The following is a 72,089-nucleotide window of genomic DNA, read 5'->3' on the forward strand; positions in this document are numbered from 1 at the left end:
TGCACGAGAGAAAGGTCACAACAGAAAAGAATTTCCACTAGCAGAGAGAGAAAAACTTCCACAAAGAAACCCTGGGACATAGAAAATGACTTTTGTTTTCAATGTTATAGGTTTCTCTTTGCTTTTTATTTTTTTTATTGTTTATGGTCTTTGTATTTTTTTTTTGTCCAAAGCAATGTTAAATTCCTTGGAAGAAGCAACAGGGAATTTAAATGCCATATTATGAAGAAATATGTATATAATGTAAAGGAAGCGTTTGCTACATTCAGGTCAGCTAAAAAAAAAAGTTTGACAATAATGGAGTTTATTGGTATCTATATTTTAGGGAAAATTAAGGAGAGAGATTTAATACTGTTAAATTTTATTATAAAGGACCATAAAAAATAAAATTAGGATGAAGGATCAAGGTAAGTGTAATTGCCGATCACAACCTTAGCATAAAATTTGTCAATAATTTCTTAAAATTAACTTGGGATACTCCAAGTTACAAGATCATTCTTTAAAATATAAGGTTGTATAGTTTTCAATTCCTATCCATACCCAAAAATAAAAGAAGTATTGAATTCAATTAAATCAATATAATTTTAAAAGATATTTACTCTTAAATTATTGAATCAATATAAGTTAAAATCTTTACTTTTAAGAAACTAAATCAATTAATTTTAAAACAGAAAAAATTGCCAAAAAAGACTTGACCAAATTTAAATTTGTTGAGAATGACTTGGGAGAGATTCCAAATTGAGTTCCCTCGCTGGCATTACTTCGGAGCTTCAAATGACCCAAATGCCCAAACCAAATCCTCTTCTCTCCCCTCTTTGCTGCTATTGCTATTTCGACGTTGACTTCCTCTTACTCTCCTTACTCCGTCATTCTTCATCACCTCTTTCTTTCCTGATTATTCTTGTCCATCCTCACCTCCTTCCTCTCCTTCCTCATCCTCTTTGAATTTGCACAAAGAGCAAAGAGCAGAGAGGGCATATCGATGGTGTCAAGGACTTCTCTAAAAGCGAAAGGCAAGAATTCCAAGTGATCTAAGGCATCAAAGGAGTGATCGGCATCTCAATACTTGAAGGAGTGGACAGTGTCCCTATGTAGTCCTCTTTCGTTCTCATCTCCCCCACTTTTGCTATTTTTTTAGGTTCCTTGATTAGCCTCGCAAGTGTATGAGATCAATGTAGTAATAAATTTGGATATATTTTAGGAGTCAAACACAGAGGAAAGCAACTTTGTTATTTCAAGAAAGTGAAAGAAGTAGTTTTAAAAGGATAACTAATTTAAAAAATGCGAGTACGAAAAAAATAATAAAAGCGATGAAAACAATGAAACAACCAATTAAATGAGCACAAGAGATTAAGATTCACCTCCCAAGATGGATTATTGTAATTCAATTAATTATCTTCCCCTTTTTTTATAGTGATAATTGTTTCTAAGGTATCTTAAATACCTTTCAGTAGATCAGGATGCATTTAGCCACAGTTAAATTTAGTGCTTACTAAATTCTACTCTCTAACTAAACTATGAAACTACAATTTAAACAACTATAGATTCCTAAATTATTCCTAATCTAATTATCTGCATCTATTTCTCTAGGTTTAGATAGGTTTATCACCTTTTAGCTTATCAAACTACCCACAGACCATTATAGATAATGGCTGTCTATATAAAAAATAATTAACATGAGAAAGATAAATATAAATAGAAACATTAAAATCTCATTGACAAGATGTTAAGTTTAATGATAAAAATAAATAACTAAATAAAAAGAATAAAATGCATCCTAGTACCACTCCCAACCTTGACTGGGAGTTTAACAACAACTCGTAGAGTCAATACAAAACATTTCAATAGAAAACATAACCAAAATAAAAAGAATAAAGAAAAGAGAGAAGTAAAGATGCCCAGGTTCAACTAGATATAATGAAGTTTTTCAAAAATCTTGAGGTCCCAGTTGCTTACTAAGTCTAGAATTGTGGTGGAAATCTTACTTCTAAAAGTAATGGGATGATAGATCCCTGCCATAAAGATGTGGAAAATTTTCCACCAAATTCAGATAAAGCCATCTTAGACTCAATGAATGTAGAAAATCTTAGTTAGTTCCACTATTTCTCAAGTTGATCCTACTTTCATGGGTGATGCTCCCACTTTAGCATTTCCATCTATTTCAGCATCTAATTTCCAATTTGACCATGAGAAGGCAATTGATATTATTGTGAAGAAATTTGTGGAGTTCTCAAATAAGCTTGTGAATGCTAGATTCTTTCTAGTTGACTTAACTCATGGTTCAAAGATTTTGTCTTTGGTTAAAGCTAAAGCTTCTAAAAAAGACTTAAAACCTAAAAAGTTTTTAACACTTATTGAGGACATTACTTGCCTTAAGTCCACAAGAGGCTTACACTGTGCTGTGATAGCTAATGCTGTCGACTAGTAATTTTCTATAAATTTAGTGTATATAACAATCTAATTATAACTAATACTTATGACTTAATCTATACAATTATAGAAAAAAAGTCATAAACATTTGAGAAGATATCATAATCCTTCACAGGTCATATGTGAAACGAATATTGAGCACTAACACTCCTGTAACTCCTCCCATCTATAATTTCATCTATATAACTTCAGTCATAACTGATAACCTCCATAACTCCTCTATTAAACAGTTGTAACTCTTCCATTCTGAGTTAAAGCTCTGTCTCCTCCATAATAGTATGAATAGGACCCTTGTTTCTCATTTAAGGTAGATGTCAAATTGAATAACAAGCAAAATATTTCTTTCCATTTGGTTTCTGTACCATTTTGGTATTAGAACAAGGTTTCAAAGATAGGGAATACTAAAAAAATACCTTAGAAGCAAACCTAAGATGATGCTGGTAAAGGAGTTTACTATCGCCCTCAGAAGTTGTATTTCCAATCATTTTCTAAAAATTCTAACCATACCATCATCCTTAGAAGGTCAAAAATAGTGGAACAAGAGTCAACCTATAGCCAAAAACACCTTCACGTGTCATCATGCGCCACTACTAGAAGTCTATGTGCCTTTGTTGCTGATCTACTAGCTATATGCACCTGTTGGAGGTTGAAGATGCTGATGTCATCCGCCATGTCACCTATTATGACTAGTCAAAGATAGGTTAGCCCATCTAGAATCTACCATGTGTCCCATTCGCCATGTCATCCTCCCCCATCAACACATAACTTTCTGTAATTCCATTTTAGCCCTAAATCTTTCTAAAAATTACACTTTAACCTCATAACTTTTCATGAATTTCATTTTGAACCCATAATTTTCCAAAATTACAATTTAACCCATATCCTTTTTGAAATTCCCATTTTACTGCTATGATTTTTGAAATTCCTATTTTGCCCCTATACTTTTTGAAATTTTCATTTTGCCCGTATACTTTCAAAAAATCTCATTATGCCCCTATAACCTTCTAAAATTTCCATTTTCTCCTAGGCCTTTCCAATATTCCCATTTGCCCCTAAATTCATCAAAATTCCCATTTTACCCTGATTTTTTCCAAAAACTCCTTATTATAGCTATGATACTGAACAAAATGCCTCCAAGATGTAAGAATGTGCACGAGGTTGAGATAGAAGAGATGAGACATAGAATACAGGAGATGGAAGCTATTGTAGAAATGCAGCGAGCTTTATTAGACACTAACAGAGAAAATCCAAAAGGAGATTCGAGAAGCAGCAGTTCGTCATCCACAAACAACCATTGCCGTCCTTAACAACAACCATTCTATCCTAATGATATCAAGGTAGACATTCTTAAATTCAAGGGAAGACTTTAGCTAGATGAATGTATAGGCTGGCTTTAAATTGTTAAACATATATTTGAATGCAAGGAGATTTCAAATGCATAGAAAGTCAAGGTTATTGCCCTCAAACTCAAGAAACATACCTCCATTTAGTGGGAAAACCTTAAAAGGAAGTGAGAACGTGAAGGGAAATGCAAGATTAAGACCTGGGAAAAAATGAGATGTCAACTCACCAGGAAATTCCTACAAGACCATTACTACCACAATAACTTTCTCTAGCTACAAAATCTTTAACAAAGTCCTTATCTGTAGAAAAATATACCAGAGAGTTTGAAAGACTCATGATGAAGTGTGACATTCAAGAGAATGGGAAGCAAACAATAGCCTAATAACTTATAGGCTTAAACACTGACATCAGCCGCCCAGTCTAGCTTCAGTATTATTAGACCTTGAATGATGTAATTTGTTTAGCCATTTGTATTGAGAAGCAGAGATCATCTTTCCAGCCCTCTTCATTTAGGGGTTATTCAGATGCCTGCAAGGCAATGTTTCAACAATCCATCCCTTTAAGCAAGCCGTAATCTAGCGCTACACGTAAGCCACTACTAAATGTCCTCAAGGAATCTAGCTTTAAAGCACCCAAATGCTTTAAATGCTATAGATTTAGCCATATTATTGTGGATTGTCATACCCGAAGGGTGTCACCATTAAGGAAAGGAAAGTGTATAAAGCACCTGATGAAGATGAGGAGGAAACTGAGTCTTATGAAATTAATCCAATATATGATAAAGAGGTTACACCTGTAGATTAGGGTGAAGCATTAGTGATTAGATGAAGTTAGCAGAAAACTGTAGTTAAGTAAGAACCTTGGCTACGATGCAACATTTTTCACACTCGTTGCACAGCCCAGGGAAAAAGTTTATAATGTCATCATCAATAATAGAAGCTATGAAAATGTAATATCTAACTACATGGTAGAGAAATTAAAATTGCCAATGCACGACTATCCATATCCTTACAAGCTTCATTGGCTTAATAAGGAGAATGAGATAAAAGTTTTTAGGTAATGCCTTGTTACTTTTTCAATTGGGAATATGTATTGTGATGAAGTTTTGTGTAATGTTGTTCCAATAGATGCATGTCACTTTTTAGGAAGATCATGACAATATGATCGACATGCTATATATCATGGGCATGCAAACACCTATTCTTTCATAAAGGATGGTGTCAAGTTCACGTCAGCATCTCTATTACCCAGTGAGATTAGCCAATCTTTAAAGAAATCTAAGCCATTAGTGACTTTGATGTCTAAGGAGGAGTTCAAGGTGACAAAATTTAAAGTCCAAACAATAAGTTTCATTCTAGTGCTTGAGATGAATGATGAGTACACCAACCCGCCAAGAGTCATGCCTTTTATTATTTGAATTTCCAAATGTGATATCTAATGAGATACCACCAGGGTTGCCACCCATATGAGATATATAGCATGCCATTAACTTTGGTCCAGGAATAGTCATTCCTAACAAGTTTGCTTATAGGATGAGTCTTTAGGAACACGCCAAAGTTCAATGGCAAGTTAAAGAGTTATTGAAGAAAGGAGTGATTTAAGAAAGTGTCAGCTCTTGTACTGTACCTATTCTTCTAGTACCTAAGAAGGATGGAAGTAGAAAATGTACATTGATTATCGAGCTGTCAACAAGATCACTATCAAGTATTGATATTCGATACTCTGACTTGATGACATATTAGACAAATTGTATGGTGTTACCACTTTTTTCAAAATTAACCTTCATAGTGCATGCCACCAAATCAAAATTCGGTCAAGAGGTGAGTGAAAAATCATTTTTAAGATAAGAGTTGGGCTATATGAATGGAATGTGATTCCTTTTGGATTGACAAATACCCCTAGCATGTTTATGTGCTTGATGAATCAGGTATTGAGACTCCAAAATTTGTTGTTATTTAATTTGATAACATTCTTATTTAGATCAAGAGTCAGGAAGAATACTTAAAGAACTTACAGCAAGTCTTATAAGCCTTGTAAGAATAAAAGCTTTAATCTCAAGAAGTGTACCTTCCTCATTAATAAAGTTGTGTTCTTAAGTTACATCATTACTGTAGAGGGTGTTCGAGTTGATTTAAGTAAAGTTGCAGCCATTGATAGCTAGCCAGTTCCAAAATCTATTCAAGATGTTTGAAGCTTTCACGAATTAGCTTCTTTCTACATGAGGTTCATCTATAATTTTATTTCTATTGTTGCACCACTTACAAATTGCATCAAAGGAGATAAATTTTAATAGACAAAGCAAGCTCATAAAAGTTTTGAGGAGCTTAAGAAAAAGTTGACTTAAGCTCTAGTCCTAGCTCTTTCTAATTTTGACCAAGTGTTTGAAATTAGCTGTGATGCTTCCAACACTAATATTGGTGTTGTTTTAAGTTAGGATGGCTATCCCATTACCTTTTTTAGTGAGAAACTCAATAATGCTAAGTTTAAGTATTCTATCTATAACAAAGAATTCTATATGGCTATACGAGTTCTTCAATATTAAAGTCACTATCTCCTGAATAAAGAGTTCATACTCTTTTCTAATCATACGGCCCTTAAGTATTTAAATTCTAAGCAAAAGATCCACCGTAGGCATGCCCATTAGGGTGAAATTTATAGTCTTATCCATTTCTTATTAAGCATAAGGCTAGAAATTTGAACTATTTGGCTGATACTCTTAGCCATCGACATGTGTTGCTCACAATAATGCACACTAAAGTTGTTAGATTTGAGCTTGTCAAAGAGCTTTATGGAGATGATCCTAATTTTTTAGGAGTATGGGAAGCAATTATAAATCAATATTTCCACCAATTTTACAGACATAAATAATTTCTATTTCAAGGCAAAACTTTATGCATTCCATAGGATTTTTTAAGAGAGGCCATAATTTAAGAAGCTCATGATGGAGGACTAGTTGGTCATTTTGGTAGAGACAAAACAATTGATTTAGTCAAAGAGAATTTTTATTGGCTATGGCTTGAATGAGATGTCAATCGATATATGCAAAGATGTAAAATATGTCATTTGGCTAAGACCAAGAGTCAAAACACAGGATTATACATACTGTTGCAAGTTTCAAAAGCACTGTGGGAAGACGTGAGTATGGATTTTGTTCTTAGTTTACCACAAATCCAAAGACATAAAGATTTTGTCATAGTAGTCATAGATAGATTCCTGAAGGTGGCCTACTTCATTCCATGCCAAAAGACAAATGATGCCATTCAAGTAGCAAATTTATACTTTAAAGAGATTATATGTCTCCATGGCATTCCCAAGACTATCACTTTTGATCATGATGTTAAGTTTCTCAACCACTTTTAGTAGATACTATAGAAGAAGATGGAAACTAAGCTTTAATTTAGCAGTGCTAGTCATCCTCAGACGGATGGTCAAATTGAAGCTATAAACAAAGTTCTTGGCAATTTTCTATGAAGTTTCATAGGGAAGAATTTGAAGCAGTGGGACCTCATACTTACTCAAATTGAATTTTCTTATAATAACTTTATCAACCAAGCAACTAGGAAGTGTCTGTTTAAAGTTGTTTACAGTACTCATCCCCTTAGTCCATTAGACTTGACTACTTTACTTGATAAGCAACAAAAGAAATTTACTTATAGTTTTGATGCTAACTAAAAAGGTAAGGAAATTAGAAGTTGCATGAGCAAGTTCATGAGCGTATGTAAGAATAAAACTTGAGATACAAGGCTTAACATGACAAGCATCAAATATAACAAACTTTTAATATAGGAGACTTAGTTTGGATACATTTGAGGAAAGATTCCTAAACAACCAAATGTCAAGTTATATCCAAGAGCTGATGGTCCATTTAAAATTGTTCAAAAGATCAATAACGATGCTTATAAAGTCAAATTGCCTAATGCTTGTGGAGTGTCTACCACCTTTAATATTGCTGACCTATTGCCTTACGTCAACGATTGTCATGCTTCCAAAAGTTAAACGTGACTGGCAAGGGATATATGCACAAATATACATCCCTTAAGCCTTGATCAAAAAAACTTTAATCTAGTATTTTAGGTTATTTGAAATATGATGGAAGATGATTGTGACATTTTTTATGTAAACAAAAGATTAGTAAATTTTTTTATAAAAATTTCGCTAGAATCTCCACTCTAAATAACACTTTCTGAAGTCTCTACAATAACAATATACAGTTCAAACAAACAAAAATACGAAGCTTTGCTCCTCCGTAATAGACAGATAAATATACTACAATTCAGAATCCTATATATAGTTAACGTAGAGTATACCTAATTACAATTTCAAAATATAACAACTAGTTAACCATTTACCACACAAGAAAGATATACTTGAAAGATCTCTTCTTCTCAATTCAACAAGGAGTACCTCATAGATTAGCATAAGGTAGGTCCTCGGTTGTATTATCTGAGACTAAAAATATTTTCAGTGAATAACGTCCCAACAATAAATAATTAGACATAAATAAAAAAAGTTTGAAATAATTATGTAAGTTCAAACAAACCATAATCTTCATAAAAATTTAGTAAACTTCAAAATAAAATAACTCTATATAACTTTAGTTAAAATTTTAAACCATTAAATTATCAAATGAAATAGTATTGTCACTTGATTTCAAGAAAGCAAATAAACAAAATAAATAATTGTAAGCAAATTTATAAATGATAATAATAATAATAATAATAATAATAATATGAGATGTAAAATCACCAAATAATCTAATTTATAATCATAGGGACTTATCAGAACAATTAACAAATGTGGACACACAGTCCACGAGGGTAAATAACCAAACGTGGCTTATGCCACGAAGACAAACATGGACACCCAGTTCACGAGAATAAATAACCAAACGCAGCCAAAGCCACGAAACAAACATGGATACACAGTCCATGAGGGTAATGTTGACCAAACGCAACTTAAAGCCACGAAACAAATGTGAGTACAATGCTCACAAATAATTATCCCTCCATTCCACGTGCATTGGCCATCGCACGGGGCTAGCACCTCCTATGAACACTCTGCTAGCTAGGTGTACCATGATGCGCCAAGAGCTGTCGGAACTGCCATTAACAACCAGTGTTCTGTATAAAGTTTCTTTTTAAAATCATTTTCAAACATGGGAGAAATTGATCACTATTCAATCAAATTTTTCTCTCAATGTTGAACTCGCATGAGTCATTTTTGCATAACAATTCAATAATTTTCAAAATGAAATCCCACAATTAGAATTCAAACTTGTATTTACAGATTAACTAAAATGATCAATTCTGATAAAATAATTTTATAAAATAAAGTAATTTAATCAACAAAATATCTTATAATCACATTGTTGTCGTAAAAAGAATTTGCATGAAAATGTAATATTTGAATAAAGAATATTTTAATGAAATATCGGTTGGGACGCTATCCACTTACCTGATAACTCCCAAATTAATAATGTGTGCTTTTTAAATACCTCTCCATTTCCCTTTAGGTACACTATTACCTAGACCAGAAGAATAAACAACTTTCTTTAATAAAAACTCCAATTCATATATTTCTAACTGACATTCATGAACCCCATATATAATCTAAAACATATTTAAAGTCCTTAATCCTTATTTCTCCTTAATCCACCATCCATATTTAGAATTATATCCTTCCTATTGCGTTCATAAAGTAACTAATAAATAATTTATCATTAAGGCTCTTGGATAATTCTTCATAAAGTACACATTATTCAAAATAATACAATTTCTTACCTTACACAACCACAACCAATCTTATAATACCTTTAATTCAATATTATAAACGTCATCAGGTATAACAAATTTCTTCCTTGTTTCCTTATGCTTCAAGACCCAAACTAATCTAACAATTTTAAAATTTCACCTAACATGTTCAAACTCTAACCTATACACCATTAAATCAAACCATCTTTATTTTTATTTAAATCCTCTCATAACTCAAGCATATGCAAAATCAGAACAAACAATAAAAGAAAATCTACAATCCCAGCCATATAAACATATTCACAAGACACATATTAACATATTCATATATTAAGAAAAACTAAATGACCTAAATATTAAAATTTAACTAGGATTAATTTGGTAAAGTTTAAGCACTCATTTATATGAAAATTTTCACTCAAACATTCTGTCAAACACTTTATGTGCAAGAGAAAAAATTTAATATAACAAGCTTCTTACTTTTCTTAATTCTCTATCCAAACTACATATAAACCTCAACAAGTCTTCTTCTAAAAACTCATGTCCATCACTTATTATCTTTCCCTTAACACTACAAATTTCAACTTAAATTAATTATCTTCCTAATCTATAGTTACAGCAGCAAAAAAGAAGAAGAATCACCATCTCAATCATAACACATACACACACATACACGGAACAAGAGAGAGAAATGATTTAATACCTCATAATGCAAAATAAAGACAGAAAAAGAAAGGAGAATCCAAACGTGCGTTGAACAGGGGAGGGAATAATTCTAGTTATTGCAGCAACGGAGAAGGGAAGAGAAGAGGCTAATGAAAACTTCCAACAGTAGCACCAGAAGCTCCTTCGTGCACTACCTCCCCGACAGCTTAGCATCCCACAGCAACCGTTGGCACAAACAAAGACGAAGAGAAATGATGCAGCAAACAGGGAAGACAAAACAGCGAGCATAGAGACGACATGCATGGCTCCGCAACGACAATCCCATGATGGCTAGTGATTATATGAGTGACAGAGGTAACAGCAAAGACTGAGAAGAAAAGAGACGAGAGACGCAGAGGAAAGGAAAATTGCTGCGTGAACAGGGGAGGAAGGAGCTGGGTTTCGAAAATCCTTCAGCAGTTAACCACAGCAACACAATGCAGGGGAAGGATATTCCAGCGAACACTCATAGCTGCTTGGACGGAGGAGGAAGATGAAGTCTCCAGCAGCACGCGCACACCCACAGACGCCGATGTCGGATGGAAGAGAAAATAGCTAAGGGACGTGCTGCACAGGGAAGGAAATGGATGGTCTTAAAAAATGAAGAAGGAAGATTGTCAGCTCCCTGAACCACCGCCACAGTGAACGGACGGTGACTCCCCAGCGGCCGATAGCACCTGAGCAGAAATGAGGAGGAAGAAAGGCGGTGGATGAAGTCTCTCGAATCCCTCGTGTCACTGCCAGAGCCAGAAAATGAGAAGAGGAAGAAAAGAAAAATCTGCCCTTCCTTTTTTGCACATGTACGTATATATATATATATATATATATAAAATTTGTTTTTTTATTAATAAAAATAGTAATTTCCTAAAGCACAAAACACTTCTCAAATGTAAGCAATTTGAAAAAAAAAAATCAAAGAGCTAATGGGTTATTTTTATTTTTTTATATTTATAATTTTCACAAGATCAACATTTTCTCTTGAGATAGTTGTTCCAAGAATTATTAAAATATAATCAAATACTCAATCATAAATTTTAATCCTAATTTAAACTCTTTAGTTATTACATTATTTGTCCACTTTCACTACACTAATACTCCTCCTTATTATAATTATTCCTAACATTAATAAAATACACTCAAAACAAATTATTACCTATATAATTTATCATTATTATTTCATTCATTCATTTATTATTATTTTAACTTAAAATTTTATGGTTGTTACAACGATAATGCTAAATTTGGCTCGAGGGCGTATTTCTTTCCATTTGGTTTCTGTGCCAACATACATATATCAATTTGTGTTCAATTATTGTCTTTCTATATTGGTTGCTAAATCGCCCAAGTTTTGGGTATTCACTCCTAATTGGCCCATTTGACGCCATGCTTCCTGGTTTATTCCAATCTGATTAGCAAAGACTTTCCCATCGCATACTTTTGCTTTTAGAACTTTCAATAAACTATTTGAATATATTCACAAGTCAGCTAAATCTATTAATTTTAATTGGGTTAAATGGTAAAAATATTCAAAAACTTTTTCTCTAAAGGCACCTACATCCTAAACTTTTTTTAGAGCATTTTTACTTTACAAGTTTTAAAAATAAAACACTTTTGCCCCATTATTAAAAATCTCTAACGGTGACTGTTAACTGAAGTTTGAAGAAGGTATTTTATAATTTTTTCCTCCTTTGTTTTTGTGTGTTTTGGTCTTCATTTTCATTCATTGGAAGAAGGAAAGTTAAAGAATTCACTAAAAAATGAAATTAGAGACTAAACATAGAAGTAAAGAGGAAAAAAAATATAAAAATATTCTTGGTCAAGCTTGAGTTTAATGGTTAACGTTAGGAATTTTTAATAGTGGGGCAAAAATGCTTTATTTTTGAAACTTTCAAAGTAAAAATGCTTTAAAATAATTCTAAGATGTCAGGCACCTTTAGAGACACTACTACAAAAAAGGAAATATTGAATGGTTTTTTTGTTGCCTATATTGGATGCTTATAAACTGTTCAACATGACACTGTTATATATTGATAAAAAAAAATATTGAATAGTTACAATCCAATATTATAATATTGGACAGTTTAAACACCCGTCTAATATAGTGTCCAAATGAGTGGTAAAGGAAAAGTATATATTAGACAGTTATTCACCAAAACTGTCCAATATAAGTGACATATTAGACAGTTATCACCAGAACTATCTAATATAAGTAACATATTAGCCAGCTATCATGATAACCATCTAATATATTGTCTAATATTGAATGGTTGTGGTCATAACCGTCCAATATATTGAAATTTTTTTACTACCCTGGCTGCATTTCTTGCAACCCCTTGTAACAATATAATGTAAATACATATGAGTGCAATCCAATCCAGTCCAACACATAATTATACTAAATTAAATTCAATTATAGTAAACTAATAATTTTATTAAAATAAAAAAAATTATTTCTTATACAATTGCTCAATATAATACCAAGTAAAATAAAGTTGTTTATTATACTAAAACAAAATTATTCTAAATTATAAAATATAAATGAGAAAACTAAAATAAAAATATGCATTTCACTTATTTTTGGCTCACAACTGAAAAATGCACTCAAACCATTCCTCAATAACTTCGTTAATGTGACAATTCTTAAATTCTTTCCAGTATGAATTGGGATAATACCACAATAATGTAATATGATAACAAAATTAATTACTTCAGAAAATTAAAATTCATAATCACATATAATTGAATCTATATTACATAAATATCGTAGCGGGGATTAGAGTCATCCCATGAGTGATGATGTCTTTGAGAAATCTTATCATGCAATATCTACAATCGTCATTATATGCTATTTGTCATGGGCGTTGCATAGAAAACCAATAAACATGTTATTGAATTAATTAAAAAAATTAGTATTGATTGTTAAAAATAGTACTAATAAGTATCGTTATTATCTTCTAATTAGGGTAGACTAATTCATATGACTTGTACCTTAATAGTACATGCAAGTTCTTTTCAGTGTAATAAAGCACCATGCCTTAATAAGAAAGAAAATAAGTTGAAATTAGAAATTCAAAATGAAAAAAATAGAAATATTAATCAAAATATAATCTTAAAAGTTAAATAATTCCATCATATTTGGTCTATTATCTGGTTATCTACTAGCAAAACTCAGATAGTAAAACTTTACAATTTTAACAGTAGCCAGCTTAATGCTAATCAGTATCTAGTAGCTCTTAGAACAATTTGAAAGCACATGTCATGACACTTAAAATGATAAGATAAATAAGTTAATTAGGATACCACTAAATTCATCCTTATACATAAGGTACTAGAAATAACATCTCCATAGTAGGGTTCTTTGCCTCAAAGTACTTTGCTAATATTTGAGCTTGGCCATGCCATACCTTGGTAGTGATGTTGTGATGAGTAAAAACATTTTGAGGATAGATAGAGACAAACTTTAATGCAAGATCACTAAGGATGATAAAATTTTAATATAGGTACCTAAATGAAAAAAATAAACAATTAGTTATATTATCCTATATTAAGTTTAAAATATAGTAAAAGGTCATATAAACAATAGATAAAATGCCTTCGACTAGCATCAATCTCAAATGCCGACTGTTCAATCAACAAATTTAAGATGTAAGTTAGAAAAATGACATGATAATATAATAAATCATTTAATAAACTAATTAATATTATAAATACATATATTACCACAACCTGCTTCTATATGAAATCATCGAGGCTGAATCTACATCGTGTCAATTATTAATTGATAATCCTAAATGTCCCCTAGTCACAGCCTCGATATAACTGGAGAATTTATGCTTGTTAGTCCTAATTGGTTGACCCTTTGAATTCTATTGAAGAGAATATTTTTGCCCAGCTAACCATCTTTTATTAACCTCACCTATCAATATCAAGCCTTTTCTAATTGATGTAGACATAGTTTCTTAAGCATTTTTAGCCAATAGAGGGATGATCACCTGTCAGTGAGTCAAGAAGTGTGTCAATCGGTGAGTCAAGGGGCAAATTGGTGGCACTAGGAGGTATCCAATAGGTTATTGGTTAGAGTGGGGTCACTAAGTCCCTTAGGTGATATTTTTTGAGCCATTTACTTGTAATGAAATATTTAGAAGATAAAACATGAATAGTAATTAAAAAAATTAAAACACACAAGGCACAAATAAAATATAAATAGTAATTAAGAAAATTAAAATACAAAAAGCACAAATAAAACATAAATAGTAATTAAAACAATTGATCATTACAAGATTAAGTCGATTATTTTCTTTTCCTTGACTTCTTTTGAACTTTTTCTACCTTGATAGCTTGCTTTAATTTCTTCATCTTCTCTTTCATTCTTTTGCCCCTCTTTGAAATCTAAATACTTTTATTGTGATCATGTCTTATATAGTTGGAATCATCTTCAATGAGATTGCTTTCAAGAGCAGTTCCTTCAAATGGATCATCCTCAACAACATCAATCATCTCTCTATTTGTTTTGTTTAACAATAAAAAAAATGGACCAATTTTGCTTTGTAGGATCAAAAACATGAAATACTTGTTTAGCCTATGATACTAAAATAAAAGGCTCATTTTTATTTCCATACCTTGTAAGATTCACATGTATGAACCCAGACGACGCATCAATTTAAAGACCACTTTTATAATCAACCCAATTACAACTAACTAATGAAACTTTAAAATTAACATAGTCCAACTCCCAATATTTAAGCAAGGACATGTTACTGGTCGTGATTTGAGTATAGAGTCAATATTTGGTGGTTTTGACAATTCAAGCAATATTTTCAATCTCCAATATCTCTAACTGTTAAATTTAGCTTTTAATTATTTCAATTCTATGATCCTAAGTGAGTTCTACAAGTTAAAGAAATTGACCTACCTAAATTTGTCATGCATCGGCTTTATTGGGCAGATACCAAAAGTGATTTCTTAACTGACCGAGTTAGTTACTCTGGATGTCTTGTCTCTTTTATGGTTAACAATAATTAATGAGCTCAAACTTGAGAATCCAAATTTGAGAATGCTTATTCAGGATCTTACCAGTATTAAGCAATTTTATCTAGATGGTGTAACTATATCAGGTCAGGGATACGAATGGGGTGATGCTTTGTCATCTCTTACTAGTCTTCAAGAATTAAGCATCTTAAACTACAATCTTTCATGTCCCATTGATTCTTTTCTCTAAATAATGAAGCTCCTCTCAATAATTCGTCTTGGTTTGAATGATTTGTTAACCACGGTGCCAGACTTCTCTGGTAATTTTTCAAATCTGGCAAGATTGGGCCTTCGTTCTTGTAGGTTGAGTGGAAGATTTCCACTAAATGTCTTCTTGGTAAAAACATTGACCTTTATTGATATATCTTATAATATTGGTCTTAATGGTTCTCTCCCAAACTTCCCATTGAATGGATCTCTCCAAACCTTAGTAGTAGAAGAGAAAGTAGGGTATCTGTTTGTAATAGTGTCTTGCAGCCTTCTAAATAGTTTATTACTATTTATAGTGTATGTACAAAACCCTAGATTTACTATTCCTGCCACATGGCAGATAAGGAATATACAGAGTATGTACAAAGAGGTTAAAATCATAGACAACTAGGTAAAATTGTTCTGGACCATTTTAAATGTAAAGCCTACTATTGGGCCTTTATGAGGCAACTAAGCCCAATATGTATTAGGTCTAAAACACTGAACCAGTTTTGTTTCTACATGCCCTCGCAATTGAAGGATTGGTGGCTTCTGAAGACTAAGTTTGACCAGAAATGCCCAATGCTTCGAGTGAGATAAGGCCTTTGTAAAAAGGTCTGTGATTTGCTTAGTGGAAGGTACATAACGTACAGAGAGTTGTCTTCCAAGCACTCTATCTCGAACAAAGTAGACATCTAACTCGATGTGCTTCGATCTGGCTTGGTAGACTAGATTCAATGCAAGAGCAGTAGCATTGAGATTATCGTACCATGCTATCGGAGGTTCACGAAGATACAGTCTGAGTTCTTTGGTAAAGGATTGAATCAACGAAAGTTTTGAAGCTAGATCTGCTAGGGCTCTGTACTTTAATTCAGTACTTGATCGGGCTACCACATAGTGTTTCTTGCCTGACGAAGAAATTAAAGAGCTACCAAAGAAAACACAGTATCCCCCCACCGATTGGCAATCATCTAGACAAACAGCCCAATCGGCATCCAAAAACCCCTGTAAGGTGAGATGATTGCTTGGTTTAATGTACAACCTCAGATCTTTAGTTCCCTTGAGATATCTTAATACTCATTTCAGTCCTTTCCAGTGAGTGTCTCGTGGTGCACTTAACTATTGACTCAACTTGTTTATAGAGAACATTATATCCGGTCGAGTATGAACTAAGTATTATAGTAAACCTCTGATTTATCTGTAAAGAGTTGGATCTTTAAGAAGAGTACCTTCATCTCTAGAAAAATGATGATTTACAACCATAGGAGTTGGAACTGAGGACACATTTGACATGCCACACTTCTTTAGAATATTTAAGATATATCATTCTTGTTTTAGATATAGTCCTGATTCATCTCTGTAAGCCTCAATACCTAGAAAATGGTGAAGTTGACCTAGATCCTTTAAGGAAAAATAGCCATTGAGCTCCTTTATGAACAGATTTAAGACTATAGGTAAATTACCAGTGATAATGATGTCATTCACATAAATCAGAACAAACATAATCACTTTATCATGCTTTAGAAAGAACTTTGATGAGTTATACTTTGAGTAAAGAAAGCCCCAGTCAATTAGAGTCTTTTTAAGCTTATCAAAAACCAAGCTCTTGGTGCTTATTTTAAACCATAAATTGCCTTTTTAAGTAGAGACACATGATGTGAAAATTTAAAATTAACAAACCCTTCAGGTTATCACATTAAGACTTGCTCTAGCAAATCTCCATTGAGAAATACATTATTGATGTCCAGTTATCGAATTTGCCACCTGAAAGTTACTGCAATAGTAAGAATAAATCTGAGTGTAGATACTTTAAGAACAGGACTAAATGTCTCATCAAAATCAACACTAGGACTTTGCTAAAATCCTTTGGCCATCGGTCTAGCCTTGTGTTTTTGAAGTGAATCGTCTGCATTAAGTTTTATCTTAAAGACCCATCTACAGCCTATAAGATTCCTTTAACCAGAATAGGGTACCAATTCCCATGTCTTGTTTAGAAGAAAAGCATCATATTCACTTTACATTGCCTTTTTCTAGCTTTCTGACCAAAAGACCTCTGCAACTAATCTAGGTTCACATAGTTCAAAGGGAGTGTCAGTAGTGATAGCACCAACATAGGGTGCTTTAGGTTTGGAAATGCTTGTTTTACTTTAAGTTATCATAGAGTGCTTGTTTGTAGAAACAAGCTGCATATCTTTGGAATCTGCTGAATCATTAGCTTGAATATTCTGTGACTGTGGTGAAGTAATTGAGTATTCTGAATCTTGTTCAAGACTAACATTACTATCATCTTTACTTGTCTCAGATGCAATAGGTGTAAGAACACCTTGTGATGAGCTTGAGGGAGATGTTGTTGATACACGAAAAGTAGGAGGTGTTATTGTGACAGATTCTGAATTCATATCACCAAAAGAAATAGAACGAGCAATGTCATTTGCACATTTTCTTTAGACAGTAGCTAGACTCTGTTTAAAGAATGCTCCTGGATGAATAACTTAATTTTTATGTATGTTTCACTTGTTAATAAACCCTATTTCAAAAGGAAATTCAGCCTCATTAAACATAACATGTCTAGATATATATATTCTGCCCATAGGTTTAAGACACTTATATTCTTTATGAGCACTGCTATATCCAATGAAAACATACTTGGTTGATCGAAATTGTAATTTATGCTGATTATAAGGTCTAAGATAGGGATAATAAGCTGAACCAAAAACCTTCAATCTGTGATAGTCAGGGTGTGTACCAAATAGATAGTAATAAGGAGATATACCACCTAGAACAGTAGAAGGCAAGACATTAATAAGCTCTTTAGTAGTACTGAAAGCTTCCCACCAATAGAATAAAGGCATTTTAGCTTGAGCAAGTAGAGATAGACCCATTTCAACAACATGTCTATGTTTTCTTTTAGCTCTTTCATTTTGAGTAGATGTATGTAAACATGAATGTCTGAACCGAATACTAGAGTCTTTGTAGTTCCTTAGTGAAGCTTCTGTATTCTCCTCCCTAATTACTCTGAATCATTTTGATTTTGGTGTCAAACTAATTTTCTACTAATTTTTTAAACTGAATGAATGTATTTAAAGCTTCATCCTTGGATTTTAAAGGAAAGATCCAAGAATAGCGACTATAATCATCAACAAACAATATGTAATACTGAAAACCATTTATAGAAACAAGAGGTGATGGACCCCATAAATCTGTGTGAACCAACTCTAGTGATTTGGTGGCACATGAGATAGAGATTTTAAAGGGCAAAGTATGAAACTTTTTGTATTTGCATAATTCACAAAACAGATCCTCATTACTTGAAACTTTGAGATTACAAACACTAATAATTCTATTTAACACCCTAGGATTAGGATGTCCAGGTCTACAATGCCATAAAACTTTACTAGAAAGTAAATGATTAAGTGCTAAAAAAATCAACTTTTTCTACCGCAGTAAACATAAGTTTGACATCTGTACCACCATTCTTTTTGCCTTTTTCACAGATTTGAAACATGCCACCATCGCTAGGCTTCCCTTGAAGCATTATCACACCTGCTTCTTGATCCTTCAAAGAAACACCATGTTTATTAAATATGATATCAGCATCATTGGCAGTAGCAATTTTATAAACACTCAACAGATTCTTTTTGATATAAGGAGAATAGAGAACATTGGTCAGTTTGATAGGTGTCTGAATATTAGATTGAAGATTGGTTGAATCAATCTTTTCAACACCTATTCTGTCACCATTACCCACAATAATATTCATTTTATCATTAGGATCTATAGGGTTGTTAAGATGATTTATGTCATTGGTAACATGACTGGTTTCCCTACTATCTAAGTACCAAGCATTATCATTAACCATTTTAGGTGAAGCCTAAAAGGGAGAACTAAAACTATTAGTTGTCCCAGAATTAGATCCTGAGTTAGAGCATTGATGCTTCTTTTGATTTGGCTTTGTGAAGGTCCTGTCATAGCGATGAAACAAGTATCAACTTGATGCCCACATTTTTCACACAGTTGACATTGTGGGTGATTACTATACTTTAAATTCTTGCTATTAAAACCCCTTTTAGATCTGCCACGACCTCTAAAACCATGAAAGCCACATCTTCCTCACTAGGTGTACTGAGGAACAAACTCAGAACTAGCATAATTAACCATATTAGTCAAAATAGAGAGCTGAAAAATTTGCTATAACTGTTCCTGTCTACTTTCATAAGTAAGTAGTTCAACCTAAAATTCTATCTAGGTAATTTCTTTAGCTTCACGACTTAATTGAACCACTATAGGATTATAATCAGCATTAAGTCCAACTAAAATTTGAATAATCAGATCTGGAAGTGAAACAGGGTTACCAGCTATAGAAAGTTGCTCAGATAATTTTTTCATTTTAGCCAAATATTCAGCCATTTTCATTGTGCCTTTTCTTGTGCGTTGCAGTTCAGCCTTTAGCATGAGAACTCTTGCCTTAGTCTGAGCTCCAGCTTGCTTTCGTGCAGCTTTCTATAGTCCAGCAAATGTTGAGACACTATTCATCTGTGAAGAAATCTTCAAGCTCATGGTATTTAATAACTATCCAAACCAAAGCTGATCTGCAGTTACCCAGTCTTCAAAATCTAGGTTAATTGTTACAGTATCTTTATCCACAACAAATTGAGGGGGACACTTGGCTGTTCTATTTAGGAACCCTTCAAGCTTATGCCCTTTGATAATAGGTAAGACATGCATCTGCCATGTGAGAAAATTTGTGCCATCCAGCTTGATAGCATATGGTTGATTCATCCCATTTGAACCCCTTACGTTCTTGGGTAAGTTGTTTGCAGAGACCAAGGATTGAGACCCAGCTCCAGTAAAAGTAGAAGAGCCATCTGCAAACTTGCATGGTGATTCAACCATTGTAGTGATACTATTTACTCTGATACCAAGAAGAGAAAGTAGGGTATCTGTTTGTAATAATGGCTTGTAGCCTCTTGAATAGTTTATTGCTATTTATAGTGTATGTACAACACCTTAGGTTTACTATTCCTACCACATGGCAGACAAGGAATATACAGAGTATGTACAAAAAGGTTAAAATTGGTAGACATAGTAGGTAAAACTATTCTGGACCATTTTAAATGTAAAGTCCACTATTGGGCCTTTATGAGGCAACTAAGCCCAATATGTATTGGTTCTAAAACGCTAAACCAGTTTTGTTTCTATAGTAGTGAGTCATACAAATTTTACAGGAGATTTACCAGATTCTATCGGTAACCTGACCAACTTGTCCGAATTAGATCTTTCATATTCTCAATTTTCTGGACAACTTCTATGCTCAATTTCAAAACTCACTAAACTCACTTATCTGGACTTGTCAATGAACAACTTTAGAGGTCCAATTCCTTCGCTCGGTACAGCCAAGAAACTCACGTACTTGGACCTTTCTGATAATGTTTTAAGTAGCCAAATTTCATTACCTGGTCAATTTGAAGGACTACAAAATCTAGTCAGCATTAAGTTGCACAATAACTCCATCAATGGCAGCATTCCTTCCTCTCTTTTTATGCTCCCATCTTTGCAAATCATTGATCTTTCCAACAATCAATTCAATCAATTGGGTGAGTTCTCAAGTGTGCCTTCCTCGGTATTAAATTCCCTCGATTTGAGCAACAATGATTTATCAGGTCTTATTCCATGGTCTATCTTTTAACCCAGAGGAATCATTGATCTCCAACTTTCTTCAAACAAGTTCAATGGGTCAATGCTACTAGATATGCTTGTGAATCTCAGAAATTTGACTACGCTAGATTTGTCACACAATAGCTTGTCAATCAACATGAACATGTCAAAATCTCACCTGTCTTCCTTTCCCACCTAAGATTGGCTCGTTGCAAGTTGGAGACTTTCCCTAGTTTCTTAAGATACCAGCTCAAATTAACTAATGTGGACCTTTCAGATAACCAAATACGAGGTCAAATACCCACCTGGATTTGGAAACTTCAAAGTCTCATTTACCTTAATCTTTCTCATAATCTACTGACTGATTTTGAAAGACCGTTATCAATTTTGAGTTCTAATTTAGCACCCCTCTTGGTCCTCGACCTTCATGACAACTGTATCAGAGGGCCAATTCCTCTTTAGCCTAAGGGTGCTGTCTATTTGGACTACTCAACCAATAGATTCGACTCTGTTGTAATCCCAGCTAATGCAAGTGTTTACTGGGCTTCCGCAATGTTCATCTCTCTATCAAATAATTCTTTTCAAGGTAGCATTCCTAAATTCTTGTGCAATTTTTCAAGTCTTGAAGTGCTTGATCTTTCCCACAATAACTTTTCTGGTAAAATTCCCCCATGTTTAACGAAAATGAGCGAGATCCTTGGAGTATTAACTCTGTGAGAAAACAACCTTATAGGTGGCATACCTGACAAATTTTCAACAATGTGTGCTTTAAGGACACTGGATCTCCATGGAAATCAATTAGATGGATCAATGCCAAAGTCTCTAGCTAATTGCATGAGATTGAAGGTGCTAGACCTTGGAAACAATCGTGTTATAGATGGCTTTCCATGTTCATTGAAGAAAATATCCATGCTTCATGTCTTGGTCTTGCGATAAAACAGGTTCCATGGTTCCATCGGATGCCCAAATGCCATTGATACCTGGCATATGCTTCACATTGCCGATCTAGCTTTCAACAATTTTACTGGTAAACTAGCATTAAAATCCCTGGCAACATGGGAAGGAATGATGCCCAAACAACTGCAAATACTACAACTTTGGTTGGTTTGGATATTTATTATCAGGATACGGTGACTATTAGTAGTAAAGGTCAAATGGTGCAGTGGGTTAAAATTTTAAACTTCGCCATTGCTATTGACTTCTCATCTAACTTTCTTGAAGGGCCAATACCAGAAGAATTGATGAATTTTAAAGCAATATATACTCTCAACTTGTCGAATAATGCCCTCTCTGGCCAGATACCATCATCTATTGAGAATTTGAGGGAGCTTGAGTCATTAGACCTGTCAAACAACTCATTGACGGAGGAAATACCAGCACAAACGGCAAATTTGTATTTTCCTTCATCCTTGAACCTCTCATATAATCATCTAGAGGGGATAATTCCATCTAATACTCAGATTCAATCTTTTGATGCATATTCGTTCATAGGCAATGTCGGGTTATGTGGACCTCCTTTGACCCCAAATTGTAGTAGCGATGAAACACCAGGGATTTCACGATCATCTCACTCTGGGAGTTCAATTGATTGGAATTTCATAAGCGTCGAATTGGGATTTGTTTTTGGCATTGGCATTGTTCTTTTGCCTCTAGCTTTTTGGAAGCCTTGGAGAATATGGTACTGGCAACATATGGATGACCTGCTTTATAAGATCTTCCCACAACTGTATGTTGTGTATGAACGTCGTGGAGGGAAGAATTACAGAACTCTAAGGTGGAAGTCTCACTAATCTGCATTTATGGCGCATTCTCATCATCTTCCAATATTATGCTTTCCTTGGTGTTTGGTTTTGAATTAAAATATTATATCCTTTTATTACCTTTTCCTGTTTCTTTTATCTTCTATTTTTAGATACTTGTGCGTGTCACATCATTTAAAATTCATAAAAATTGGGCTAATCTTACAAAAGTAGAGACTTGGTGCTTGAGGCCATATTTGATATGGAGAATTTATGAGTTTATACTTGAGAAGGAAATTATTAGGTTGTCTATGAGTGAATATAAAATAATTCAAAAAGTCTTATATCAAATAAAGTTAGTTTTGAAATTATTATATAATTAAAAAAAAAAGAACTTATAAACTTAAATCTAGAGATTTTGAGTTAATATACAATATCTTTCCACTACTCTTACCCATTTTTTGGTAGTCTCTCCCCATATTTAACAAAGACAAAATACTTTGTTATTACCTGTAGTGGTTTTATTTACTAATCTAATCTCAAGTAAATGTGCAGAAATCTAGCATCTTTTATCTGATATCAGAGTGAGATTAATTTCCAACATCAAATTCTCAAATTAACGCTAAGACAAGTTTTTTTTTTTTAAACGTTGAATTGGAATGGTGCATCTGTTAATTTTCATGGAAAATTCAGGGCCCTGCACAAGGGACATATCCATTGACACATGCATGCACTGGCTTTTCTTCTAGCCATATGCACTATTTCCTGTTCATTGAAGCTTCCTATCCTTTTCATCGTTTTTCCCCCACTTTGAACGCTTGTCACATGATTGACCTTACTGATCGATTACTGGTTCCACTTCAATCAAGTCAATGAAATTAAATTAGAAGGATCACTTTTCCACGACATAATAAGAGTAATTGTGGTCTATTTGACCTTTAAAAAAACCAAAGAAAAAAAAAACTTTCGAAACCTATAATTTTTAATGGGACCCTTATAGCTGGGAAGCAATAATTTATATAAATGAGTTTAATGTCGCTTCTTGCACATATAGGTTATTTCTAACTTCATCTGAGTCAACATAAAACTTTTTTTAGGAATTACTACAATAGTTGGGGAAAGTATGTACAAGGACATTGAATGGATCGTGATTCAAGCCTTCAAGGCAGATATTCTATGACACATACGATGCGTCAATATTAGAATCAGAACCAATAGTTGACTTTTTTATTGCTCCAGTAATTGCTAATTACCATGCATTGATTTTTATGTATATTCTCCTATGACATAAAGCACTCTAAACAAAATTGCTTGGAAGATCTACACTGTTTTAAAAAAAAATTCTGTAACCTTGTATTAAAAAAGGATAATTGAAGATAAACACTTGAATCGCAAAAGTTGAAATTTATATTTTTCTTTGGAGAAAGGTATTTTGTCCCAAGATAAGTGTATTATAAATTTTAAAAAAGAGTAGCAAAAATTTGAAAGAATTTTGAATAAGAACTAGGGATATGACTTAATTATTAGCAAGTTTTAAAAAATTTTAAAACTTCAGTTTTATCTAGAGGGTAAAAATAAAAATAATTTTAGCTGTGAAAAAACTAAAGCACCTTTCATTTATTATGCATAATCACTAATTATTAATTTTTTTATTTTTTTTATTAATTTACTAATATACGTGGCAAATTAAATAAGTTGACATGTTAATAATTATATAAAACTTAACATTAGATGTTCAATCATAAACAACAATATTAATTGCTAAATTATTAACTGTATTTGTTAATTTATTAATATCCATTGTAAATTATTGATAGGTCTTGTAATTTAATAACATTAATTTTAAATTACTAACAACTCTTACAATTTATAATTAATGTTAGTAAATTAATAAGTAAAATTAGCAAATTAACAACTAATGTTATTATTTATTTGACAAACAAATGTAATTTATAAGTAATATTAATAAATTAATAAATAAAATAAGAAACTTAACAATTAGAAAAATTAAAATTTCAAACCTTTTTAAAACCCATTAATAATGAAATTACATTCTTGATATTATTTTAAATTTACGAAATTTCCCTTGCAATATCCCGAAGCCCCATAAATGAGAAATTGAGTAGTGAGAACAAGGTGCCTCTAGCCCGTGTGGTGTGGGAGAGAGTAATGGCTTTTCGGCCTTTACAGCCATTATTTAAAAGTCATGATAAAGGGGGTCGTCGATCGACATTGAAATGCGCGGACAATTACGTGTCGTACTGGGGATACTAATCTCTGCTGACGCTTTGTTCGAGAAAATGAGTGCTGATGGAGCGAGGATGGGTGAAAATATGTCCGTACTAAATGTAGAACTGATAATTCACAAGCTTATTTTGAGTTCAATTTAAATTAAATTTATTTAAATCAAATATAAAATATAAAAAAATTCATATAATTTAGTCCAACTTCAATTTTTTTGGAGCAAGTTCAAACTAATCTATCAAATTTACTTTAAATTACCAACTTTAATAAAATATTTGGCACGGGGAATCACCATTACATTATTCATGTGAGATAATGAGCACTCCTATTTTCATTACTATTCTTTTTCTCATTTCATCAAAAATCATTTATCATGACAAGCGAAGCCTGAAAGTCCTCCATTCAAGTCATTTGTAATTGGCAGCTGCATTGCCATTGGTTTGAAATGTATGCTGTTAATTAATCGAGAATAAGGATACTTTTAAATTCAATGAATTTAAATTTAAAATATTTTTAAAATTAAAATTATTATTACGTTTTAGAAAATTTATTGATAAATTTTTTTAAAAAAAATTATGGTATTTAAACTTAGATATTTAATATAATTTAGACCAACAAACAAGTAAATTTATATTATATATATTAATTATTTTATAAGTATTATTTTTTACATTTTTTATTTTTTATAAATTAAAAAATTCACCTGGTGAGATTTTATCAAAGAAAAAAGCTAAGATGTATTTTATTAAAAAAACAAATAATAGGTTTTTTTGGTATTTTTTAAGTAAATCACACACACACACACACATATATATAATAAGTTATTTGGTTGGAGGAAAGTAAAGCAGGGTAAGTCTAAGTGCCAGGAACATGAAAATCTATTTTGTTTAGTTTGCTGCAAGTGTCAAGAAATTAAGGCTCAAAATTCCCTTCACAATTAAGGAAGTAACTTATTGAACAATACTTAAATTGGGAAAGTTTTACTTTTCTGGTTTTTTGCGTTTCAAATAAAAAATAATATATTTTTAATTTTATGAGAAATAAAATAGTAGTCGAGCAACTTATAATAGGAGTTAACCAATTAATTCGCAGGAAGCAACATGATTGAACAAAGTGAGACCCAAGATATTTAAGATTACATATTATATATGCTTATGAAGACAAGTGTATCAATTGCTTTTCTTGTTATAAATATTATTGGATCATTTTTAAATTCAAAATTCACTTATTGGGATCATGTTTCCATTGGAAAAAAAAAAACTGCACTACAATTCATTGGCTATATAATGTGTTTCAATCTTGAAGATTTTTTAATTTATGATTTAAAAAAAAAGGATAATAATTTTTTTTTTTACATGGACTAACTCACATTCACTTTTTTTTATTTTTTATTTTTTTGAAATTCGCCCCACAAAATTTTCCTTGCATTAACCCGAAGTCCCATGATTGAGAAATTGAGGCCGGGCCAATGGGAGTGAGTGATGACTTTTTTGCGTTTATATTGAAACGCGCAGATAATTATGTGCCGCAGAAGTGGGGACACTGAGCTCTGCGGTCGTTTGGTTTGAGGAAATGGGTGCCGATAGAATGAGAATGGGTGAAGAATTGTCCACATTAAAGGTTTCGGGGAATCATCATAAGATAATGAATTGGGCTGATAATTCGAGTGAAAAAGTCTCATGAGCCAGCCAAACTTATTCAAAAACAAAATTAGGGTAGAGCCTACAAAATAATATTTTCTTGCATCAATTGTAAGGACTGGCACAGAACAAATGAGCAAGAGAGATGTTGATCGTGGATCTGAAAAAAGCAAGAAATACGAGGGAAGTCAGGATGAGGTTGAAGTGAACTTTACTGGTACAAAGGACATAAATATAGATTCAAGTAATAAAAAAAGTGATGCCAGCTTGAATAAGACATGGGGATCGTGGGCTCAAAGCTCCTAGATTTGTCATGGGATTCAATTGGTGTATTTGATTTATTGTTGGGTTCTTTGCAAATGTGTTTTTGGTATGTTATTTTCCAACAAGATGTAATTCCTGATATCACATAAAAGGGGAGAAAAGTTCTTTCATGCATTTGGTTTTAATGCTCTGTTCAAGACCCTATGTGCATGGTGTCTGAACCTTTCAGTGGCCACTGGAACTCAATTTTGTTGGCGGAGCATATTCTTGTGCAGGCTCCGTCAATGCGACAACTACATTTACATGGTATAAGCCAGGACTTTGACTCAAAACATTTGAAGAACAAGAAGCACTGGAACTCGCTCAACACCGATTTCTTTCGTGACTCAGTAGATGTAATTGATTAGGTCTCTAATAACAGGAGAGCAACCTTGAAAGATGTTGACAAGTTTCAGTCCATGGAGTTGAAGTGTCCTTGATGTAGAAGTGCACACCCTAACATTCCCAGGTCAAAATCCTATATCAGCAGTTGCCAAGCTTCCTTTCCTGCTTGCATGCTTCAAAATCAAAGTGAAAGGTTAACATCAGATAATAATATTTTCCTAGTTTTTGCATATACATGCTGACAAGATACTGGTTCCTTTTTTTTTTTTGGACCATGTGAATCTCTGCATGTTCTTGTCATCCCAAAAGTTAACATCAATCGCATTCATCTATGCACGCATGCATGTTAAAAGAGGGATATTCTACCAAAGATACTTCTAAAATAAAAAACAAGATTAAAAAGCTTCACCTGGACAATTTCAGAAGCCCGACAAATGGAAAATATATTCCTGGGGAACAATTAATGTGCCGTGGCAAAGGGGAACGACTTTTCACTTACAAAAAAAAAATCTTCCATTCAATTTATTTGTTGAACCTCGAAAAAAATGTCAAGACATGGAGGCTCCTTTATGACTTTATTATAAATTATAATATTGGCAAAACCTTGTTATGAAAACTCGTACATTACTCTGGAAATTTCTTTCCCCGGCTCATTTCTTATCTATTTCTCTTTTTTAAAGGACTTGCATCTATTCATTATTTTTAAAAAACACAAATGCGATGTTGTTCTTTTTTTTTTTTTTATGCGTACTTTTCAAGTCCCAAGTGAAGGCTGTAATCTGTCGTTCCTATGAAATGTCAACACATGAACTTGTGAGATAAATAGAACTTATTCCGAAAGCTTTATCAATTTTTCTTTTAGACATCTGAAGCATCTTTTGTGGATAAAAGAGACTAGTTTCATCCATGAAAATTGAGAATCAAACTCCCAACCTTTCATGCAAGCTTAAATTGACGAAAGATCAGTTTATTAATTTATTTAGAATGTCACAAGACTTTATTAATACATTATATGTTCATCTATGTTCAATTTAAACAATGTCAACAACTATGCACTAGCTAGCATTTCCAAGTCAATTCCACAATTTTTTTCTTTTTCCCAACGAGAAAATGACATCTGAGTGATACGAATTTTCATCATTGGAAAATGGTAAATAAGATAAAAGATGAGAACGAATTATATGATATCAATGGAGAGTGCTCAATGGAGGAAGATTGAAAGAAGGTGGGAAACGACAGGTGCTTGACTTTCAAAGGGAGAAGGAAACTTCGTCAAGAAGGGGCATTGCATTTTAGACGCTGCCTTCTACAGTGAAAATTTACTTTACTCAGACACACAACATCTTGTATTATATTTCCTCTACTCTTCATGTCAGGTCTTTAGTTGCAGTGTGTCTACCATTGCAGAATCCAATGAGAATTCGTTCAGTTTCATGGCGTTCCTTCATAACCTGCTGCTTTTGGATATTTCTGTGTTTCAACACCTATGTGGTATCAAGCAAATGTCTTGAGGACCAGAAATCATTGCTTCTCCAATTGAAGAACAGCCTCAATTTCACTGAATCAAGTTCCATCAAACTGGTGTCCTGGGATCAAGGCCTGTCCTGCTGTGATTGGAGTGGTGTCACTTGTGATGAGCAAGGACATGTTATTGGTCTTGATTTGAGTGGGGAGTCAATCTTTGGTGGTTTTGACAGTTCAAGCAGTATTTTCAGTCTCCAATATCTCCAGCTGTTAAATTTGGCTTCCAATTATTTCAATTCTGTGATCCCGAGTGAGTTATACAAGTTGAAGAACTTGACCCACCTGAATTTGTCACATGCCGACTTTGTTGGGCAGATACCAAAAGCAATTTCTCAACTGACCAGGTTAGTTACTCTGGATATCTCGTCTCTTTCATATTTAACAGGGAAAAAGCTCAAACTTGAGAATCCAAATTTGAGGATGCTTATTCAGGATCTTACCAGCATTAAGCAATTGTATCTAGATGGCGTAACTGTATCAGCTCAAGGACACGAATGGGGCAATGCTTTATCATCTCTCACTAGTCTGCAAGAATTGAGCCTCTCAAACTGCAATCTTTCAGGTCCCATTGATTCTTCTCTCCAAAGAATGAAGCTCCTCTCAGTAGTTCGTCTTGATCAGAACAATTTGTCAGCCACGGTGCCAGACTTCTTTAGTAATTTTTCAAATCTGACAAGATTGGGCCTTAGTTTTTGCGAGTTGAGTGGAACATTTCCACTAAATGTCTTCCGGGTAAAAACATTGACCTTCATTGACATATCTTATAATACTGGTCTTAGTGGTTCTCTCCCAAACTTCCCATTGAATGGATCTCTTCAGACCTTGGTAGTGAGTCGCACAAATTTTACAGGAGGTTTACCAAATTCTATCAGTAACCTGACAAACTTGTCCAAATTAGATCTTTCAAATTCTCAATTTTCTGGACGACTTCCACACTCAATCTCAAAACTCACTGAACTCTCTTATCTGGACTTGTCAAATAACAATTTCAGAGGTCCAATTCCATCGTTCGGTACAGCCAAGAAACTCACGCACTTGGACCTTTCTGGTAATGTTTTGAGTGGCCAAATTTCATCGCCTGGTCGATTTGAAGGACTACAAAATTTAGTCAGCATTACGTTGCGCAATAACTCCATCAATGGCAGCATTCCTTCCTCTCTTTTTACTCTTCCGTCTTTGCAAATCATTGATCTTTCCAACAATCAATTCAATCAATTGGATGAGTTCTCAACTGTGCCTTCCTCCGTATTAAATTCCCTTGATTTGAGCAGTAACAATTTATCAGGTCTTATTCCATGGTCTATCTTCCAACTCAGAGCACTCATTGTTCTCCAACTTTCTTCAAACAAGTTCAATGGGCCAATGCCGCTAGATATGCTTGCGGAACTTAGAAATTTGCATTCACTAGATTTGTCGCACAACAACTTGTCAATCAACATGACCGTGTTAGATTCTCACCTGTCTCCCTTTCCTAATATTACCAGCCTAAAATTGGCTCGTTGCAAGTTGGAGACTTTCCCTGGTTTCTTAAGACACCAGGTCGAATTAATTCATCTGGATCTTTCGGATAACCAAATCCGAGGTCAGATACCCACCTGGATTTGGAAACTTGAAAATCTCAGCTACCTTAATCTTTCTCATAATCTGCTGACTGATTTTGAAAGACCGTTGCCGAGTTTGAGTTCTAATTTTGCACAACTCATCGTCCTCGACCTTCATGACAACCATATCGAGGGGCCAATTCCTCTCTTGCCTAGGTTTGCCGACTATTTGGACTACTCAACCAATAGATTCGACTCCGTTGTAATCCCAGCTGATGCAAGTGATTACTGGGATTTCACAGTGTTCATCTCCCTATCAAATAATTCTTTTCAAGGCAGTATTCCTAAATTCTTGTGCAATTTTTCAAGTCTTGAAGTGCTTGATCTTTCCCACAATAACTTTTCTGGTAAAATTCCCCCATGTTTAACGGGAATGAGCGAGACCCTTGGAGTATTAACTCTACGGGAAAACAACCTTACAGGTGGCATACCTGACAAGTTTTCAGCAATATGTGCTTTAAGGACACCGGACCTCCATGGAAATCAATTAAATGGACCAATGCCAAAGTCTCTGTCAAACTGCATGACATTGGAGGTGCTAGACCTTCGAAACAATCGTATTATGGATGTCTTTCCATGTTCATTGAAGCAAATATCCATGCTTCGTGTCCTGGTCTTGCGACAAAACAAGTTCCATGGTTCCATCGGATGCCCGAACACCATTGATATCTGGCATATGCTTCACATTGCCGATCTAGCTTTCAACAATTTTACAGGTAAACTAGCATTGAAATCCCTGGCAACGTGGGAAGGAATGATGCCCGACGAAGCACAAATACTACAATATAAGATTGATGGTGATGTTTATTATCAGGATACGGTGACTATTAGTAGTAAAGGCCAAACTGTGCAGTGGTTTAAAATTTTAAACTTCGTGACTGCCATTGACTTCTCATCCAACTTTCTTGAAGGGCCAATACCAGAAGAATTGATGAATTTTAAAGAAATATATACTCTCAACTTGTCCAATAATGCTCTCTCCGGCCAAATACCATCATCTATCGAGAATTTGAGGGAGCTTGAGTCATTAGACCTGTCAAGCAACTTATTGACAGGGGAAATACCAGCACAGATGGCAGATTTGCATTTTCTTTCATTCTTGAACCTCTCATATAATCATCTAGAGGGGAGAATTCCAAGTGGTACTCAGATTCAATCTTTTGATGCATATTCGTTCATTGGCAATGACGGGTTATGTGGACCTCCTTTGACCCCAAATTGTGGTAGCGATGAAGCACCAGGTATGTCACGATCATCTCACTCTGGGAGTTCAATTGATTGGAATTTCATAAGCGCCGAATTGGGATTTGTTTTTGGCATTGGGATTGTTCTTTTGCCTCTAGCATTTTGGAAGCCTTGGAGAATATGGTACTGGCAACGCATGGATGACCTGCTTTATAGGATCTTCCCACAGCTGGACTTTGTGTATGAACACCGTGGAGGGAAGAATTACAGAGCTCTAAGGTGGAAGTCTCACTAATTTGCATTTGTGGCTCATGCTCATTATCTTACAATATTATGCTTCCCTAAAAGAAGGACTTGGTGTTTGGTTTTGAATTAAAATGCTACATCCTTCCACTATTTTTACTTGTTTCTCTTATCTTTTGTTTATAGGCAATCACTTGCCATTTCTGACAAGTAGTATCAAAATCAGGTCTCACCTAGAACTTATAAATTTGTTATTTCGCACACATTTGAATCTCAAAATGAGATTGATTTTAATTGTAATAGAAACCTATGTATGTCACACCATTTGAAACCCTTAAAAATTGAGCTGACCCACAAAATGTAGAGACTTGGTGCTTGAAGTCGTGCTTGATATGGGGGGCTTATAGGCTTATACTTGAGAGGGAGATTATTAGGTTATTTGTGAGTAGATTTAAAATAATCTAAGAAGTCTCATATCAAATAAAATTGATCTAGTAACTAATATATAATAAAAAAGAAGAGCTCATAAACTTAAACTTGGAGATTTTAAAATAAGATGATATCCTTTTACTACTCTTGCCTGTTTTTGAGCAGTCCTTCCCTGTTTCTAACAAAGACAAATACTTTATTATTAACTAAAGTGGTTTTATTTATTAATTTAATCTCATGAAAATGTGTGGAAATCTAGCATCTTTTATCTGATATGAGAGTGAGATTAATTTCCAACATCAAATTCCCAAATTAATGCCAAGATAAGTATTTTTTTTTTTTTTAGATGTTGAATAGGATTGTCTATCTGCTCATTTTCTTTGAAAAATCGGGGTTATGCATAAGTGATATATCCATTGTCGCATGCATGCACTGGCTTTTCTTTTAGTCATATGCACTATTTCCTGTTCATTGAAGCTTCCTATCCTTTTTATTGGCCAAAAGAAAAAAAACAAGAAGAAGAAGAAGAAGCTTGCTATCCTTTTTATCAATTTTTCCCCACTTTGAACTCTTGTTGCATGATTGACCATACTGATCGATTACTGGTTCCACTTCAATCAAGTCAATGAAATTAAATTAGGAGAATCACTTTTCCACGGCATATTGAGAGTAACTGTGGTCTATTTGACCTTTAAAAAAAAATTCAAAACCCAATAATTTATAATGGAGCCTTTATGGCTGGGAAGCAATAATTTATATAAATGAGTTTAATGTGGCTTCGTGCACATATAGGTTATTTCTAGCTTCATCTGAGTCAACATAAAACTTTTTTAAGGAATTACTACAATGCGTTGGGGAAAGTATGTACAAGGGAATTGAATGGATAGTGATTCAAGCCTTCAAGGCAGATATCCTATGGCACATACAATGCGTCAATATTAGAATCAGAAGCAGTAGCTGACTATATTATTGCTCCAGTAATTGCTAATTACTATGCATTGATTTTTATGTATATTCTCCTATGACATAATGCACTCTAAACAAAATTGCTTGGAAGATCTACAGTCTTTAAAAAAAAAAAATCAGCAACCTTGTATTAAAAAAGGATAATTGAAGATAAACATTTTAATCACAAAATTTGAAATTTATATTTTTCTTTGGAGAAAGGTATTCTGTCCCAAGATAAGTGTATTCTAATTAAAAAAATAGTAAAAAATTGAAAGAATTTCAAATAAGAACTAGGAATATGACTTAATTGTTAGCGGGTCTCAAAACATTATAAAAACTTCAGTTCTGTGTAGAGGATGAAAGTAAAAATAATTTTAGTTGTCAAAAGACTAAAGTACCTTTCATTTATTATGCATAATCACTAGTTGTTAATTTTTTTACTTCATTTATTAATTTATTAATATAGGTGATAAATTACATAAGTTGACATGTCAATAATTATATAAGACTTGATATTAGATCTTCAATAATAAAATGCAATATTAATTATTAAATTATTAACATTACTTGTTAATTTACTAACATCAGTTATAAATTACTGACAAGTCTTGTAATTTACTAACATTAATTTTAAATTACTAACAGATCTTATAATTTACAATTAATATTAGTAAATTAACAAGTAAAGTTAAAAAATTAACAACTAATGGTACTATTTGTTTGACAAACAAAGATAATTTATAAATAATATTAACAAATTAATAAATAAAGTAAGAAAATTAATAATTAATGATTCTATATAACAAGTGAAACATACTTTAATCTTTTTAAAATTAAAATTATTTTTTACTTTTATCTTCCTAAACTCAACTAAAATTTCAAACTTTTAAAACTCACTAACAATTAAATTACATTCTTGATATTATTTTAAATTTACCCAATTTCCCTTGCAATAGCCCGAAGCCCCATAACTGAGAAATTGAGAAGTGGATGCAAGGTGGCGGGCCCGCAGGAGAGAGCAATGACTTTTCGGCCTGTACGGCAATTGTTTAAAAGTCATGAAGAAGGGCGTCGTCGCTCGACATTGAAATGCGCGGATAATTACGTGCCACAGGGATGGGGATACTAAGCCCTGCCCACGTTTGGTTCGAGGAAATGGCTCTGATGTAGTGAGAATGGGTGATGAAATGTGCGTATTAAATGTAGAGTCGATAATTTAAATAAGTTTGTTTCAAGCCTAATTCAAATGCAACTTATTTAAATTAAGTTAAAAATATAAAAAAATTTATATTGTTAAATTCAACTCTAATTTTTTTTTAAACAGATTCAAACTAATCTATCAAACTTAGTCTAAATTATTGGCCCTAATTAAATGTTTGGCATGGGGAATGATCATTCCATTATTCATGTGAGATAACGAGCATTGCTATTTCCATTACTATTCTTATTCTCATTTCATCAAAAATCATTCATCATGCCAAACGAAGCCTGACAGCCCTCCATTCAAGTCATTGTAATATAATTGGCAGCTGCAATGCCATTGGTTTGGAAATGTATGCCCTTAATTAGCCGAGAATAAGGATACTTTTAAATTCAATAAATTTAAATTTATAATATTTTTAAAATTAAAATTATTATTACGTTTTAGAAAATTTATTGGTAAATTTTTAAAAAATTACGGTATTTAAGCTTACATATATGATATATTTCAGACCAACAAACAAGTAAATTTATATTATATATATTAATTATTTTATAATTAAGTATTATTTTTAATATTTTTACTTTTTTATAAATTAAAAATTCACCTAGTGAGATTTTATCAAAGAAAAAAGCTAAGATATATTTTTTCAAAAAAAAATAGGTTTTTTTGGTATTTTTTAAGTAAATTAAATATATATATATATATATATATAAGGTTATTTGGCTGGAGGAAAGTAGAGAAGGGTAAGCCTAAGGTCACATTTGGTTATTAGAAATGAATAGAATAAAATTGATTAAAAAAATTAAGACAAAAATAAACTAATCCACCCTTCTATTCATGGTAAGAATGATAAAATTTATCAATATTTATTATAAATGTGAAAATTATTACACCCTTCAAAAATTTCATAAATCATAATTTTCAACTGTATGAACTAAATTATCCCTCCCTTTATGAATATGCTCACATATCCCCTTTGATTATCTTATTTTTTTTCCCTATTTTGTCAATCTATTCCGTTCTTTTTAGCAAGCAAATGTGGCTTAAGTGCCAGGAACATGAAACTCTATTTTATTTAGTTTGCTGCAAGTCTCAAGTGTCAAGAAATTAAGGCTCAAACTTCCCTTCACAATTAAGGAAGTAACTTATTAAACCATATTTAACTTGGGTAAGTTTTACTTTTCTAGTATTTTTCATTTCAAATAAAAAATAATATATTTTTAATTTTATGAGAAATAAAATACTCCCGTCATATTAAATTATAGAGTACTTTTAAAAAAGTTTCTCTATTTCAAAATATAAAATATTTTGAGTAGATTAAGGTTTTATTAACTACACCAATTTTAATATTGTCTTTTCTTTCTTTATAATTAATTTCCATCACTTCTCTTTTCAATATATTAAATGATGAGTATTTTGAAAAGTTTATATTTTTATTTTAAAAAGATAAGATTGTTAAGTGTATTTAATAAAATTTATTAATATATAAAATTTTATTTAAAAATATTTTATAATTTAAAATGGAAGGAGTAGTAGTCAAGCAACTTCTCATAGGAGTTAACCAATTAATTCGCAGGAACCGACATGATTGAACAAAGCAGGACCTAAGATATTTGAGATTACATATTATATTTGCTTATGAAGACAAGTGTATCATTTGCTTTTCTTGTTATAAATATTATTGGCTTATTTTTAAATTCAAAAATCACTTAGTAAGATCATGTTTGCATGGGGGGGGGGGGAAGCTGCAATACAATTCATTAGCTATATAATGGCTTTCAATCTTGAAGATTTTTTAATTTATGATTTGTAAAAAATGGAAAAATAATTTTTTTCTACAAAATAACAGTTAATTACAAAGTTATTTTTTATTTTAGATTGTATGTCTATCAAAATAAAGAATATTAAAAATATAAAATAAATATTATTAAATTTGAACCATCAAATTTTAAGTTGAACGTTCTAGATTTATTGAATTTAAAATTTACACAATTGGTTAAGGATATAACTTTTTTCTTTTGTTTGAAATAGGTGTTTTAATCGCGCAGAATCAAAAGTTAACTTGCAATGTTTGATTGCGTGTAAAGCAGGAAAAACGAAAAAGGATTATTTGCCTCGCATTGTATCAAATCCATTGCAGCGTTATATTGGTAATACTTATTCTTTCTATTTAAAAATATATAATATTATTAATCAAATCTCATCCTTTAATAAAATACTTACTTATTTTCACATTAATATCATCTTTTTATATTTATCTCTATTTTAATAAAGTGTTTCACTTTAAAATAAATATAAAAGTGTTTTATTCATGAGGACACTTTTAGAAAAAAAATAATAATTACACCATAAAAACATTAGAAATATTTTACACTTTTTAACATCTAATTTCTCAAAAAAATATTTTATATTTTTAAATGGAGGAATATTTTATTATCAGATAAAGCTTGTTTGATTGTGTTGGACTAGTTGATGCTAAAGATTGCAATGCTAATATTGTGAGAAAATTAATCATTTAATTTTTATAGTTTTAACTTAATTGTAACTCATTTTTTAAATTTTGACCCTTTATAATTCAGTCCTTCTTATTTTAACTCGATTGTAATTAGTTTTTAAACTTTATCTTTTGTAACTCAATCCATATAGTTTTAATTATTTAAATATTGATCCCTATATTGTAAAAAAATAAAATTATAAAAATTAAAAATTTCATAAACTTTTAATATTTATAATATTTATAAAGATTAAAAGGGTTTAGTATCTTAAAATATTAGTAATAAACTTTAACATAATTTTAATCTTTATAATTTTTATTTTTTAAAATATAGGAATCAATATTTAATGATTAAAAATATAATGACTGAGTTGCAGGAAATAAAATTTAGAAATTAAATTGCAATGGCTCAAAATTTAAGAATTGAATTACAACTGAGTTAAAATTATAAGGATTAAATGATTAATTATTTTATATTATCATAAAAAAATTGTACCAATAAAGCCGTGGCATTTGCCCCCTAACAAGTTTTCTAGAGACAACCTTGACAAATTTAAGTTAATTAAGTAACCATTTTTCTTAAAATGATGGGAGTGTGTGAATGAGATTATTTATTTTCCTTTTTGTCTTATGTATTTATTTATTCTAAATAATTTTCACTACTACAAAATAACCAAATGGGAGTTTTAAAGTGCTTAAGTAAAAAACACTTTGAAAAATAGATGCAGAAGCCTTTCGAAGCACTTCTAATAATAAATACTCCTGTATACTTTAAGGTTAAATTTTAAATAACATTACGTTCTTTATCTAGTTCCATATATTTCACACTATGGCTGACTCCAATAACATATTCTTATCTCCATCTTTATCTATAGATTTAATACTATTATATATATTTTGCTAGGCTGCTATTGGAAAAGGGTGTAAAAACCATTACTATCAGTCTAATTGGTACAATTACTTTGTTTGAAGTCATGGTTGCCCATAATTTCAAGAAGATAATTTTGCTTGAAGTCATAATTACAAATACTTTATTATTCAAAAGTAAATATTGAATTTAAATTACTTGTTTTTTTTTATACATTATTTTCTTTTACACTCTGTGTTGTTTTTCAACTCCCACTTTTCGTTGGTTGATGAGACAAAAACTTCCGTTTAATTTGTTTTTGGCATGTTGGTATTATTGTTGAAGGCAGTCTTTTTTTTCTTTTTAGTTAATTTTTTACTTAGTGTAATTTTTAGAAGATTAAATTCACATTTTATGGTTAGAGTAGTCAATTAAAGTTGTGGTTATCAAAATAACATTGTATTTTTAAAATTTTTAATGGAAGTATATTTTTTATCACACTATATTTATCTTTAAGATACTGCGTATAAATAGCATGCAAAATGATTTTAAAAAAAAAGTTAATCTACCAAAGCGCTTGAAATAAAAAGCATTCTTGTAGATTACCTTACGGGAGCAATTTTAAAGGAAAGCCCTCCTCCACCAAAACACTTCCCACACTGCCATAAGTCTTTTCAAGAATTTAAGTTGGGGGATGCCTATGGGAATCCATGCGCTATCTATACAATAATATTTTATAAGCGCTCCTATATATATACATATATATGTATATATATATATAGGAGTATATATATATATATATATAGGAGTAATATTTTATAAGCGCTCCTATATATATATATATATATTTTAATAGATGTATTCAATTTGCTCGTTTATTATAGTCTCATTTTGATCATATAAAGACAAGTCTTGTCTTGACTTGAAGATAATCAAGATGAGACTTTATAAGATCGGATAGGAAAGGAGTTTAGAATGAGACGAGACAAGGATTACTCTTGGGATGTCCCATCCCGAATACTATATAGATATATATATATATATATATTAAAAAATATACATTAAATATATTAATTATATTAATATAAGTTCTACTTATATTAATTATAATTTCAATGCTTGCTATTCTTATTTAAAATTAAAAGTTTTTTATATTGATAATTTTAATTATTTAGAGCAAGCAGTACATGTTAATATGTTTCTTGATAATATATTAATTATACTAGTATAATTTATTATTATATCTACCTATTTAATAACATTTGTTTATGTCATCTTTCTTGCTTTATGTTAGAAAAAGTCATTAGCTTAACATATTTTAACTAAAAAAAAGAACAATGACTTGATATTATGTTAGGCTTGTCTGTTGTTATTACTCTTATAGCATAGAGTTGTAATTGACATCATAATGTGTTATGTCTCATGTATATTTGACTTTAATTTGTACATTTATAGTTGTCATTAATGTAATTCAATAATTGTTATGATTTATATATTTGTGCTATTTTAGTTTTAAACTTAATAAGTTATGTGATTTAAAATTTTAATTAATAAATGTTATTATTTAAGCTTTTCTCCCACATTATCTATTTTATCAAGACGTCAGGATGTCCCAATTTTGTTTCAATCTCATCCCTATTCCTAACGGGATAAGAAATGGGACAAAAATTTTAGTTTTGATAATTTTTTAGGATGAGACACAGCATAAAGGTGTCTAGATCTCTTTCTATCCCATGAAAACCTCTATATATTGGAGGGCTGTTAAGCAAGTGTTGTAGAGGTTTTTTTTTTTTTTCCAGTAGCATCTTTAATATATATTTGATTCAAACAGTAGAAACTATAAGTGAAAAAAAAAAAAAAGAACTAGAACAAATAAAAGAACTCGCAACATCAACATTCCACTAAATAATTCAATTGACGACTTAAGGAAACAAAGTAGTACCATAAAGATTTGAGACAGCTTTTTTCTTTATCTAATTTCTTCTTTGGTAGCATGAGTCTAAGTGCCTAGAGAGCCTTCAGATCCTCACTTTTTCGTATTTCAGTTAGCAATATTCCGTTTGTTTCGCGGCTTCCATTCATATTCTTCCATTGGATAATTCTGTGCTTGCACGTCTCTATGGTACATGGCCAATGTGTTGAAGATGAACGAACTTTACTCCTTCAACTGAGGAATGATCTCACTCTCACGTACTGGGATTCTCCCCATCTGACTTCCCGGAATCAACATCCTTGTTGCTGTGAGTGGGAAGGTATATCTCGTGATAGCAATGGTCATGTTGTTGGTCTCCACTTGAGTGAGCAGGACATCACCGGTGAGATATTCAATCTGGAATATTTGCAAGATTTAAATTTGGCGTATAACAAATTCGATTCTGCTTTTCCCTCTGGATTCCACAAGCTCAAAAACTTGTATCTAAATTTGTCTGACGCTGCATTTAGGAGGCAAATTCCTATCTGGATTTCTCACTTGACAAATTTGGTCACTCTTGATCTCTCTTGTTTTAATTGTCATCGAACTGGAAATTTCAAATCTGCAAAACCTTGTGCAAAATCTCACCAGTTTGAAGAAACTTTATCTGGATGGTGTAGATGTATCAGCGCAGGGACAAGAATGGTCGAATGTTGTGTCGTCACTTTTTAACCTAAAAGAAATGAGAATGCAAGAATGTGGGCTCTCAAGTCCTCTAGATTCCTTGGCAAAGATTGCACATCTCTCGGTGATTGGTCTTGACCACAATGATTGTTGTCTTCAGTTCCAGAAGCCTTTGCCAACTCTGAAAACCTAACAACCCTGAGCCTTTCTTCTTGCAGCTTGAGAGGAGTGTTCCAAAGAAGACCTTTCAACTATGAAAGCTGTCCTTTTTTGACATATCACGGAATGAAGATCTTCATGGTTCATTCCCAGACTTTCCATTGAATGGTTTTCTCAAGTACTTGACAGTGACAGGGACAAATTTGTTTGGGTCCATACCAAATTCTACTAGTAATTTGAAGCAGTTTTCTGTATTACATCTATTTTCATGCTCAGTTCAGCGGAACACTTTCCGTCTCTATGTCGAAGCTCACCCAACTTGTTGAGCTAGATTTTTCCGATAATAGATTTACTGGTTCAATCCCGCGTCACTAAAATAGCGCAAGCAACTTTTTCGTGCAATATTCTCGAGTAACAGCTTTACTGGTCCATTGCCATCCACTCACTTTGAAGGCCTTATGAATCTAGTTGAAATTGATTTACAAAATAATTCCATCAATGGATGGTTCCCTTCATACATATTTGTGCTTCCATCTGTGCAAAACATACAAGTTTCAAACGACCAATGTGGTGGCCAGCTGGATGGATTTATTTCTTCCTCAATAATTTTGCTTTACTTGAGCAACAATGATTTTGAAGGACCCATTCCTCAACCTCTGTTTGAACTTGAACAACTTCATGAACTCCTACTGTCATTCAACAGGTTCGGTAGCAGAGTGGACCTCATGAAGATCAAGAAGACTATGAAGATGGATATGAGAAGTTAAGCACTTTGGAGGAATCCTCAAGAGAAGAAGATGAAGGATAAATCATGAGTTTCATAGCCGAGCTTTTCTTATTTTCTAGCTTTTCTCTTTTAACTTGATGATTAGATGCCTTAATTGAGGATCTGATTGTCATAGCCTTGTAACTAATTTGAATTTAGTCTTTTATATAAAGAGAAGATGCTTGTGACATTGAATTGTCTTTCATTTGTTCTTGGCTTAATTGAGCCACTTGATGATTAATGCATATAACTGTGTTTTTCATTTAGTGAATGGCTTGCATTGATATTACATAATCTTATGAGATTTATGCTTGCACTTGAGTAGCTTTACATAGTCCTTTGGTTGCTCATATTTTCTTGCTTGGCTGTGGCTCTTGGGAAGGTAATTTAATTGTCTCACTTAGCTAATACTTGCACCAATTAGAAAAATAAACTAAGGACTTTAATATAAGACTCGGGGAATTGAACTAGTTAGATTAATTGGCTTAGGATAATTATCTTAGACTAATACAATTTGGACAAGAGAATAGGAAGCACTTAATTGACTTAATTCATTAAGAAGATAAGAATTCCAATATCAACCAATCTTCAGGATTCAAACTCTTTGAAAGGAAATTTCCAACTCACTTACTTTAGATTGGAATTTAGTTCTTTGTTTAGTAGTTTTAGATAAATCAATCCCAACACTTGGTTCCTTTGTTTCACTAGTTAACCTTAAGATTAAATATTAGCCAGTCACTAAGGAGATGACCTAGGTTGACCCTCTACTATGTTTAGGGTTAATTCTAGTTAAAATTTTGAGATGTAGGCAACTAGCCTTGATCAACAATCCAAGCCTTGAACCAAACCATATAAGAGCCAAGTATTTTCATACCTTCCTCTTCTATTGTGGCACATGATATAACATTTGTTTCAATTTTTTGGACATGTGCCATGATGCATAGCATAAATTCAAGTTTAATCACTTAAGCCCCAAGATTTAAGCCCAATCTAGCTCTCAAGACATATTTTAGACCCCAACTAACCCTAGTACATGATTCTATGCCAAATTTAAACTATAATCACATTCCAAACTATTAAATTAAGATCAAGTAACCTCAAATTACAATTTATTCCTCAATTGAAGCTCAAGATGATGATAATTCTAATTTACATTCATAATTAAATTCCCAAAGAAAAAATAGGATGTTACAGGCTTGGACTTTCCTCCTACTATCATCTTTTTGCCTTGAGTTCCTAAGCATACATTCATAAATGTTCATCATCTGATATGCTATTCTTTATCCTTTATAGCCATTAGCACTTATATCTATCAAGTTCTGATATACCATCATTAACCCCTTACAAAATTTGTCTATAATCATCGAAAAGGCAAAGCCATGGTGTGAGCATTGCTTTAATAACATGTCAAATCTTTCATAAGCTTCATGTAAAGACAGCATGGAAGAATTTTTTAATGGAAGCAAGAGCGTCTTTGGTTGGCTTACCATGAAATGATGGAAGGCCGTTCTGACAATGGGCCTTGAGTTCATAGTTTCTAGCCTAGGCGCTCATACGAATGGACAAAGGGCCAGCAACTATGTGAGGAACGACAATGTCCCTCCAACAAAGTGTAACAACTAGCTCGTGATCAACCATTGATATTTCATTATTAAAGATGTCCTCTAGAGACTTCACTTGATCAAAATTCACTTGTTCAAGCTCCTTTTGGTTTTTCACCTACCTCTTCTTCTTATGATTTTTTCTGCAAGCACATTCAATTTCAAAATTAATAGGAGTCAACACAAAATCATTAAGGCTTTTGGAGCTTCTAGTAAACATGCAAAAGAAAATTTAAAAAAAATAATAGAGAATTAAAAACTAAGAAAATATCTTTTGGTATTTGCCTTCCCTAGCAATGATGCCAAAAAATTGATCACTCATGTAAGTGCACAAGGCTGATATAATAACAAATCTTATAAGATTCTAAGAGTTGAACTCAAAGAAAAATAGTTAACTTTGTTATCTAATAAAAACAAATCATTATTTTGAAAAGAGATTTAATAACTAATTAAACAACATGAATAAATAAGAAAAATGATAAAAGTGATAAACCAACCAATTAGACAAGCGCTAGAGATTAGAATTTACCTATAAGAATAGTTTACTCTAATTCAGTTAATTATCTTCCATTTATTTATAGTGATAATTATTACTAAGGTACCTAATTACCTCCAGTATATTAGGGCATATTTAATTAAGGTGGAATTATCTCTCGCTAATCCTATTGAGATCTTTAATATATGATGAAGCTACAATATAAGCTACCATAGATTATAAATCTATCTCTAATTCAGTTATCTAAGTCTATCTCTCTGAGTCTAGGCTAACTCTTCATCCCCTCAATTCTTCAAATAGCTCACAGATAGATTATATAGCAATCATTCTATATAAAAAGCAATTTAAAAGAAGAGATAAATATAAATATAAATATAAATGAACATTGTCATAGACAAGAAGTTAAGTTCAGTGGGAAGAATAAATAAAACCAAATAAAATAAAAAAATTTATCCTAATCAAGCTACTCTCTATCCTAATTGGAAATTTAGAATCAAATTATTGAGCTCAAAATAAAATTCCCAAATAAAAATATAAATAGAATCTAAAGAAGAAGAGAAGAGAAAAAGCTCCTAACTTAAAAGAACTCCTTCAAATTCCATAATATGCCTCGTAATTTTCAAATATGAGATCAGATGATTTGTGAGACTTTGAGGAGGTTTATTTATAATAAATTCATCCTTCTTAGGCTTAGAATCTATCTAGGTCCTGTAACATCCCAATTTAAATTTTAATAGTTAATTTGAGTTAATAGAAATTTTGAAAAAATATTTAGAGGTAAGGAAATTAGTAGGAGATAATTATTAAATCTAACTTAGGATATAATTTTAAATTAAAATTAAAAAATAATAAAAAATAATAAAAAAATATTATTAAATTATTATTATTATAATAAAAAAAGAAAAGGTATTAAAAAAAGAAAAGGAAGAAGAAGAAGAAGAATGAGATTGCTTTCGGCAGCCGCGTAATGATTACATATAAAATAATAAAAAAAGGAAAGAAGAGAGAGGAAAGAAGAAATAATAAAAAAAATGTGTAACTCACTGAATTTTTATAAAAACTCACCTGTTTCCTTCGTTTCTTCACTTCTTTCCTTCATGTGCGAGCTGAGGCAGAGTGAGCGTGAGTCGCCGATGCGGGAGATCTGAGATTTTAAGGTAAAAATTTTTAATAGGATATTTAGGGTGTGATTTTAAGTTTTTCAAGACTAAGTAAGTGTTCTAAAAAATTTTCTTAGTCATCCTTCCTCTTTGGTTTCTGATTTTGTGGTGGTAAAAAATTTATGATCTGGAAGAGGGATGAATTTATGTTAAATGAATATGGTTTATGAGATTGTTAGTAGTATAATAAATGTTCTAGAGTATAAATTTGTTGATGATCTTTGAATTTGTGGCTTATGGATCAAATTCTAAGCTAGATCTGAAAATATATGTTGATTTATTGAGGTCTAGATTATTATTTGGGATGAAAAATGAATTATTATGGCTGTAGGATTATGATTCTAAGCTAGAGACTCAATTTTTAATTTTTGAGTATTTTAGGTGCGAATTTATGAAATAAAAAGAAAATTTTGATAATAGAAATTAGTTTAGAAGTTGATTTTTAGATTATTAATGTTTATTGATGAGTAAAAGAGGAGTTAAAAATTTTACTTAATAGTATTAACTCTAGATTTGTATTAAGATTGAGATTAGGAATTATGTTATATTTTTAATTCTATTATTAGAATTATTTTATTAGTTTCAAAAATTGAAACTAATATTTATAAATATGTTATTTGTAGATTGTATTATTGGTGAAAATTGTGGTGGGAGAGAAATTGTAAGGAATAATTTATTGAAAAAGCCACGAGATAACCATGCTTTTAATTTGTGATTAGTGTTACTTCATGTTAATTGGGTGATTATTGAGAAAATTATGAATTTTGTAATATTGTATAATTGTGCAATATTATTATGAATTTGTTTGATTATTGTGGGAGGTGTTGGGAGACTTGCTATTGTTGTTGTATTTATGTGCCACATGGTACGCCCCTATTGGAGCTCAATAGGTGGCTTGTAAGGGCTTGGGCTAATCTACCTTTGGCCGGATAATTTAGCACCGAGTGAGGGTTACGGCTCGAGGTTAATGGAGGGATATAAGGATGGTTATTTGTGTGTATTGTAATATTTCTTATATTTGTTGGAATTATATTATTTTTAATTCTCACTTAATAAGCACACATTTAACTGTTGGTATATACTATCATAAATTGGCTTTGGTTATTGGGACTTTTGAGTCTCATTATGTGATTAATAATTTTCAAGAGAAGAGCCACGAGTGACACATGGAGGAGTCCCAGAGGCTTAGTGGCATAGATCCACTATCTCTTTTGGGTATTTGATTTATGATCTATAATGTGTTATATTGCCAATATTAGGGCTTGTTGTTTATTGACAATTATATGAATATATAAATGTAATCATGCCTTTCAAAATATTTCTATTTTTGATACACTTTGGATGACTGTAATTTTAATATTTGGTTTACTTTGGATTGGTTAAAATGGCATGATTATGAGGCCAAATAACTGACTTGTTTTGAAAATTGACTAAATTATTTATTTTACTTGTTGGGAGTATAAGGATGGACAAATGTGATTTAGTTTATTTGTTAGGAGTATAAAAATGGACAAATATGATTTAGCCTAATGGCATGTGGGAGGTAAAAATTTAGCTGAAATGTTGTATTGTGCGAGTTGAAACCAATTATAAAATATTTTTATATCAAAATTATTGATATAAAATGTGTTGGGTAGCTGTAATCCAACTATGGTTGAGTTAAATTATTTAAAAAAAATTGGTGTGTTACAGGTCCTACCTACTCTTATCTGATTTGGTGATATCTATAATATCCTGAATTATGTTAAATAATTAAGTTTAATTAGTTAAAATTGGGTATTAATTAGTTTGATAATGGCCAACAAGCCTATTGGATTGGGCATAGATTCTTTGGATTCAGCCCTTTGTAACATCCTTGAAAATTCACCCTTAATTAGTTGATTTAAATTGAGACTTATTAAGTAAATTAATGTGATGTGTGCTTTCAGAGGGCTAACGGCTTTTTTAAGTTATAATTACAACCTTAAGATTGAGTCTAGAGTGAAGTTAGGCCCCCCAAATCATGAAATCAAAGAAAAATATGAAGGAATGGCTTTGTATCACATGTCGTGATGCTTGCATGACATGCCGCAGTGCACAAGTCATTAGAATGAGACTCGAGCTTCTTTGTACCACATGCATTACTACGCATGAACAAAATTTTGCAAAAATAAGTTTGCATTAGAGTTTGAAAACAAAAGAAAGAAATAGAGAAAAATGAAGAGAAGCTCAAGAGCTCTTCTAGGGAACGAATTGGGTTACCATTAAGGAGTGTTTTGAAGCTTATAAACACTAGAAGTAAGTTTTTCAAGTGTTTGTTCTCCTTCCTCTTGCATTTTCTTGAGTTTGGAATTAAGGTTTGTTTGAGAAAAATAATTTTTAGTCCATAAAAGTTATGAGTTTAAACTCATTAACTTAAATAGAGTTAACAAAATTTTTTTAAGTTATTTAAACCTAACATTAATAGCTTTCCTCATTTTTTATGGTTGGGAGCCATTAATATTTGAAAATTCACCATTAATGTGGTTGTAGGAGCAATGTGAAGCCATTAATGGATGAAAAAAATGCTTATATAATAGAAAATAAGTTTTTAGCAGATCATATTTTTTATAATAACTTCTCTCCCTATTTATCATTAACGAAAAGGCTTTTAAGTATATACAAGGGAATAAAAGAATAACATGAGGTTTTGAGTTCTAATTGTTAGACATAATGGCTTGTGACATTATGTTTAATTTAAATTTGATGATAACAAATATAAATAAGTTAATTATAATTATACCTAATTATTTTCATATAAATATAGTAGTTAACTATGACTATGAAACACGTGTTTTAAAGTGTTTTTACTTATATTGTTCTATATTACACAAGATTTGAAAAAATGACTTGTGTGCGTCAAAGTTATTTTATACTATTATATTTTTTTATCATCTTAAATTGATTATATATCTAAGAGTGTTCATAGTTTCATCTTTCATAACTTGGATATATGTATATTGATATTTGGACTAACCATTTTGTTCATAATATATCATTTAATGTTGTCCAAAGTGAAAATGAAAATAACATAAAGAGAAAGAAAGTTGAAGTCATAATTTGCATGCTACACTCATGATTGAAGAACATAAAGATAAAGAGAAGGATGATCTAAGAAAAGCTTAAGAAAAATAATAACATTCATACAAACATGGATGTATCTTGAAAGCCTTAGACTTGATAGATATAATATCATTAGATTAGAAGTCTTTACGTTAAACTCGTTGATTTATATACACAATATTGGCCCAAGCTATTTTAAATCAAAATATGCATTTTAGATATTAAGAAAAAGAGTGAGATATATTTTTCTACAACTATATTATTCATCATTAACCATATATATCATACAATGTTTACAATGTTTACAATGTTTACTCCATAAAGTTCTCAAAGTTATTCTATTAACTTAAAATAGAGTTAAGTTGAAAAAGTTATGAACACTTGAAATTTAAGCTTTAAAATGAGAATTGTGCAGAAAATCAGATCTGACCTTTAGTCATATTTTTAGTCATATCATTCACTGAACATATTATTTTAATTTGAAAATATTTGATTTCAAAATAGAATCCAATAGCTTTTCGATGATAGTTTATTTATTCAAAATGGAGTTCTATTAAGAAAGATATGAATTTTTGAAATTGAGTGATGAAATATTGATTCTGCACAGTATTCATAGTTGATCTTCGATTATTTTTTTTATCATATCTCAAAAGTTACATTGAATTTTGTGTAAAACAATTTTTATTAAAATCTAGACTTTAAGAACTTTTCAATGATATATATTTGTTAGATTTAGAGTTGTATTGACTGAAGTATAGCCTTATGAAATTCTATGTAGTAGAGCCCTCCAATACTTGCGTGAATGAAACTAGTACATACATGTGAATAATCCTTAAAATGCTTCAGTGTGCAATTCAAGCATAAATGACTTCCTATCCACACATGAAATGTCATCCAGAAGTCTCATTTTCACTCAATAGCTTCTTTGATCTAATTCAAGCGTGAATCATTTTTTATCTATATATGAAATGACCTCCAGAGCCTTATTTTTCATTAAGTAGCTTCTATGAATTAATTCAAGCTTGATTTGTAATGTGCTCAAGTGTGATTTGTCACCTAAAGAAGATAAATGCTTTTTTCATTCAATTCACACTTGAATACACTAAGGTTCCTTACATGATTTGTCATATAAATGAAGAATGGGAATTATAATGACAATCCATGCTTGAAAGACAAGAGCATTTAAGTTTGATTTGTCATTTTGAATGGCTTGAGTTTCTGCTTGCCATTTTAAGCTTGAGAGTGAAGAGCATTTAAGCTTGATTTGTCACTTAGACATACTACATGACGTTTCAAGCTTTAGTCAAAAATGATCCATACTTGATTTGTCACCTATACATGACATTTCAAGTTTGAATCAAAAATGATCCACATGGCACATTGTCACTTGAGTATGCCACATGACATTTCAAGCTTGAATTAGAAATGATGTATGCTTGATTTGTCACTTGTACATGGGAAATGTCCATTTCATGTATGAATATGTCTATTTCAAGCTTGAAACTTCATCAATGACTATAATCATTATACAACAACTATAAACGATCATGTTATATCTCTAACACTTATTTTACTTTATGGGTTATAATTATAACAACTTCAAACTTATCTTAATAAGGGAATTAATACCAAAAATCATTGAGTTATGAGATTTGCATTCTTTATAGTCTTATTATATGAAATTTATTGTTCTTGAGCCAACATTACTTATATTTTCATTATTTGAGTATTAGAGCTTCATTGTACTCTCAACATTGCTCTTAGAGAGAGTTTCAATTGAGTCAAAATTCTTGTAAAGGTGAAGGAAAGATTTCCATTGTAATTAAGAGAGGTTATTCTCTTGGGAAAAGAAACTCACCAGTAAAGTGAGTTGCTATAAAGGTTTACAAGTGCCTAAACTAAACTTATAGTTATATTATGATAGTAAGCATCCACTTAAACTTGTGTTATAGTAAAGAAATCTTAAGCAATTGCTTAACGACTAGACGTAAGCTCAAGTGGTGGAACTAAGCCAGGATAAATTGTAGACTACACTCTCTCTTCCTTAAATCTTTATACTTCTGACAATCTAAGTTTATGCTATGTTTTAATGTACAAATTGAATTTGATATATCTACATGCCCTTAATTAAACTTCCACTTAGAAATTGATTTTACACATATTAAGCTTGTGAAAATTACTTTAGCATTCTTACAATAAGAATTTACTGTTTGAATTTGCTTAAACTTTCCTTTACACACAGTTTTGCTGAAAAAAATTAAAAAAATTAAAAATTTTATAAACACCCAATTCACCCACTCGTGAGTACGTTCCCATATTTAACAATAGATAGTTAAGAGTTTAATAAAATTAATGTGACCTAATAGACATTAGTGAACCCAATAGTGTGATTGAATATGAGGGACTGGTGACTTTAAATGATGGAAGTGTTGAGTAAATGTTGGAAATTATCCTAAAGAGGGTATTGACGCTTTGTTGATATGGATATATGTAGAGTATTACTACTTAGCACCATTCAAGCTTATAATAGCTTTGAAAGTGTGTATTTAAGGAGTAAACATTTAACCTCTCAAAGGTTTGAGGTAATCGAAAAAAATCTTCTTATACTCTTGTGTGTTAATTAATTATTTGAATTGTGAATTAAATTTTCAATTGTGAAATTGTTTGTAATGCAAGTATGGCATATAAAAATTTGCATTTTCCTTTTGATGATGATAGGAAGTCTTGAAATGATATATGTAATATCTCGAAATTTTAAGACTCGGATTTATTAAAAAAATAAAATATATATGATTAAACTAAAATTTAGAATAATTTAATAAAGGTCCAGAGTTTAAATTTTTCTAAGCAAAAGTTGGGTTTTATTTTATTTTTAACTATGAAAAAATTACTAAAGTTGACCCAGGCTTTTGGGTTATAATAAAAAATGTTAGACCCTTTCTTGTAATTTTCTCCAAAGTCTTATATCAGCTTTTTTAAAGAGAAACTGAACGCAAAACGTAGAAAAAAAGAACAAAGAGCACGAAAGAGTAAGAGGAAGAAGAGAGGAGAAAGAGAGGGAGTTAGGTTTGGATATAGAAGGCTTTACAACCATTGCAAGCTTTGCTACATAATAGGTAAACTTCCTACTTCAATCCTCTTCCTTCCCTCTTGATTTTCTTCAATTTTTGAAAGAGAAAATTTCTGAATTTTGATCCCAAAGGCTTTATTCTTGTAAGCTTTTATTTCTTTGAATTCTAGGGAGGATGTTTTGAGTTTCTATATAGTGATCTAATATTTTGAGTGGATAATTGAATGAAAAGAGGTGTTTTGGGCACAATTTAAACCTTGAGAGATTGAGTTTTGCTCCTCAATGGTTTAAGCCTATTGATTTAGTTATAATTTTGGTATTTGAGCCCAATAAGATTTAAATTAAGGTTTGGTTTTCATTATAAAGACTAATGGTGAAAGTTGGTGACACTAAGTGAAGGTTTTTAATTGATTAAAATTTATATAAATTGAAAATTAGCCTAGTGATGGCTAATAAATGGTTTTGGTGGTTAAGTGATACTATATGAATGGTTGGTTTAATATATGGACCATTAGGATAGATTATGACTCATCAACTCAAGTTGTGTGGTATGAGTTGCAGTCTTCATTAATGCTATTTGTCATGATAAGTGATGTGAATCACTTATATGTTGTAGGGAGTTGTTGGTGGAACTTATTAAGAAGTTAAGGAACAAGTCAAGTCCTATTTTATACAAGAGGAACTCTTTTGGTACTAAAGGGTTGAGATAATAGGGGAATTTATATTTCTTATTACTTTGTTTTAGCTATTTTTGAATAAATATCACTAGCTATCATGCATTACATATTTTAAAATATTAAATGTGCTTTATAAGGGGTTATAGGGTACTACTTTGATTATAGTGCAAATATTTTTTTCTAATTATTTAACAACAATATTTTTATGAAAACGAGATTTATTTGCATGTATTGTAATCATAAAGAATAGAAGTTGTACCTGAGGAAGTGTAACTAAGTAAGGTACCTTAGATAGGCTAAGGAACCGTTTAAGAGAGATTTATAAATGTTATACTACCTTAGAGTGTTGAAGTGATCAATACTCGGGAAAGGTAGACATAAATAAAAGGCATGATCTCGGTGGGAGTTCACTAATGAGAAGGTATGGACTCTTGATATTCTATGGCACACTATCAGTATTCAGTATTGCCTTATATATTGTGGGCTCAATGCACTAAGGTGGTTAGTGTATTGAGTGTTCAACACCTCTTAGTGGGGGAGAGAATCCAAGATATGAAGTATGAGGTTGAGTGCCTAGGCTAAGATAGCCCTCACATGGAGAGTAAGTCGAGCTGGCTCTAGGAGGGAGTTAGCTTTGACTGCTCACGTCGAAGGGGTATAGGCAATTCGGTGAATTAGATCATGCCTTAAATTATGTTTTGTGCTTATGGAGGTACAAGTAGATATAAAGTTTACCTGCGAGTTAAAGAGTGCCAGGGGGCATTCTGTTGGTCATGAAAGGCCATACCGGCCTATGTTATGCATTCATACATTTTAAATGGTTAAATTATATACTATGTTGAATTTATTATTCATTTATTCGATTATAGCTTACTTTGTAATAATCAATGTAGATTTCTTTATTACTGAGACTGTGGTTGTCTCACCCCTTTCTTTTTAATATTTTCAGGTACAGGCAAAGGAACCAGTGGAGGACGGGAAAAAGAGCATAGCTAGGGATTGTTTGTGAATTGTAAAGAACTGTAATCCCTTTCTTTTGAGCAAATCTATTGTAATGTATTTAAAATTAGGGTGCCAGTAGGATGTGATTATGTATATGTGTGTGAGTATGTGTGGATTGCATGGCTTGTGTATGAATTTTTGTTTGCTTGTAGACTTGTGGCTAGAATACTTGGCTATGGTGTGTGGTTTTGATGGATTTATTTAATACACCAAACTTTTACTACAAGAAAATATTTATTTTGGTATATATGTGATTCCACTAGTAAATGCAAAGTAGTTGCATTGCAAATAGTGTGCTATGGGCAAACATACACTTTGGATAGAGAGAGTGGGTGCGTGGGCCCCACAGAGATCTCTGAGCCAAGTGAAAATGTTTAACATGTGTATTTATATGTGTATATAATATTTAGAATAGTTTTTGGCCACTCTTGTGTAATTTATGCATTTTAAGAGTTTAGGGTCCATTTTGAGAAATGACACCCGGGTGATCAAATTTTAGTGTAAAGGATTTTTCTATCATTTAAATGTTCTATTAGGTGTTTTTAATCCTATTTGATGTGTCCAAAGTATTCCCATAGGTTTATGACCATTAGCATGAGATTTGGACAATTTTAAAAATGGTTTTTATCAAAAAAACTGCACTTTTGCATCCGAGTGTCCAAATATTAATCCGACCATTGAATTTCTCTAAAATTTGGGTCACAAGTAAAACTTTTGATAAGCTTCATGTGGGCTTTGGTGTAAAGGGCGTCCTAAATTAGGACTTAATCATCATACTAACCATGGTTAATCAAGGACTAATCCAAATGGATTATCCAATATGAGATTAACCTCAATGAATTCTTAATATGTATTTTTTTTAAACTATTTAATATAAAGGGATTCCAAGTCTTTAAAATATTTTAAGAACTCATATCATTCAATTAAACTTATATGGAAGCATGATAATAACTATTTTTACTTACACAAATATTTTGGTCCATTAATATAATACAAGCATCAAAACACATTCTCAAGAGCCCAAAATACCTTTCCATCCTACACAAAACCCATAGTGCAAGTGGATTAAGAATATATTATCCTAATTGGCAATATCATAAACTAAATACACATATCAACATAAAAGGAGAGAGGCCTACAGAAGTGATTATTATCACTTGGCCTAATGCTCCTTTCCTCTGTTCTTCTCAGATGAGTTAGCTCCTATAATATGTTAAAAGAGAGGGATGAGTACAACCACTCAGTAACCAAGGTACATCTAAGTTGTACAAATATATGGTAATTAATCATGAATACAAGTGGCTAATAAGTTTATCAAAGTGACTATGTAAATAATCACATTAATAACATGTTAATCACATTAACATCTAACTCATGTGAATAATCTCAAGAATAAAGTCAAGTACAAACTTTGCACAAATGGCTATATATACATTATTTACAAAATTAATACATATTCTCATTTCCACAATTATAATCACATTCTCAACATAGCCATCAATCACTCAAATGGCATGATAATAATAATATGCATGATCAATCTCTTCCTTATTTCCCCCCTTATTTCCTCTGACATGAAATTCATGAGCCAACAACCGGAAGGGATTGTCTATGTGGTGAGACTACCCAAAGCCTTAATCATATCATGAGGAGCTACCGGGCCAGGGTTACCTTACTCACTTATGAACACGGTTTTCCCCAAATCACACACTATGGGGTGTCATACCCAAAACTAACTCTACCCAAAACTCCAGGTAGGCCAGTAGGGTCAAATCCCTTAATAGGAACAATGCTACAGTACCTTACAAGGTAAGTAGTGGCTATAACCCCTAGGATTATTGGTTAGCCAAGTACCATATGGATTTTGTGTAATCGCTAACTCCTTCACTAAGGCGAACTCCCACCATATGATCATGCTCATGAGAAAATGCATTTCAAAAACTCATATATATATTTCAAAAATTATCCCACATCCTCATCAACTTTTATCACTGTGCATAATTCACAACTTATAACCAAGAGTGTACACATAATCATCAACCATCAATCTCATTACTCACAAGTCATAGAGTCTCAACAAAGTCACGTGCATTACAAATAACTATTTCAAATTTAGATATATATATATATATATATTTTCTTTTATTTCACTAGCATAATTAATTAATTAACATACAAATGCATAAATTAGATTTTTCCCCCGGTTACCTCAACCTTTGAGAGGTCAAAGGTTACCCCTCAAGTTACAACACTTTCAAAGCTTTCCAAAGCTTGAATGGTGTCAAAAGAAAATTAATCTACAATTGATCATATCCAATGTGTCAATAATATTATTAACACAATTTTCACTCATACTCTAACACCTAAGTATTTATTTTATTTTATTTTATTTTATATTTATTTTATTTATATATATATATAGTTTTAAGAATTTAGTCTTAGTCTCTTGAATTCTAAAATTTAATTTTATGTATTTGAACCTATCTACTTGGTTCAATAGTCTTCTTCACAATAATTTCATTCAAATAATTTTCTAATATCAAAATTTCTCTTTTTATTTTAAAAATTCGCACAAAAAATATCCAGAAATTGCAAACTTAATTTCAAACCTAGAATCATTATTCTATAGCCATAATAATTTATTTTTCATCTCAAATAATCATCTAAATATCAACAAATCAATTTATATTTTTAGATTTAACTAAAAATCTACCCATAGGGATCTAAGGATAAACTCAAATGCCTCAAATTCCAATTCTATCAACAAAATAATACTCTAAAATATTTATTACACTACTAATAACCTCAAAAACCAAATTTTCTCATCAAAAAATTCATCCCTCTTTCAAACCCTAAATTTTTCAAAATCTCAGAATCTGCAGTCTTAGAGAAAAAAACGACTAAGAAAATATTTAGAACACTTACCTAGTCTTTGAATACTTAAAATCTCATCTGAAGTATCCTATTATGAAGCATCACCTTCTAAATCAGCTCCCATCGACGACACGCACTCACTCTGTATCCGTTCTCACTGCCATGCGTGAAGAGAAATGAGGAAAGGGAAGAGAAAATGAGATCAAAAGGGTGACTATGTTGGTTTGAATAAAAAAAAGTGTGGGTCCCATATAATAATTTCACACCCTACTTTCTCTCCTTTGTTCTCTTCAATGCACACCCGTGAATGTAATTCATTCGCCTCCCTTTTTTTTTTGCATTATTTACACCTCAACACCCAAAGTAAAAATTACTTCTCTTCCCCCTCTTAAATTTTTAATTTATTCTATGTTCCTTTTCCTTCTTCTTTTTTTTTATAATATTATCATTACTATTTCTATTTTCTTAAAAATCATAATTTAGAATTTGGATTTATGCTAAATTAAATCCAATAATAATCTCCTAATTAAAATTATTTATCTCTAAATATTCTTTCAAAATTACTCACTTACCCTTGATTAACTTAATTAATCTTGGGTTAAATTTTGGGATGTTACATTTGGAATCATGCCAATCGAACATCAAACAGAGAAACGATGCACTCTAGAATTTGGTCCGAAGGAGCTATTACGACAGCAACAGTGATGATGTTACAACATGCACGAAATTCAATCCGTCCGTTGGATCTTTTCAAAATTTGGTATGCTAATAGTATTATTTAAAAGTGATATGTGGGATTTGAAATTGCTCTGATCGGGGGTCGGATGATGAAATGGTGTACTCTAAAAGTTAGTCTGGAGATGCTGTCATGACAGCTTTTTAGCTATCATGATAGCAAAAATGACCAAACTTTTAACATGTCTAATTTTTAATCCAATAGTTGGATATTTTTAAAATTTGGTACACTTATAGTACCCTTTAAATGTGACGTGTGAGCTTTAAAATTACTTCAATCGGGTATCGAATGACAGAACGACACCTCTTGGAAGTTGGCCTAGGAGGGGTGTCATGACAGCATCTTTTACCCCGCTTTTGCCTAACTTACTTTTGTGCGCTATAGGTAAAACTTATAAATTATTTATTTAAAAAAAGTTTTAAATGTTTATTTTACAATCGTGCATCTGCTTTGTGATTTAAATGGTTTGTTTCCTAAGTTGGTTTTAGAATTAACTCCTTAACCACACTTAGTTTATTTGAATTGTATAATTTTTGGATAACACTCAAGGCAAGTATTACAATATAGTTGTGTGATTGTTGTACGATGAATGAAACGTTGAAATTAGTAAGTTCTACAATGATAAGGATTTCAATGATATGATATTTTGTAGAGTTATGAATATGTTTTATAGTAAAAAGTTCAATGATGTAAAATAGAGTAGAGTACAATGACTAGTTGTTATGTATTTATATGATGATATTAAGAATGCTTGTATATTGTATAGTTTACATGCTAAGTGATATTGTAACTAAGCATTGCATGATCATGTGAGGCAAGAGTTTACTTAAAAATAGGAGTAGTGAGTTAAAATCTATGTGGTAAGGTTGCCATTAGAGTTTGATGCTTTGCCTCGATATTATTATTTTTATTATCCCACTTAGTCAATGAGGGAATGTCCTATTTTGTCATAAGGGACTTAAACCTACTTTAATTTTTCACTTGTTCTATTATGAAGCTAGTTTAAGAAAAATGACACCCCTTTACGTGAGACTTAGGGGAAACTATAACCGAAAAGTTAGTTAAGCAACTTTGGCTGGATATCTACTCAAGCGTGAATAATTAGGGTAGTCTTATCACATGGACAAACTCATTCGTGAAGTAGCACATGGTTTTATGTCAAGAGGCATAAAGAGGATATAAGGGAGGTATGATTATATATATTGTAATAAAAAGGATGCATGATTGTTTATGTTGTGACCCTTGTGATGAAATCATGTGAATTGCTTAGTATCAATGTGAAGATAAATTATCATGTTAACAATTCATGAATATATGTTATTAATGATGTAAAATGCAATTACCTTTTTGAAAATGCTATGCTAATATAGGTATGATCATGAATTGCTACTTGCATCTAAATCAATTGACATGCATTAATATAAGTTAAATATATTTTAGTTACTGAGTAATTGTACTTACCCATTTCTCTTTAATATTATAAGTGCTAGCTTATCGAAATAAGATTGAGAGAAACAGTCTGAGGCTTGAGATTTGTATCCTAAAATTATAGGCCTCATTTATTTTAAGTATTATGTGTGTAATTCATTTTGATATTGCTAGCTAGGACAATTTACATTTACTTACTTGCACCATATAATTGTTAAGCTAAGTTGTATATTTTAGCAATAAGGTATTTATGTACTAAATTGTGAAATCTAGAAAGGGTCAAAATATTAATGCAAGTACAGAGTAAAAATGTGATTGATGTTGAATGATATGATAATTGATGAATTTGAGACTCTCCTTTCTATTTTTACAACTAAGGGTTGAGGATTGAAAATGTGTTGAATATGTTATTTGTATGATGTGGTGTATTGCAAAGTCTGTTATAATCTATTGAGTGTGGGCTAGAGTGTAATTTAGGCTTTTGGCATTTTTTAGATTGAAATTTGGGCACCCTAGTTATGTTTGGATTGTGAAGAGGAGTGAGTTGAGGAATGAGTGTCCAATTTTTTATTAAGAAATAATTTGATTGTAAAACCAATACCATTAGCTAGAGTTAAGAAAAAGCTCTCTGTAGACACCTAGATCACTTTGATTAGATGTTAGATAAAGAAATAGGATGCGTCAAAATTTCACCCCTATTGCTGTCAAAATTATGCAATGCACCGTGACACGTGACTCTTATACCATAGTGCATGAAATAAAAGGGAACATACCACGACGCACCCTTACATTTTGATGTGATAAGCTATTTTCTCAAGCAAAATAGAAATGCTTTGATGTAAATTGAAATCCCATGCTTCCATAGATATTCTCTACTTTGACTTGTCATTTATATAAGTATATTGGAATATTTTAAAAAACTTGAAAACTTGGGATTCTATTATTGTAAAGTTTACAAACTTGGTAATCTATTTGGCTGAATCCTTGATTACCTTAATTTTTAGAGTTAATTATGAATTAATAAGGAAAACTTATACCTTTCAGGCCCAATTCCTCCCCTTTTTTTATTCCTTCCCCATTTCACACACACTCTTTGGCTTGGCACCTAAAAGAAAACCCTGAGCACGCTCATGCCACACACTATTCGACATTATAGAATTACTCTCCCTTCTGGCCTCTCCTCACAATCTTGGCTTCTCCTCCCTCTCAACTCTTGATCTCTCAATCTCTATAGAGGACTCACAGTGCTCTCAACTCTAGTCTCGCAATCTCTGATACTTGACTTCAGGTGACACTATGGGTGCTCAATCACAATGCTCTCCCTCACACAGTCATGAACTCACGGTGCTAAGGTTCTTTCACCTCTCGATCTCAATCACTAGCTCTTCCTCTCACTCCTCTTGATCTTGATCTTAATGATGACATGTCATGCCATCACAATGCTTAATCGCTAGCTCAATCTCGAACTCACCTTCAAGTCATAATGCTCACTACTTGATCACCTTACTCACTCTTCTTTTTCTTGATTTGGCTTCAAGTAAGGGTGGTTGCTTGCTCTCCTCACTTCTCTTCATTTTCTTCTGACGCATGTGAGGCTAATGATATTGGGGTTTTGTTGAGTTATTAAGGATTTTATTGTTAAGAATTTTTCTTCGTGAGTTTTAATAAAGTTTGGATCTCAATTTTGATTCTTGTTTTGTGTACTACTATTCTCATTTGATGGTCATAAAATTGTTCTATTAGTTGATTCTCTGAGTTGGTGATGAAGGCTGAAGCTGGGTTGTGTTATTATTTCTTGATTATATATGAATGTGTTAGGAATATCTGATTGTGGATATCAATTCTATGTTTTAATTTGTAATGCTTATATTTTTTCATTGTTTTTCTAAAATGGGCTTATGGACCCAGCCCTAAGCCCTTCGAATAAATGTAGCTTTAAAAATCAGGCAATTTTAAAAAAATCAGGCTTTAGGGCCTAGGCCTATATGGGCCAAACCCACTCATTTCTCACCTCTATCCAAAAGGGCATTGGGTTATTAGGCCCAAGTTAGAGGAGCAAAATCAAACATGGCACTCTTTGTGCCATCTGCCACGATAGAGGTATCATATGATGTGGTGCCACAATGGATGGTCAAATTTTTGGAATTTCAACTTGCATATGTTGTAACATCCTATTTTTATTTAGGAATTTAATTAAAAAAATCATGAGATTTAATTGAGAATTAAATTGTGTTATGAGGAAAATTAAGGTTAATGAGATTGCTCCCCCTTCCTATGTTGAGAAATGTCCAATATTGAAGTTCATTGTAAGTCTCACTAAATAAATTAGAGAAGGATCATATTAGGTTATTAGAGAGGCTATATTCAAAATTGAGTTACAACCATTCAAGAGAGAAAAAAAGTTAAAACTATTTTTGCATCTTTACAAAGCAATCCTCATGTGTTATATGAAACTCTATTTTGAATTATGAAATATATATATATATATATATATATGTTGAGAACCCATGTATTATATTAAATTATATTTTTTTAAAAAAATGTGTATTTAAGTGAAATATTAACTGTTTATGAGAAAGAAATAAAATGATATAAAGATGGAAATGGGGATTGACTTGAATAAGGTATCAATCCCTACGCTCACTTCTCTGTCATTCCATGGCTCTCTTTTCATTATAATTATCATGTCTCTATCAATCAGTTACCTTAATTTAGTCCATTTTATTCTTTATCAATTTATTCTTTTTTTTTTTTTGCGGGATTAAATGATTAATTGTTAGTAATTGTGGTTTTATGTGCGCGCGCTTTCCTCCTTTTTATATTTGAATAAATAATGTTACATTCAATACAAATAATTACATAATATAAACACATCCTCTCCTTTCATTTATCCACCAACTTCTTACAATATAAGGAGTGGATTGATTCAAGGCGAAAAAACAATCACCATAATTCCTAATACATTTAGGGAAAACCACAGCAGGTTTCACACAGTAACCTTAAATATCCAAAAGTCCCACCAAATTTATAAATAATTCTTAAGTCCCTTAAAACTTAAATGTAAATAAGATTGAAATTATAATAACCAAAATATCCACGGATTGAAACAAAACAAGATGCAGTTGTTCAAGTTTGGTCTTACTGCATCTCCATTTCCTTCCTCAGTAACTCCTATCCCTTTCGGAGCTTCTAATGAGTCTTCTGACGCAATCCCGTTACTGTCCTCACTTATCCTCTCTCCACAGGCATTATTGATAGACTTCAGACAATGCAATTGACGGCCATGTCCAAGACAGTCTGGTGGCATCATCGTCTATGCCGACTTCATTGTGTAGTTGCTGCAATAATTTCTTGAAAGGAATTCTTGGCGTCAATAACTCAACTTATCAAATAAGGGTCGGGTAACAGTTGAAACTAGCGAGTTTTGAATCACTGCAAGCTTCACTAAATTAAGCATAGCAACTTATTCTCACTCCATCATAACATGTAATTTCCGCGCTTCAAGAAAATCTTAGGCAAAACTACTAATATTATTACATCGAATTTCTTCATGTTATAGTTTAAAATACTACCAACCTGCTCTTCCCCTGTTTTTCTTCTGCAAAACAGAGCAGTGAATTACCACTAATCACAAAGAGAGGTGACAAAGGGAACGTAGGTGGTCGTACGGACATCTGTTAGATAGTGCGTTTTTGTTTTGTTTTCATCATGGACATTTTGGTAATTGTAATTTCAATTTTATTTACATTTAAGTCTCGGAGAATCCTCTGAGAATTATTGATGAATTTGGTGAATTTTTGGGTTTTAAAATTGTTGTATGAGACCAAACAGTAATTTTTCCATATCTTTAATTAACCAAAACAAAAAGTTTGTTTTTTTTTTTGGTACAGATATAAAATTACAAAAAAAGGTTAAATTAAACCAAGCTTTGGTTAAGTAGATAAATTTAGCCTTCAATTTGAGCTTGAAGTTTTTAGAAAAAAACCTCCATAAGTGACCCTTGACCAAATATAATGAAAAAAAGAATTCATAAATTTTTGAAATTTTACTAAAGGATTTGTATGGATTTTCATTTGAACTTATTCCAGAAATGATAAAATTATCTTCATTTAAATGAACAACATAAACAATTTATTCGTTCTCATATTGCATGTTTTTTATTTACTTACAAAATGTCATTCATTTTTCTACTTCACTTGTTGATAGTATTACTTTTACTTGATTTCATTCTAAGGTCAAAAACAAGTAAAGTAGGAAAACGAATAATATTTTATAAGTAAATGAACAACAAACAGTATGAGAATGAATAAGTCGTCTTATCCTGAAATCAACACTTAAAATAAAAGTCAAAACTAGAACTATAAACAAATGAAATGAGGAAAAAAAATAGCATTCTATAAGTAAATGAATAACATACAATATAGGAATGAGTCGTTCATGTTATTCATTTAAATGAGAGTAATTTTATCATTTCTATTACAAATTCAAACTAAAATCCATACGAGTCCTTCAATAAAATTTTAGAAATTTAAAGGTTCTTTTTTTTTTATTATATTTGTTCAAGGGTCCTTCACTAAAATTTTTTCAAGTTTTTATCAAACAGGTTTTGTCAAGATTAAGTCCAATCAAGTTGTAGGCCTTTGCTGGTCCAAAAAAAAAAAGTTGTAAACCCTTGAAGTTATTGAAATGATGTTAAAAATGAGTACTAAAAAATTCAAACCTAAAGCCTGTTTGATTTTTGTTTTGATTTTTTTAAAAAAATATTTTATAATATAAATTTTAGAATTTTTCCAAAGTAAAATAAAATAAAATTTTAATTTAAAATCAGTTTAGAATTAAAAGTAGATTGATAATGATAATTGCATATAATTAATGGTTGTTGTTTATGATAGAAATTAATCAAACTAGCTGCATCTTCCAATAATTAAATATAATATGTTTTGAAAACAAGAAAAATAAAATAAAATAACATTTTAGATGCTTTAATTTTTTTAAAAAAAACATAAAATGAAAATAGTTTTAAAAATAATCAAATTTAAAAGAACTTGTCCAATTTTTTTTTTTGAAAAATAGAAAATAGTTTTTGAAAACAGAAACTAAACATACCATGAATTAAGAGCAAATAAAAAAATAATTTAATTAAGAGTTTATTTTTAAAAAAATATTAAAAATTATGGTCCTTAATTATTATTAATACAACATGAGAATAAAAAAAAAAGTCATTATTCGCCCTTGTATTAAACTTAAAATAAAAAAAAAAGAACCAAACGTGCGATACTTGCATTAATGGTTCTGTTTATATACGTTGACACGGGCAGGCAGAAGGTATCTCAGCCCAATAAAGGCCCAATATCCTAATATCAAGCCCAAATTCTTATTGGGAACTAAACGAAACTGATCAAGAGGGTTGGCTCCTCATAATGTATGTACCAAAATTTTAATATATGTTGAAAGAGATGCTCATATTTAATATTTAATCATATCTAAAACTTATTTACTTCTATAACTATACGCAATAAAATAAAATAAAATAAAAAATAATGCTATACACATTTCATTCCAGTGTCTTGAAAATTTTTAAGTCTGTCGTCATATTTTATGATCAGAGTTAAGATTGATTAAGATTGGTGTTCTTATTTTTCATTTCTACTGAGAATATGATTTTCAATGGCCAACCCAAAATAAGATGAAATGGAATGAAATGAAATGGATTGAAAAAATTAAAGATAAAAATAAAATGATCAAAGGGAATAATTGAGCATATACATAAGGGAGAGAAGTAATTTAATTCATAGGATTAAGAATTATAATTTATGAGATTTGTTAAAGGGTGTGACAATTCTTACATTTTAGCATATATTAATGAGTTTTATCATACTTAATATAAAGGAAAGGAGAATTTAGTTCATTTTTATCTTAATTTTTTTTTCAATTCATTCTTTTTTTAATATTCAAAAAAGACCTAATTACCCTCTGTAATCCTTCAATGATATTTTCCTTTTTTTTTTTGTTTCCTTCCCTTAAAAGTTGTCTTAAAATTCTCTAGCAAAAGTACAGTACTTTTACATGCTATTATATGGAAAAATTCGAATGTGAATACTGTAAATTTAATTTCAATAGTTAATATCATCATATTTATTTAAGAAAATTTTAATTAATATTTTTATATATTGTGTGTCGCATATTAATTATCTAATCTAAAATTTATCACTGCTAAAGAGAAATAGTCTATTCAAGGTAAAAAGAAAAAAAGAGAAAAAGTTTATGATAAGACACTATGGATCAATATAAATTAAAAAAAAGGAAGAAAATTATATACTTAGTATTATATATTTTAAATATTTATTTTCAATTAAATTAATATATGTGTATCTATTATAGATTATTTATTCTATAATAAATTCTTATTATTAATATTATTAACATATTAAAATATACATATCTTGATTTGTTTTGATGAAAATATATTGAGTATATAAGGGTAAGTATATAACTCCTATCCTAAAAAAAAAGGGTAATCTCTTACTCATAACAAATTTCCTTAAAGAATCAAAGATCAAAATGAAATAAGAATACTAAAATTATAATCAATTAGAAAATAAGACAACATGCAACAAAGCTGATGATAGGAGCCAGCCAAATCGTGGTGGGAAAGACAAGTTTGGAATCCGAGAGAAAAATTGATTATTTGTTTAGGTTTCTAAATGAGTTACATGACCAACCTAGCCCATAAAAATTTCCTAACCACGTTATAATTATTTTCATAAGACTGGGTTATAAATTGCATGATATGAAAATTTAGGTCAACTCACTAATTGAACCAATCAACTAGTGTCTTAGCAAGTTTAATCAAATGTTTTATTTATGATTGGGTTTCATCATAATTCGATTACAATTTTAATTATTATATCTTTAACTTATGTCTTGATCAATTTAATGACTAATTTAATTTATTAACTTGATAAATCCAAATAAGTGCTATAGACATATAAGTCAATTTTTACCAAAAACAAAAAACAGAAAATAGAGAGGGAGCAAGTGAAAAAAAAAAACAATAACATTTTTTCAATTAAAAAAAAACATTCATAGACTTATAAACTGGGCATCTTTTCTTTTTCGCAATACCCACCAAAGATAAAAATTTAACAGTTATAAAGAGGACATATTTTATCTTTGAAAATCTATTAAAAAAACATACTAATTAAAATATATGCAGAATTATTGTAGAAATAAAAAAAATTGTATGAAACCTACCAAAATGTATGAGAAAAGAAGAAGAAGAAGAAGAAGAGTTCACTGGAGAATGTTACATTAGTCATAGCTTATAAACACAAATGGCAAATGCCAATAAATCAAGCTTATTATTGCTAGTTAAATTAGTATTGGTTTCATATATTGTAGAAATGATTGAAAACAAAGTTGTACTATTATGACTCCTACGATATATTTGAGCTTTTATATATTACACATAAAGATGTTTAAATTCATTTTGTCCATATTAAAAAAGTTATAATATCCACTTTATGTATTTTATGTTTTTTGTTTTAGTATCAAATTCAAAACCTCTAATTAAACTAGTAGTCTGGTATAATTTTTTATCATTTAAATCAAGGAACCGATATTGACGTAGTTTATGCTTTTAATGCTGAATTTGGATTTATTTTCTGAATTTTTTATGTATAAACTTAATAGAGCAGGCGAAATCCGGTTATTTAGAATACAACAAACCGTAGCAATGAGCTTACGTTGAACATTCCGCCCAGTGACATCCGCTCTTGTTGTCCATTCTCACAATGTCACTTTCTAGTCCGTATTTTTTTCCTTTTTCTGGTCGTTATCTCTATAAAAGTATCATTGCTTTTATTTTATATATAAATGTTACATTAAAAAAATGAAATTTTATAAATGTATCATTTCATTACATTTTGTAAAGTAAGGTTAAATAAACTTTTACTTTTTATGATATATTACTTTATTAGTATGCAATATTTACTTGAAATTTTTTTAAAAAAAAATAGGTCCACTAGTATCTTGAACCCTGAACTCATTTATTATATAAATTATTTCCTCAATTCTTAAAAACACTATAATGTAGCTCATACTATTAATAAAATTTAACTTTACAGTTAGATAAAAAAAACAGAGAGAGACTTCAAAAATTGCAGACGTTGTTATAAAAAAAAAATGGATCCCATTTTACTCCCTCAGTTCCTCTATATAATATGCTTTTAATTAAATCACATAAAATTAATAAAATTTAATTATCTAATTAAAAGGACAACAACATTTCAATTTTACTTTTAATTATTGTAAATAAAAATAATTTTTTTTTCAAGTAAATTAATGAGAGTATTTTTTTTCTCTTTCCAAATTAATAAAGATATAATGGTTCATTTATTAAAAAAATGCTAATAATATTTTATATTTAGAGATAAAAAAAAGGGTCTAAAAATCTTCTTAGATATGGTTTGGTTTGTTATCAATTAAGCTGGCTTTTTGTCGGGTTAATCAGTTAGTCAACTATTCAGTTTATGGGGGTTGATGGGGCTAGGAGCGAATTCCATATCCAATTATTTGAATCAACTGATCTGGTTTTTAAAATCCTGATTTTTATAAATTAGGTTTTACATTTTTCAATTAATTTAATGATTTTTTTCAAAACATTTTTTTGTGAGATAGTTATAATTATTGATTCAAACATTTATAATTATAAAAATTGTAATTGCAAATCATGAATTAATAACAATTAAGTTTTGTAATGTAAATCGAGACTTCTGTATTTGTGAGTGTCTAATTCTTTACCGGAAGTCTATTTTAATAACATCCAATTTTTTTTCTTTTATCATATCTCTATATTATAATTAATAAATGCGTTTGTGCAAAAAAATTAACACTATACTCTTTACAAAAACAAAACTTATGTATTTAATTCCATATACTTAAAGTTCTTATTTTAAATTAGATAAAGGCAAGTAAATATTTTTTTATATTATTTATTTTATAACAAATTCTTATTATTAATGTTATTATTAGTCTTTCCTTCCACAAAATGTCTTTCATTTTGAACTAGTAATGGACTAACCACTAGCCAAATGTCTCATGGTAACTAACATCCACGTTCCTTCATTCGCTTACCAACATGTACCTTGGAAGTCCCAACAGCTAACCGCTAGTAAAATGTCTTGTAATTCACTCCCCTCATTCTATTTATAGAATTTAAAAAAAAATATTTTTTACCTTATTTATAAATTATTTTATTAAATTTTTATCTCAATTTTCTTATTTATTCTCTGAGAAAAAAAATATATTATTAAAATATGTATATTTAATATGAGTAAAGTTAAAAAATTATTAAATTTTAAAAAAATTTATGAGTTTTAAATTTTTTTTATTTCAGTAAAACATGTTAAAAGTAACTTATGAATAGAATTAAAAGAGTAAATTAAAATAATCATTATATATTAATTAAAAAATATCATAGTATTACTTTATCGGTTAAAAAATATAAATAATTTTAATTAAATCTCACTTCATTAAATTAGTTAACTTTATTCAAACTAGCATATTTTTTTAATATATAATCTTATTTAATAGAATCTTCATTTAAAGATAAAAATAAAATAATTTATTTATTAATTTGATTTTTAGAAAAAGTATATTAATTATAAGAAAAATATAATTTTTAATTCCTATAATTTTATTGAATTTTATTTTTAATTTTTATTATTTTTTTAGTATTTTTAAACTCTATAGTTTTAAAAAGATTATGCTTTTTCTTAATTATATCTTCAAATATTTAAAATAGTTTATATTTTTGACATCCAACTCTCAAAAATATTTTTTGAACGTATAATTTTGTAATTTGAGTTTTGAACGTGGTTATTATCTTTTATCTTAGAGCATCATGGTCCGCATTTCCTCCATTCGCTAACCAATATATCCTTGGTAGTCCCAACAGCTAAACGCCCTTCAACGTCGCTTTTCTCTGCAAAGTCAAAAAATACGCCCCAACCAATTTATCTTTTGCTTCACTTCTGTTTTTAAATTGTTAAATATGTGAACTTAGTTCCATAAATCACGCATCTCCTACCTTCGTTTCCACTTCGTTTATGACGAAAGCTTTCACAGTGAAGAGCTTGGCCGCATAAAATGATGGTGCTCGTAAGCTCAGGCTCAGGGCTCAGAAAGCAGGTGGTTCCTATTGATTATGAATCAGAGGTTTCGCAAAGGCTCGTCGACGCTGCTCATGACGGCGATACCGACGCTGCTTTAGAATGTATTGCCGATCCTTTTGTCGACGTCAACTTCGTCGGAACGGTGAACCTCAGGTCCAGAACGACGGAGATTGTGTTGCACGACGAGTCGTCTCATGAAGTCCGATTCGGATACGAGGAGTTCAAAACGGAGGTCACTGCACTGTTTCTTGCTGCTCATGCAGGGAATTTGATCCTGCTCAGAAAGCTCGTGGTGATGCACATCAGTTATTGCATTTTTTTTTTAAATTTTCGAATTATGAATAGAAACAAGCATCTGAATGTCAATTATTCTTTAGTGTTGTATTTTGTGATTTCAATACTTCGTTCTGCTGTGCTATCCCGAGGTGGCTAATCAAGAGACAATATAAATTATGCGAAACACAATGACAATGGAGCATGCATATGAGAATATGTATGTATCTATGTATGCATGTGCACACTTCTTTCAATTCAACTTTATTCTGAATTTCTCATAAATGATAGTTCAAAGTCTGGACTAATTTCTACTTTTTGTTTTCTTTGGAATTTAGAAGTTTGTAGCCGCAGGATTATTGAAGATTAGTTGTCTATTATTAACAGAGATTGATGTTTTGATTGGATAGAATGTTGGAGGTAATGTGAATCAGAGATTGTTCCGGGGCTATGCCACAACGGCAGCAGTGAGGGAAGGCCACCTACAAGTTCTGGAGATGCTCATCAATGCCGGAGCGGCTCAGCCGGCATGTGAAGAGGCTCTGATGGAAGCAAGCCTCGTGGATCGGCCTACATTTGCTGAGCTGCTCTTGGATTCCAACATGATACGTCCTCAAGTTTCTGTTCATGCTCTTGTCTCTGCCTCTTGCCGAGGATTCACAAATGTTGTCCATGTACTCCTCAAGGTAAACTCAATACCTTCTGCTGCTATTTATAAGACTGATCTTGATCGTTATTTAACATGAGACCTTCTAAGAAAATTAAAGGGATATTTATTATTGATTTTCAAAAATTCTTATTCACTCACTACTTTTATCATCTGCCTTATCTCAGCTTGATTAAGGGCGGTGATTTTGAAAAATTATGTCGTAAAAAATAAATAGAGACGATAATTATTAGATTGACTTTGTTTCTAAACTTTGGCAGCATGGGGTGGATGCCAATGCCATTGATAGGACGTTGCTTCAATCTTCAAAGCCATTTCTCCACGCTAATGTTAATTGCAATGCATTGTTCGCAGCTGTTGTTAGCAGGCAGATCGATGTTGTGAGATTGCTCTTGCAGGTTTGTTTCTGACTTTAAACGAGCTTCTTCACATGAGATCAAATCTTTGAAGGAATACTGATTTATATTTATATGAGATTAAATGCCGCCGGTCTAAAATACACATTTCTTGTACTCACACAAAAGATAACATCTAATGGTATAACATTTTGATATGTTTCAAGGATTAGCCAGATATAATATATAATTATCCAGCAGTTCATGATGTGATCTATTATTCAATCCAAATATTAACTGTTTCAATATATGCATTGAGTCAAGCTGTTCTGTGGATTGATGAATCCTATTCTTGTAAATCAGGTTGGAGTAAGGACTGATATTAAGGCCAAACTAGGGGCTTGGACATGGGAAACTGATAGTGGAGAAGAACTTCGTGTGGGTGTGGGATTAGCTGAGGCATACCCAATCACCTGGTGTGCTGTGGAGTATTTTGAAGCTAGTGGAGCTATATTGAGTATGTTGCTATTTCACCTCTCGCCCAACAGTTTTCACTTTGGAAGGACTCTTCTGCACCATGCGATTCTTTGTGATAACAAAAAAGCTATGATTGTGATCCTAAATTACGGTGCAAATACAGAATTGGCCATGCAAATGACTAAGGAAACAAATTTATGCCCCATTCACATGGCTACAAGGCTTGGATTACGCGACATTCTTCAATGCCTACTTGATGCTGGTTGTAACTTGGACTCCCAAACAAAATCTGGGGATACTGCATTAATGATCTCCACAAGGCATAAGCATGAAGATTGCCTTAAAGTGTTGGTCTCAGCAGGAGCTGATATGGGAATGGTAAATTCATCTGGTCAATCTGCGATGTCGTTTGCAAAGTCTGTTAAGTGGACAAACGTCTTCCAGAAAGTAATCTTGGACTTGATTCGAAGCGGAAAGGTTGTCAAATCGAGCAATGCCTCCACATTTTCTTCTTTGATTTTTGCAACTCGTGCTAATGACACACAGGCTTTGAAGGAACTCATTGAACGTAGAAACATAAATTTAGATGAACAAGATGAAAATGGATTCTCAGCCACCATGATAGCTGTAATAGAAGGTAAAGCAGAGGCTTTCAGGTTGCTTCTTAAAGCTGGAGCTGATGTTCTAAAGCTAAGAAACAAGCACGGTTTGACAGCTCTTGACCTTATAAACATGAACAAATCTGGAAAAGCTTTTGAGAAAATAATGCTTGAATTTGCACTTGAAAACGAATCTAATTGCTCCAATCTTGCGTTAAATCCTCTGCATCATGCTGCTCGCCATGGGGACACAGATCTGGTTCATAAATTAATCAAAAGAAGATTCGATATAAATGCTTTCGACCACAACGGATATACACCATTAATGTTAGCAGCAAAAGAGAGCCAAAGTAAAATGTGCGAGTTACTAATCTCATGTGGTGCCAAATGTGATATTCACAACAAGAGACATGAGACAGCTCTTTCACTTGCTAGAAAAAATGGAGCAGGAAATGATGCAGAGCGCGTAATATTCGACGAGCTAGCTCGAAGACTGGTTCTAGCCGAGGCTCGAGTAAAGAAGCACACAAGGTGTGGGAAAGGGTCACCGCATAGTAAAGAACTGAGAATGGTGGATGGTGTTGGAATTCTACGATGGGGAAAATCAAATAGAAGAAATGTGGTTTGTAAAGCAGCTGAGATTGGTCCTAGTGACAAATTCAGATGGAATCGTAGAAGGAAGTATGATGTTGATGAGCCAGGATTGTTCCATGTGGTCACTACAAAAAAGAAAGAGGTTCATTTTGTATGTGTGGGTGGTGCTGAAATGGCTCAGATGTGGGTGAGGGGTATTAAATTGGTCACCAAAGAAGCCATCTTTGGCAGAAACAACTGAGATCATGCTTGAAGCAACCGTGGTTAAAAATCAGAAGTAATACATGTATAAAACCTAGCTTCTAGAAACATTGTTTATATGTAAGCAGTGTGGAGTTGAAGTTAGACTATGACAAACACCAATACTTTTTTAGTGGTGAACTAAGCAATTGTGTCTAACTACAATTGCACAGTTAAGCTCCTTCGTATCTTTGTTTGAAATCATGAAATGTGAAAATATATATATATATATATAGTTATACGATATCTGGTATTATTGGATCAAATTCCAACATTGTTAAACTTAATTGAAGTAGTTTTCCCATACTATACATTTTTTATCTACAAAATTCAAACACTTAAGCTTGGTTTGGATAAAGAGAAAAACAGGAAGAAAATAAGGAATGGATAAGATTAGAAGAATTTTTTTCCCATAAATAGTCAATTTTTAGGAAAATATAATAGTTTGTCATATACTTCTAACATGTTTTAATGTCAGTCCTTATCTTTTTTTTTTCCCCCTTGTTGCTCTAAATACTTTAAATTCTATTTGTTACCAATGTTAGTCCCTATATTTTAAAATGTGATTAGAAGGATTTAACAGTGGCTAATGTGTGCAAAAATTATATTATTTATTATGTTGACATATTAAAATTATGATGAATTATATATATAAAAATTGGTATATGGAAAAAAAAAATCAGGAAGCAGGACGTTAAATCAAAACTAAACATGATAGGTAGGGCAAAAGGCAGAAAGTTAAAATGGCTAGTTTTCTCCAATGATATCCAAGACATCATAATTTTATCAACTCAGCAACAAAATTAACATAGTTATATATACATTGGCACAATTAACTTTGCCAGTAACGACAAGAACCAATATTGTAAACAAATAAAACTTAAAAGATTTGAAATAATGAAAAAAAGTAAAGAAATTAATTCCAAAACAAACTAAAAGTATAACACCAACAATTATAATTTCCCATTTTTTTTTACTATTTTTAGAAATTTTTCCTCCTAGTTTTCCCTTCTCCTTATCTTTCTTCCTATCCAAATTAAGAATTAATCTTGCTTAAGGAGGATTAAACCCAACACCTATGGGTTAAAATTTGAATACAACCATTAGCTTCACAAAAATATTTCAAGCGAAGCAATCTTGCTTATTTATATTAGAGATTGCCCTAAAATTTTTCAAAATCTAATGTCACCCCAGTTGACAGTTGCAAATATTAAATATACTTTCGTATAAATTCAT

The 72,089-nt window shown here is 31.4% G+C and overlaps 4 protein-coding genes across 5 annotated transcripts; all 4 read left to right on the plus strand.

The window, feature by feature from the left end:
- The first annotated feature begins 20,475 nt into the window (after nucleotides 1–20,475).
- Nucleotides 20,476–22,037, plus strand: LOC129308960 (receptor-like protein 35). The gene is made up of 3 exons (XM_054950315.1): nucleotides 20,476–20,512; nucleotides 20,672–21,040; nucleotides 21,835–22,037. The coding sequence occupies exons 1-3, from the start codon at nucleotides 20,476–20,478 to the stop codon at nucleotides 22,035–22,037; spliced, it is 609 nt and encodes a 202-aa protein (XP_054806290.1).
- A 119-nt stretch (nucleotides 22,038–22,156) lies between these two features.
- On the plus strand, nucleotides 22,157–22,891 carry LOC129308961 (putative receptor like protein 25). The gene has a single exon (XM_054950316.1). It carries the CDS (start codon nucleotides 22,157–22,159, stop codon nucleotides 22,889–22,891), a length of 735 nt encoding a protein of 244 aa, XP_054806291.1.
- Nucleotides 22,892–27,002: 4,111 nt separating this feature from the next.
- LOC129308962 (receptor-like protein 7) lies at nucleotides 27,003–31,977 on the plus strand. The gene is made up of 3 exons (XM_054950317.1): nucleotides 27,003–27,094; nucleotides 27,218–27,383; nucleotides 28,780–31,977. The coding sequence occupies exons 1-3, from the start codon at nucleotides 27,003–27,005 to the stop codon at nucleotides 31,975–31,977; spliced, it is 3,456 nt and encodes a 1,151-aa protein (XP_054806292.1).
- Nucleotides 31,978–67,593: 35,616 nt separating this feature from the next.
- Nucleotides 67,594–71,113, plus strand: LOC129309723 (uncharacterized). 2 transcript variants are annotated; one of them, XM_054951406.1, is made up of 4 exons: nucleotides 67,594–67,960; nucleotides 68,352–68,627; nucleotides 68,869–69,006; nucleotides 69,307–71,113. In XM_054951406.1, the coding sequence occupies exons 1-4, from the start codon at nucleotides 67,643–67,645 to the stop codon at nucleotides 70,852–70,854; spliced, it is 2,280 nt and encodes a 759-aa protein (XP_054807381.1). In that variant the 5' UTR covers nucleotides 67,594–67,642; the 3' UTR covers nucleotides 70,855–71,113. The 2 variants fall into 2 exon arrangements, with proteins under 2 accessions (XP_054807381.1, XP_054807382.1); XM_054951407.1 differs by having other exon boundaries at nucleotides 67,594–67,957.
- The last annotated feature ends 976 nt before the right edge of the window (nucleotides 71,114–72,089 follow it).

This window comes from Prosopis cineraria, unplaced genomic scaffold (assembly GCF_029017545.1).
Source record: "Prosopis cineraria cultivar Desert tree isolate PC_DT_omini unplaced genomic scaffold, ASM2901754v1 PC4, whole genome shotgun sequence".
In the NCBI taxonomy this organism is placed as follows: Eukaryota; Viridiplantae; Streptophyta; class Magnoliopsida; order Fabales; family Fabaceae; genus Prosopis; species Prosopis cineraria.

Excerpts from the sequence above, each read along its gene's own strand:
- LOC129308960 (XM_054950315.1), top strand. The coding sequence starts at position 20,476 with ATGGCAGACAAGGAATATACAGAGTATGTACAAAAAG. Across the intron at positions 20,513-20,671 it reads TACAGAGTATGTACAAAAAG|GAGATTTACCAGATTCTATC; the intron begins GTTAAAATTGGT and ends CAAATTTTACAG. Across the intron at positions 21,041-21,834 it reads CAATCAATTCAATCAATTGG|GTGGCATACCTGACAAATTT; the intron begins GTGAGTTCTCAA and ends ACAACCTTATAG.
- LOC129308961 (XM_054950316.1), top strand. The coding sequence starts at position 22,157 with ATGGGAAGGAATGATGCCCAAACAACTGCAAATACTACAACTTTGGTT.
- LOC129308962 (XM_054950317.1), top strand. The coding sequence starts at position 27,003 with ATGGGGATCGTGGGCTCAAAGCTCCTAGATTTGTCATGGGATTCAATT. Across the intron at positions 27,095-27,217 it reads TCTTTGCAAATGTGTTTTTG|TGGCCACTGGAACTCAATTT; the intron begins GTATGTTATTTT and ends TGAACCTTTCAG. Across the intron at positions 27,384-28,779 it reads TCTTTCGTGACTCAGTAGAT|AATCCAATGAGAATTCGTTC; the intron begins GTAATTGATTAG and ends CTACCATTGCAG.
- LOC129309723 (XM_054951406.1), top strand. The coding sequence starts at position 67,643 with ATGATGGTGCTCGTAAGCTCAGGCTCAGGGCTCAGAAAGCAGGTGGTT. Across the intron at positions 67,961-68,351 it reads TCCTGCTCAGAAAGCTCGTG|AATGTTGGAGGTAATGTGAA; the intron begins GTGATGCACATC and ends TTGATTGGATAG. Across the intron at positions 68,628-68,868 it reads TTGTCCATGTACTCCTCAAG|CATGGGGTGGATGCCAATGC; the intron begins GTAAACTCAATA and ends AAACTTTGGCAG.